Raw genomic sequence first — 72,089 nt, 5'->3', positions numbered from 1 at the left:
CTAGGATAAATGGAAGATAGCCTTAGGTTGATAAAGTCATATCGGTTCTGACTCTCTCCCTGTGGAACACCCTTGCACTTGTAAATAGCAATAGATACCAATACAGTGAACAAGTGATTGCTATGTCTAGAGGGCAAACATCTTCTAAATCACTTTGTCCCTAAAATAGCTTGGTTAAAAGCTAGTTGAGGTAAATATTCAGTGTCATATTTCATTGCTTTATCTCTTATAGAATAAATTCTGTTCATTACCTTTGGTTTTTATAGAACCCTTTAAAATTATTGATATAATTCATAAGCAACTACTAAAATGTTAGCTTTGAGGAAGGAGCTGGTGGTTGAAAAACTATGACTGATTTTGTCTATTGATCAAAATATAGATACATTCCCCAATACTTCTACCCCACACTCAGAATTTGAATTCAAAATGTATGTTTCATGTAAATGGTTTATATACATGTATATGCTGCTGTCTTTATTAATATTAATGCATTATTTATTTGAAATTCTGAATGTTTAGTAGTGCAGGAAACTGTTATTGAAAATTTCAGTCATATATTGATCTTATGGGAATAATTCATCAGTTAGAGTTTCTTTAGGAGCAAGTAAACTGGTTAGAAGAACATGTAGCATATCCATGGGCTAATATCATAGAACTTATATTTAATTGGTTTTATAGAAGTTTGATAATTGTAACCTTTCTCTATAGGTAGCAGTTTTCATTAGGTGCTAAATTTAAAAACATATAGGCTATAAATCAACTTTATCATCAATTAGCTATTTGCAGATCTGACTACAATATCAAATTGAATACATAAGCAGAAATTTTCAAGTCTCCTTCAGTAAACAGTGAGATTTCTCACAGCTGTGGTTTTGTGAGGAGGATAAAACATACACATAAATTATTTCAAGCTGTAAAACACCAATTGATAAGTGGCTAAGATTGTGAATAAATTATTTAAGTAAAATAATACATTGGAAGTTTGGGTGGTCATTATTTCTATTAGATGGTTATTTTATTGGCTAAGATACTTTGATTTTCATTCTAAATCTTAAAATTGCAGGTAACATTTTCCTCTCATGGTGTTTTTTTTTTTCTATTCATTTAAAGATAATTGAGCATGGTGAGGTTATAATTTATTTACTGGCATACAGTTTTCGAATTTATTTATTACCCGAGATGTTCAGATGATCACTTGACTAATACGTCAAATAGGCACTCAGTTAACATTTGTTCTTTTACTTGTATCAGCAGAGACAGATTATATTAAGACAAATTAAAAGGGTTTTCTTTATGTTTCCATCACAAAACTATCACTTCAGGATAATTTGCATGAAACATATTCAAAGATTATACATTTTGTAGAAACTACTTAACACAATTACATTTAGTCCTTAGAATAATTTACTAAACTATTTCACAAGCTGATCTTTGTGTAGGTAGATCTTATCGATTGTTTATCCCCATTAACAATTTCCAAATACTTATGATTTTTAGGAGATAACATAAATATACAATGACTTTAGATATTACTAAATATCTGAAAATATAAAAAAGTGCATATTTATATAAAAATATATACCTTAAAAAGGTGTTTAAATTGATTTCAGAGTTTGTAGAGTTTATAATCCCTGAAAGGTCAAATATACCATTCGTCCCAGCCAAAGCTTCCCAGAAAATTGATGTAACTTATGGATTTTCTCACCTTTAGAAAATTGTTTCCTTCTTTTTATAACGATTGGTAGCTTTTAGAATTTGTAGAGTGGTCCTGGAACATTTCCAAAGTGACAAGTTTATCCTGACACCTTGGTTTGGTTCCTTGACACTAGGAATGTATTCCAAAGTGGTTTTCTCCCATATAATTTTTAGAAATTAGACATCAAAGATAAAATTTTTACAGACCACACTTTCTTAGGTATATCCAATCTGTTAGAGATTGATGTCTTGCTCATGTGATTATTTTATAATCCCGATAGTTACAAGGTACTTTGTGATGCCACCAGTAACAATCTCATAATCTAACTATGAATATACCTACCATGATGCAAAGATATCTGTTGATGAGAGAATCACAGCTTGTACCATCATTAGCATAAGGTTAAAAGGGTGAGTGTTAAAACCTCTTTAGGAAGTTCTGTGTAGTAGTCCTCAAAATATCAGATGATGAGTCACTGTCAATATCACTTAGATGAAATTATTTAGAACAAATAAATGGAGATTTATATTAAAATATAAATCTGCATTATGCCAAAATACTCCATATAGAAATCTACAAATAACCCCAAATAACGTATTTACTGATTATTTTTTGACCAGTAGATCAAGTGCATATAGACTGGCTTAAGGTATATTGAGTAGATACAGATTATCTTGAACATTTTTCTTGGAACTTTTGCTTTCAGGATGTTTCTGTGTGGTCATCCAGGTCATTTCTCTGAGATAAAGTGGGTCTTTTCCTTGTTACCAGAAGAAATTAATGAAAACATCACACAGATTTTTTTTTTTACTGTATATAACAAGCTTTTATTTATCTCCCTTCCACTTATTTATTAAAACTATTAAGTAAAGATATACTTGTTCTGGGTAAGAGGCAAAGATATGTAAGAACATAACTTATAAAATAGATAAAAGATTTAAAGACAGCTTATCTCAAACTTCCCTAAACTTTATTCCTGTTTAGATTAGATTCCGCTAGACTGAATAGACTGGGGCTCTAATAGTTCTTCCTGACACATAGCCATGCCCACATCTTAGTCCAATTTGTTGGAGCAAAATCAATTCTCTTCTCACCCATCTTACCTTGAAACTGCTAAACTCAGAGTATTTTATCACTGGATTGTTTTCTATTCAAGTGCTCTCATGGAGAGATATGCAAGGATACATGTGTTTTTCATTTGAGGCCCCTGGGGTCAGATTTCAATCATGATAGACTTAACTATTTAAACTTTCTGAGGATGAAAATATGTAGTTAAAAGTATGAACTAAAAATTATTTATAAATCTGGGCCTCACTGATGATCACAAAGTGATATTGATTCATTTCATAAGAATAATTCATTTTAAGCCAAAATATATTCAGTATCTAAATCTTAACATATGAAATATAACTTAAAAAATTTGATTTAAAGAAAATTTCCTTTTTTTTTTTCTATTAGAAGAGAGGTCTCAGACAGCCTAGAGTTCTGTCATAGTTTTTCTTTTTTTGACATCTCTCATTCTTCTTGTGATCCTAAACTATTATATGAGAATTATAGCATTTTTGTCCTTAGACTTCTGTAGGAATCCACTCTTTTCCTGAACCTTGTTTCTGAAATTTGGAATCTACCTACACTGTGAAGAATTCTGACATTACACAAATTCCAGAAAACCAGAGGGTTCAAAATCACAGGGATTTTCTTATTGTCAAGCAGAGATATCAGTCATATAGCCTCTGAAAAATCTTCAGTTCAAGCTGTGGTTCTCAACCCTGGCTACACACTGGAACTAATTTAGGACTCCCCATCCCCTGGGACTGAACCAGAAACTCCGATTTAATTGGTCTTGAGGTGGGGATATTTTAAAGCTGTACACATAATTCTAATGTGTAGCAATGGCTAAGAGCCACCCTTAAAATGGGGCTGCAGGAGCTAGAGTAGATTCTAAGACTGACATGAAGGTACCAGTGAAACTCTGATTTGAGAAGTTTATTTCCTATATTATACTTTTTGCAAAGTAACCATGTAGATAACAGTTTGAGGACATTTTGCAGGTGTATCTCATTTAATTGAATGGGGGATGGGAATATAAGAATGGTATGTAGGATATTTTGGTCTAAGAACTTAAAACTAAAATGGATGTTGTTAAATATTAATACCTTCATATATTTTTCAAAATTATCCCTAAAGCAGAACTGTAGATGACTATTTCATACAGAGCGATCTATCTCACGGAGAAGGCAATGGCAAGCCACTCCAGTACTCTTGCCTAGAAAATCCCATGGACGGAGGAGCCTGGTGGGCTGCAATCGATGGGGTCACTACGAGTCGGACGCGACTGAGCGACTTCACTTTCACTTTTCACTTTCACGCAATGGAGAAGGAAATGGCAACCCACGCCAGTGTTCTTGCCTGGAGAATCCCAGGGACAACAGAGCCTGGTGGGCTGCCGTCTATGGGGTCTCACAGAGCTGGACGCGACTGAAGCGACTTAGCAGCAGCAGCAGCAGCAGATCTATCTCAAAATGTGACTTTCAGACTACCTGCAACAGTATCACCTGAAAAACATTTTGAAATATCAGTTTTCTGGGCCCAGCTCTGACTTTATGAACTACAGTCCCTTGAGACCAAAACTGGGCTTCAGATGATTTTTTACACACACTGAGCCTAAGAAACATTAATAGAGCTCGAGTTCTGATGGATACTGGCGAACTCTTCCTGCTTCTGTAACATCTCTGAGTAATTGTAGCTTATAGATCCTAATTTTGTGTATATCTTTCCTGTTTGATAAATAATTGAGACTCAGTTGTGGGCAAGGCAGTGTGTTCACTGGGTACACATACCTTGAGATCATAAAAATATACAAATCTGAATTTAATGGTGGTAGTACTGCAAAGGGGAAAAGGGGAAAAAAGTTATTAACTTCCCTCCAATCGCATTCATATATTATGCATCATGTAACTCCCCATTTTCAAGAAGATTGAATGAAGATTCAAGAGTGCTGCTGGGAAGAATTATATGCATCTGGGAAGTGTCGCAGTGCTTGTTGCTGGGATGACTTGGTGTGAAAATGTGTCAGTGTGTAGAGCAGCATGCTCATATCAGAAGTGCCAGCTGTTCTGTGGGAGAAAACAAAGAAATTCATTGGTTTTGTTTTATTTCTTAAGTGTCATTTCACTGGGTGTGCCTCTGACCTTCAGGAGCACTCTGATGGGGTCATTGTATTTGAGTAAATCTATAGGTAAGAATTGCAGAACTTCTACAGTAGGGTAGACAGTGTGACATGTACTTTATCTGCATTATCCTTTCTTCATGCTACAAATGTAGATGTAATTTTTATTCCATTTCCACATGAGGAAATTAAGATTGATGAGGATTTATAACTTACCTAAAGCCTCAGTACTTAGTGGTATAGCTAAGACATGAGTACACCTTTTTGATTCAGAATACAGACCTGTGTCATTTTATATACTCTTCAGTATAGTATGTCTAGTGACACTTGCATTAGTTTCCTAGGGCTGCTAAAAGAAACTAGTGGCTTTAAACTACAGAAATTGATTCTTTCATGGTTCTGTGAGGCTGGAAGTTTGAAATCAAGGTATTGGCAAAGCTGTGTTCTCTCTGAAGCCTGTAGGAGAGGATCCTTCTTTGTTTCTTCAAGATTCTGGAAATTTGCTGAAAATTTCTGGCAGTCCCCTGTATGCTACTGTGTAATTTCAATATCTGCCTTCATCATCATATGGCCTTTTCCCTGTGTTTTTGTGTCCAATTTCCCCTTTTATGATTATAAGAAACTAACCAGTGGATTAGTGCCAGCTCTAGTATAGTATGACCATATCTTAACTTGGTCACATCTGCAAAGAACCTACTTCCATATAAGGTCACATTCATACTTTTTCTGGAAGGAGGAGAGGAGAAGGGTTACTGTTCAACTCAGTAGATCATTTTTCAATAACTTGTGGAAACGCAAGCCATCTGACAGCACATTTTGGAATTATCACAATGAGCGGACATATTTCTGCTACTCATCCTTAGCTCCAATTTCACATTTCCATTGAAATCTCGGTCTATTTTTCATGCCATGCCTCCCATGATTTCTGTCACATTTCTAAGGGGAAAGGAGTGAGGATCATTCACTATATATTAGAATATGTTTTTGTTCTTCTGTATCTTATAGATCTACCACTACCAAAAAGATTCTATATGGCAGAATTTCACTAACTATTCTGATTAAAAGTATAGACAATAACAATATAGATTGCTTCCTAGTTATTTCCTAAGTTCTTCGACTAAGCCATGCTGCCTCTGTGATGCACTGATGGTGACAAAAATATGGATAATGATTTTTCTAAGTAAGAGGCCGAGAGAAAAGGGTTGCCTGATTTACTTTATAAAGGAAGAGAAAACAGTCTGATTTATAATTTTGAGTGGAGAATAGAAAGATGGTGAACTGAAGTACAGAGGGAAAAAAGTCAAAATGGTTCAAAGTTGGTTTAGAACATGGAATGTGATCTGATGAGGAACCTGGAGGTTTAACACCCTGAGATGGAAAAAATGAGAAAGGTTGTAGTTCATCTACAGAAGCAAGGGACAGATGGAAGGGGAGAAAATTCAGGAAAGAAGGAATTAAATTATTTCTTCTAAGATATTACTTATCTAAAATAAAGTAATCTAGATGCTATAGAAGAAAAGGCGTCTGTGCATAGTCTTCAATACCAAAGACTGCAAGTGAACTGCAGGTGTTCAAAGACATTGAAAAATGTTCAAATAATGCACATTTAGAAGTTAGAAAGTATGAACTTTGAGAAATATACATGACGATGGCCATTTGCAGCGTACATTATATTCTTAAGGTAGAAGAAAAAATTCCATGGACAAAGGAGCCTGGTGGGTCACAGTCCATGGGATCACAAAGAGTTGGACATGATTAGCAACTAACTTTTTTTTGTTGTTGTTGTAGTAATACAGCTGTTAGTGAGCAAATTATAGAAAAATATCATATTACTTAGTTTTCTATTGTTGTTTGTTGCTTTGTTTTGTTTCTGTACTTTAACTGTTCCACAGTCTAGTATGTTAAGTCAGGAATGAGAAGTGAAATATAATTAATTGCAATGCATAAAATGTACAAAAATATCTGGTACAGTACAACCACTGTATTTATCCCTATTAATTAAAATTAATGTGCTACTTAAAGTCAATATATCCTTAGAAATAAAATATTTAACAGTAAATTCAGACTCCACTTGCCATACTCTTGGGCTTCCCTAGTGGCTCAACGGGGAAAGAATGTGCCTGCAATACAGGAGACCTGGGTTCAATCCCCGGGTCAGGAAGATCTCCTGGAGAAGGGAATGGCAACCCAACCCAGTATTCTTGCATAGACAATTCCATGGACAGAGGAGCCTGGTGGGTTACAATCCATGGGGTCGCAAAGAGTTGGACATGACTGAGTGACTAAATTTTTTTTTTTTTTTTGCTGTACTCTACTTAGATCATTGTTGAACATGAGTGTTTATTATATAGCATCAAATAAGATGAGGATTAAATACAGAACAGCAAAATGTGAGCTGCTGGAATTGAAATGCATCTATTATAATAATATGTGCATAGTAGTCCTCCAGTGACTATTGAGTGGTTGAAAGGACCATCATAACAGCAAACATAAGGGCTACTGTGATAGTGTTTGGAGAGATGACAGTTCATATTCTCCAGACACTGAATCCCAATGCCCAGCACTGTACCATGCAAGTCCAGAGGAATGCCTTGGAAAGCATACTGTCTATTTTCATTCCCACATTGCCATCATAATTGGGTCCCCACAATTTCTCCAGTTCAGTATTTTGCTCCATATATATTAATTTATTAATATTTATTATATATAATTAAGTAATATTAATATATTAATACCAAGGATTTAATAGTGGGTAGTTGCAGTTGTTGCTTGATGCTATATCACATTCCACAATTTATTTTTGATAGATAGAATGTCTGAACTCTGAATATAACACAATTACCGAAGCAAGTGTTGATTTTTGTCTTTCCACAAACAGAAAGTGAAATGACACTGTGTTCATTTCTTGTCAAGCAAGAAATATTCCTAGGAGACCTTTTCCTAGTTCAGTGCAATCTCTAATAAAATTTGACAGCAAAGAATGTTTTTCTTTCGGTAAATGTCTGGCAGTAAGTAGATATCTGCTACAGATGCCAAGTTGTTAATTTTATACCACCAACCTACTGCCTTTACACTTTTGCACTTCTTTCTCAATTTAGAGGTTAAAGCGATATAACATATTTTTTCCATCTTGCAGGAAAAGAGAAAATTTAATACAGCTTTGATTTTAATCAATATTTTTCTTCTAGAATTAGTGATAAAGAGGAGAGAAAAATAACTTTTCAGTAAAAACTCTTGTTTTTGGCAAAATTGAGAATTCATAAAGTATTTTCATCTTAGGCTGAAATTATTTTGAAAGTATTGCAATAACATAAATAAATAGAAAATAATTATCTATCTTTGATGTTGAGCTCATCCTTTCGCTAATATAATGCAGTAATTTCTAGCTTTTCTAAAGCATTATATGCAAATGTGACAAAGTCTAGGGGGAGAAGAGACATCTTGTTTTTCCCCTCTCTCTCATGAAAGAAAAAGTCTGTTCCAGATGACTGCAGTAGACTTTCCACAAATCATTCTCCAAAAATGGATCATAACCCAGTCCCGAACTGATTGTCAGCAAAGGAATTGGAGTTATGATAATTGGCTTAAATTAATCCACTGTGATAATAATGGATGTTAGAAAGTTGAATACAATATACTCCATAATAACACTCCTCTGAATTAATGTTCTAATTAAATGAGAGAATAAAATGTTCAAGCTTATGCCTGGAACATCATGTCTCATGCATCAGGACTCAATGCATGGCTTGTATTTTTTTAGAATGCTGCTGCTGGTGCTGCTAAGTTGCTTCAGTCGTGTCCGATTCTGTGTGACCCCATAGATGGCAGCCCCCTAGGGTTACCCCCATCCCTGGGATTCTCCAGGCAAGAACACTGGAGTGGGTTGCCATTTCCTTCTCCAATGCATGAAAGTGAAAAGTGAAAGTGAAGTCATTCAGTCATGTCCAACTCTTCAGGACCCCATGGACTGCAGCCTACCAGGCTCCTCTGTCCATGGGATTTTCCAGCAAGAGTACTGCAGTGGGTTGCCATTGTCTTCTCCGTCTTATGTGCTGCTCACATTAAATGTTGATTTCCTTCCTCTGTCTTTGGTTTTCCTCTTAGTCTTAGTGATCAGATTGCCCATAGTACAATTTAGAGATTATTACCAATGTCTATCATGAAAGGAAGCTCTGTGATCCCAGCCTCGTGGTATTCACACCGTGTTTAATTCCCTCCTCATGGATGTATGCTGGGCAGTTGTATTCTGTTCATTAGAATTGATGGGATGGAATGTCCTTTTTAAGATTAGTTTATTAAAGGACCATGGGATCCTTCTTAGGCTCTCTGGCTCCTTCTCAAATTGCTTACTCTGGGAGAAGTTAGCTGACATGTTGTGAAGCAGCATGTTAGAGAAGCACAGATGGTAACAGAACAAGATGAATAATGTGAGTTTAGAATCATCCCCTCCAGCACCACCACCATGAGACTGTACCTATACAGTCAACAGCTAGCCTGCAAGTTCCTGAGAAACCTTGATGCAGATCTACCCAACAAAGGATTCCTGAGTAGAAGAATCTGTAAGACAACAAAAATTTGTCATTGTTAAAGTCACTAAAGTTGTGGGGTGATGTGTTGCATAGCAATAGACAATTAATACAACTACCTTTGACATAGAGATTCCATGTATTTTTTCTGTGGCATCTCCATATTTAAATCCATTTTTCATGTCTCTTTGTTAGTCTAGAATTGAAAATCACTTCAGTTTCCTTCAGGAATTTTATATGTGACATTTCATATGAAATCTGTCTATTAGGAAAAAATGATTTAGGCTTTCTCTCTTTATTGTCCTTGGTCTGCTGCTGCTGCTGCTAAGTCACTTCAGTCGTGTCCGACTCTGTGCGACCCCATAGACGGCAGCCCCGTAGGGTTACCCCCGTCCCTGGGATTCTCCAGGCAAGAACACTGGAGTGGGTTGCCATTTCCTTCTCCAATGCATGAAAGAGAAAAGTGAAAGTGAAGTCACTCAGTCGTGTCCGACTCATAGCAATCCCATGGACTGCAGCCTACCAGGCTCCTCCGTCCATGGGATTTTCCAGGCAGGAGTACTGGAGTGGGTGCCAGTGCCTTCTCCGTCCTTGGTCCACTTTCTCCTAATTTCTATTTTATCTGTGCTATCACCTGTATATTCTCCTATTTGCAAGGCCACTGATTTTATGGGCTATCAGGTTTCTTTCTGATAGGTTTACACCTTATGTACAAAGAACTCCTGTGTGTGAAAGTACCATGGACAAGCCATTTCTTTTTATTTCAGATAGTCTCATATATATTACTGAATTCTAAAACTTTCATTTGTTAGACTTTATAGAAGCTGCCAGCTCTTGAAAATCTATTCTGCAGATTTGTTCTAATCTGTAGGGCATGATGGATTTTTAAAGACTTCATTAAGGAGAGTTTTAAATATAATAGTTTCTATAACTGATTAAGTCCAGTTAGGCAAGTATTCAAACATAACTGTTGCATATTTGAATCATTAACAATTATTATAGTTGAGGAACTATCACTCAAAACTTAGCTACATCCTACATACAGTCTCCCTGAGCAACTTCCTGGCTTTCCTTTTGGCTGGAGTTTTGATTGCAGATTCCATACCAATTCTAACCCTGACTCTGACATAGCCCATCAAAAATAATGAAGTTTGACAAATACAGCTTGAAATCTCCCTCTTGTCCTCCTATAGTATTTGCAGCCTCAGTGCTTCAGTCTCTACTAGACAAAAACAGCAGCTATTTCTTTACTCTGGCTCTTACTTTCTGATTAAGAAAAATGGATCATTCACTTGTATATCTTATATAACAATATTCAATGAAATATTATATTTTTATAAACATAGCTTTTAAAAAAGGAGTATTTTTCAGTGCCAGCTAATGATAACTTATAGGAAAACAATATTACTGTAAAATTAGTGACAGAAATATTATTATAACTTTGATCATCTATAAAAAATTAAAGCAGGATGAAAATTTTATGAAATATGTAGCCTAAAGCATATCTTTAGGGACATTTATATAAGAATATATATAAGAAATTACAATGTTTTTAAAATAAGTGAAATAATTTAGATATTCCTATTATGTTTATACATTTACTATAATTGATAAAAGCTTATTTATTCTTTCTTCAAAAATGGCTGAGGAACACATGTATACCTGTGGTGGATTCATTTTGATATTTGGAAAAACTAATACAATTATGTAAAGTTTAAAAATAAAATAAAATTTAAAAAAATGGCTGAACATAATTAAAATGAGCATAAAAATTATTCTCATCTTCTCATCTAAAACAAAAGTTTCTCCTAAAAAATTTCACTGCATTTCTATTGACAAGTAACTTGAGCATGACATTTCTATTTTTGTCCTTTACTTGCTATTTTTAATCTTTTAACAACATATGCCATACACTTGCAAATCATTTTAAATCAGGCAATTCCATCTACTCATGACAAAAAATGAAGAAAATCAATCAAATATTTTCTAGAAACAGCCATGGATGCTGATTCTAATACTTGCATTTTCACTGTATTTTTTTTAATAATTATCTATACTAAAGTATTAGTCATTCCATCCTGTCCAATTCTTTGTGACCCCATAGACTGTACCTCGCCATTCTCTGTGACCCCTGGACCATAGCCCACTAGGCTCCTCTGTCCATGGAATTCTCCAGACAAGAATACTGTATTGGGTTTCCATTTCCTTCTCCAGGGGATAAAACTGACTCATGAATCGATCCCAAGTCTCTTGAATTGCAGGCAGATTCTTTACTGTCTGATCCACCAGGGATGCCCTACTCATTATTTAAATCTTTATTTATCACAAACGGAAATGAATTATGTAAAAACATATTACTGGTACAGAATTTTTTGCACGTTCTATCTCTGAAGTTTCCTTCAGTTCAGTTCAGTCGCCCAGTCACGTCCGACTCTTTGACACCCCATGGACTGCAACAAGCAGGCCTCCCTGTCCATCACCAACTCCTGGAGTTTACTCAAACTTATGTCCATTGAGTCAGTGACGCCATTCAACCATCTCATCCTCTGTCGTCCCCTTCTCCTTCTGCCTTCAATCTTTCCCAGTATCAGGGTCTTTTCAGGTGAGTCAGCTCTTCGCATCAGGTGGCTAAAGGATTGGAGTTTCAGTTTCAACATCAGTCCCGATGAATATTCAGGACTGATTCCCTTTAGGATTGACTAGTTGGATCTCCTTGCAGTCCAAGGGACTCACAAGAGTCTTCTCCAACACTATAGTTCAAAATCAATTCTCCAACACCATAGTTCAAAACCAATTCTTCGGTGCTCAGCTTTCTTTGCAGTCCAACTCTAACATCCATATATGACTACTGGAAAAACCATAGCCTTTTCCCTTAGTTTCCTTAGTAGTTTTTATATATTTAGTTCTTGGGCAAACTGACTCCTTAAGCTATTTGACATTTGTAGAAGTTACTGTTGTTATAGCCTATCAGGATTATTTCTAAAGTTAACTAAGAGCTTTGCAGCTCCATGTGATATCCTAAAGATCCACACTAAAATCTCATTTTCTGAGAGAAAAAAGCACAGACAATGTTTAAATATACCTTTGCTTCAGTTCCATACATCCATTGCCCCAGAAGACCTAGAATTGAAAATTATATGGAAGGATTAATTTCAAATAGTCTAAGGAAAAATATTAAAATTATAGTTATTTCAGTTACTTTTTTCTATATTAAGGAGAGGAATGCATAAAATTTTAAATATTATAAAATAAATGAATCAAGCAGATTGACCAAATTTGATTATAATGTTAGAATATAACACTTAAATGAAAAAAAATTCATTAGAAGATTCTCTATTTGTTCGTATCATTTTTTATGGAAAAGACTACAGTCAACTATTGTAATAATCACTTATGTGAAAAAAATATCTAGAAAATTCAAATACCTATGAGGCTAATGTAAAGAAATACTATTATTAGTCAGCAAATGATCACTATATTATTCAAAATTTAAATATTTTGGCAAAATAATGCATTAGAAAAAATTGATAAAAATCTGTTTCAAATCTTCAGTGGAGCAAGGTGAGAAAAATATGGCAAATATGTAAGTAAATGTATATTGTCCAAAACTAGTGAGGAAACATATGTTATTTGTGCCCTACCCTGATCAGATCACAGAGTCATGCAATCTGAGGTGTCAGTTTATAAAATTTGCTGGAGAATATGACCAGTTTAGAAAAAAATCAGGCAATCACATTAGTTGAAACTTAAAAAACTGAGACTTTTAAATAAAGTGAGAGATAAGTATGAATAACATTACAGCTCTATGTTATGGTGTTCAGCATTTAGACATTTGCTGGTCATGAGAAATTGAACAAAGTACTTAACCTTTCTGAAATTTTAAATGACTTAACCTCTTTCTTTGTAAAATGAATGTGTCTGCCTCACAAATACACAAGAGACAAAATTGTAGCTCAATAAATGTTATGTCCTCTATATTAGAATGAAATGTGAAACTATTTGACTGAGAACTAGATATGATAGAGGAGGGAGATGGGCTGCAAGGGAATACTGTGGAACTCAGCAAATCATTTTTCAGTTACCTACAAAATGAGATGAATTTTAACTAAAAGTGTTTTAGAGAAAAAGACAAATGGCACAGGTGTTGAAAAGAGTTTTCAGAAGGAAAATGAAAGTCTTACAAGAAGGAATTTAAACTCTGTATCTAGGGACAAGTATACAGAGGGAGTAGAAAGGAGAAGATATAAAAAGTGTGGTTGAGAAGGACAAATATGAAAGGATTATGCTTAATGTAATGGAAATGAACTATTACTAGTTAGATTTGGGATTTATGAATATTAATGTGGAGGAAGGAAGATATATAAATGAGAATTATTAAGGTGTCTTTATAAACAGAAGCAGCTTCATTTTTCTTGCCTTGTAAGAAAAATGAGAAGGCGAGGGAGAGCCATAAAGAGAAAATGTGGTGATATGAATTCAGTTGACACATAGCTAGAAGAAGATAATAAAAAGAGGGCTTTACCCTTAGGAATAATGATATGCTCCTAACCTGTGGCCGTGCTGATTTTACTACCATATTAATATCACATAATACATAAAGCTACATGTATATATCTTTTTTAAGACTAAGGGGAAAATCCTAAAGGAGGAATTATCCCATTATGGGCTTTTCATTTTCTTTTCTTATTCAGTATATGTGAAGTTCTCCTGTAATTATTGTTTTCAGGTAAACTATTCCATTCTGAAATTAAAGTCCATGGAGTAATATCATATTGCTCAACCACAAAAGATGTTTTCATCCATTGCAAATTATATATTTAAACAGACATTTATATACATATATATAATTATTTTATCAAAAAGGATTAAAGAGCTGAGCTAAGTATAATAAAATTGTTTTTACTTAAAAGTGAAAGTGTTAATCACTCAGTCATGTCCGACTCTTTGTGATCCCATGGACTATAGCCCATCAGGCTTCTCTGTCCATGGAATTCTCCAGGCAAGAATACTAGAGTGGGTTGTCATTCCCTTCTCCAGGGGATCTTCCCGACCCATGGACTGAACCCAGGTCTCATGCACTGTAGGCAGATTCTTTACTGCCTGAGCCACCAGGGAAGATTTATATATATATATAAAATATATGTATATTTATATACATTATATATATATATATGTATATACATGTAAATAATAATTTATAATTATAGATATAATATATATAGTTTATAAAAGAATAGCAATGTGAAGATAATATATACACTTGTTAGTTCGACTATGTGTTGCCATCACATGCCATGCTGATACTCTGAGGTCTTTTATTCAATCAAGGGAACTATAATCTTATATAACATCAAGAAGTAGGCCCTAAAAATACTCTGGAGCTTAGAAAAAATATTGAAATTTGTTGGGCACCCCCATTACCAGAGCTCAAACTCAGATATGAAAACTAGGGCACTAAAGGAAGGAAGAGAAAATGGATTTTAAATGGTTTCATGATAGCAGTATGAATAAAGAAAAGCAAGTATACTCTCAAAGTGTGAAACAATTGTTTATAAACTAAAACTTGAAAATATATTTATATCAAATAATCAACATATTATGAGGAAACACTAGATTTACAAATTAGAGATTTTTAAATGATAACCCTGATCAACTGAATTATTTACAGAAGGCTCCTTCTGCAAATCTAGTAAGATGTCATAATTTTTTATTTTCTGTGAAATTCAGAGGTTGGATTAGCTTATATTTATGATTTCATTTGGCTATAATAGTATATAATTCTAAAATGTTTTCATGACTTAAAAATTTTATATATTTACGTATTTATTTCTGGTTGTGCTGGATTTTGGTTGTTGTACACTAACTTTCTCTAGGTGTGGCACATGGGTTTCTCATTGTTGCTGAGCACAGGCTCTAGGGTATGCAAGCTTAGCTGCTTTTTGGCATGTAGGATCTTCCCAGACCAGGGATCAAACCTGTGTCCTGTGCATTGGCAGGCAGATTCTTAATCACTGGACTGCCAGGGAAGTTCAATACATTTTTTATCTAACAAGTTTCTAGTGTTTATTTGGTAGATGCTGATGAAAGTGATAGGGATGCAGAGGTGAAATCACTGTCCAGTAAACTCACAATGTAATGGCAATGAGTGGGTGACAGTGTTGTATAGAAAATACACATTTCATGTCTTCAGTTAGACCTGACATCCCTCAGTTGGTAAAGTCTCTGAGGGTTCTGTGTGCATCTTTCTTCAGATTCAAAGATGAGGAGAGAACATTTAGAATTAGGAAAAACACTTTAAAAGAAGATGTTGTTCAAACCCATTAGGATGAAGTCCAGATTCTGCCACAATTGTTCTTACCATTGGATTTCTTGTGATGTTGATCATTCTTATGATAGAGATACTTAGGGATTGTACATCCCAAAGTTCCAAAAACACCACTTTCAGACATTTGATATCTGAAAATATGCTCAGGATCAACAGACAGACATTTGATAGGGCAGCTATTAGTCCTAGAACTAGGAATCCAAATTCTACAGTCAAAATCATATACATTTGTTAGGGATGAAAGAGAACAACCTGGGGTGGGAGGGTCAAGTGTCAATGCAAAGAGATCAGTAAGGACACTGGCATAAACTGTGAGGCAATTATGCTGTCAGGTCTCAACCACTCAGTTCACTTAGTTATCTTTTGTGCTTCCAGGAAAAACAAGATGTGCTGTGAATAAAGACTTTGATTTCTATAAGGTTAAAGAATAGGAAGCTAGGAACTAAGGGCAAAATCTATAATTGCCACTTATGACCATGTTATTTTTGAGATATATTTTGAAGCTTTTTAAAGCATGTGGAGGTTTGTGTCTTTGTGATATTTTCTATCAATTTTACAGGAATGAAGTCTTAGTTTAGGTTTTAAGCAAATGATCTTATTCGCTATTTTATATGCACTGCTTTCTAAGTTAGACTTAGGAGGATGTGCATTTTCCACTGAAAAGTGTTGTCAAAAGACCTCTCTGCTCCCAATCCTCATTAACAATGTCCCAAATCATTGCATATGAATATCAGTTTTTCATTCTGAAAAAAAAAAGTGATATAAAGATGTCTAAGTGATAATGTTTCAATTCATGAAGCAGTTTATTTGCCTAGAAAAAATACTACTCTGACAAGAGAGCAATATTTTTTCCTAGAAAAGGCATTACTTAATATTGACAGGTCTACACTCAGTATACCAAAGGATCATTTCTTCTACTTTTCAGATCAGATCAGATCAGATCAGTCGCTCAGTCGTGTCCGACTCTTTGCGACCCCATGAATCACAGCACGCCAGGCCTCCCTGTCCATCACCAACTCCTGGAGTTCACTCAGACTCACATCCATAGAGTCAGTGATGCCATCCAGCCATCTCATCCTCTGTCGTCCCCTTCTCCTCTTGCCCCCAATCCCTCCCAGCATCATAGTCTTTTCCAATGAGTCAACTCTTCACATGAGGTGGCCAAAGTACTGGAGTTTCAGCTTTAGCATCATTCCTTCCAAAGAAATCCCAGGGCTGATCTCCTTCAGAATGGACTGGTTGGATCTCCTTGCAGTCCAAGGGACTCTCAAGAGTCTTCTCCAACACCACAGTTCAAAAGCATCAATTCTTTGGCGCTCAGCCTTCTTCACAGTCCAACTCTCACATCCATACATGACCACAGGAAAAACCATAGCCTTGACTAGACGAACCTTTGTTGGCAAAGTAATGTCTCTGCTTTTGAATATGCTATCTAGGTTGGTCATAACTTTCCTTCCAAGGAGTAAGCGTCTTTTAATTTCAGAGCCACATACTAATTCAGATATTGAGAAGTAGGTATAAGAATATATCCTATGCCAGGCTATGCAGTAAACGAAGGGCAAAAGACCAAGAAGCCTTGGTTAAATTTTCATATTAATGTCCTGGGCCTGTCTCAGTGGAACATATTTCTTGAAGTGGAAAATTTATTCCTAGAATGAAGTTTTAAATTCTTTTTTATGCCTCTTACTGCAACAGTCACAACTCAGGGCTAATGATTTGCAATAAAAAGATCCTCAGATAGTAATATTTGTGATATTTCATTTGAATTAGCCTCAGAGTAATTTAAGAATTCTGTGGGCTGGTAACTCAGTTAAGTCCACCAAGCTTACTTGAGAAAATATTTTGGTAGAAGATAAGGATGACAAAGGGTGTTTTGAAGCAGGATGCTGTGTTATTATACCATAAGTCTATAATCTCCTACCCTAAATATTTGCTGACAAAACTCAGACTTAAATAATATATATAAAGGAAACATGATAAATATCCGATTAATTATATATTTCCCTTGGTAGGTTCTAGGCATATATTCCATCAAATAATCCATAAAACAAATTAATATTATCCAACAAACATATCTATTTAGTTCAGGTTTTGCTGCTAAATGCATTTAAACTAATCTTAGTGAAAAATAAAAGCTGGATTTTTCAGAGACCTTTAGATTTGAAGAACAGAAATAAGGTATTTTTATAGTGGCATGTTATAATTTTTATTTATCTATCTCTATACTAAGTTATCTAAACTCATAAAACTAAAAAAAAAACTTACTTTGATCACTATATCACAATACTTTTTAATTTTTTCATAGGAATTATAATTGAAAGCTCAGATGTCATTTTCTCTATGAAAAGTGAAAAAAGTGAAAAAAATGTTAGTCACTCAATCATATCTGACTCTTAGTGACCCCATGGACTGTAGCCTGCCAAGGCTCCTCTGTCCATGTAATTCTCCAGGCAAGAATACTAGGGTGGGTAGCCATTCTTCTTTCTCCAAGGGATCTTTCCAACCCAGAGATTGAACCTGAGTTTCCTGCTTTGCAAGTGGATTCTTTACCATCTGAGCCACCAGGGAAGCCTTCCCTTTAACATCAGGGTATATAGCCTGGACTACATTCACCTCTTCTGTGTTCTCATATCCTCATTCTGAGGCACTTTTCACCTTCTGCCATAGAAGTCTCTTTATGTTTGTGTCCCTCCAGACTGTTCTTAAAGGGTCACAGTCTAGGAAGAGGATGAGCCACGTTCATGTCAATCAGTTGAAAGAAGTTTCCTTGAGAACTGTTCAGCAAGGGCAGAACCATTAGAAACAATTTACTTAATACAATTGTTATGATTTTTCATTCATAATTTGTAATCTCACTAGAAACCAAACAAATCTAGTGATCATTTATTTTTGTCTTTTTTGACTGTTAGCTGATGGTGCTTATTTTTCTAAGTCTGTTAATATAATAGAGCTATGGAAAAGAGTGAAATAAATGACTACTGGATTAACAGAAATCCACAGATTCCATTTAAGCTCTTGTTACATGCTGCATTATAAAAGGGAATTAATATGAGAGCAGACCAATTCATAAAATGACCAATTTACCAGTTTTCAAAAGAAACCCCCAAAAAAACCACGTTGCTTTAAAATACTTATTTGGTTGCCACAATTTGTGTTAAATGTGTATAATACTCAGAAAAAATAGAGTTTAAATCATTAAGAAGATAAATTCAGAATATCATAAGGGTATATTTTAGTTTACATTGATTATTGTTAAATAATCACTGAAGAAAGTTTCTATAATCCCATTTTTATGTTTTTTATATTATACCAAGGAATTTTTTGCCAATTTCTCAAAAAGCACGTCACTTTTAATTTGGCATTTATAATAACTAGTAGTCAAAATTTACTAGGAGATTCCAGTTGTCATTTTCTAATTTATTTAACTTGTCTTTTTTGTTGTTTTTTTCAAAATTTTTTTCCTTAATTTTTGATTAATTTATCAAAGGAGGGCTTCTTTAGTGGCTCAGATGGTAAAGAATGTGGGGAACCTGAGTTTGACCCTGGGTTGGGAAGATCCCCTTAAATAATCTTTAAACATAGTTTCTATAATCCCATTTTTATATGTTTTACTTAATTTTTGATTATTTTATCAAGAGATCATATTTATACATGACACCTAAGTTAATGAGCTAATTACAATTGGAATATAATACTTTCCAGATTTTCTCACTTCCTTTTTCTCTTCTTTGATCTTCTCACTCTTTCATACTAAAGCTACTACAGTCAGCTACCAGGCAATATATTCAATTGCTCCTTGTTAAAAATCAACATTTTAGTACTTCATCTGACATACGGTTGTTTCAGCCATTTTTGCTTTTTTCAGATGCTTTTAAATGTCATTTTTTTGGAATGTAACCAGTTATATTGTAATTTGCCAAATCCTCATGTAGCATACACTTCTAGGGATGAGTAACCAAAACATGGCATTTCAATTTGATATGATAGTGATGGAGATTTTCTTTTTGGTTTTATGTTTATATTTTCTCTCTGTCCATGCATTGTTCTGATTTTGGCGAACATCCTATGACCTGCCTCTTGAGAAACCTATATGCAGGTCAGGATGCAACAGTTAGAACTGGACATGGAACAACAGACTGGTTCCAAATAGGAAAAGGAGTATGTCAAGGCTGCATATTGTCACCCTGCTTATTTAACTTATATGCAGAGTACATCATGAGAAATGCTGGGCTGGAAGAAGCACAAGCTGGAATCAAGATTGCCAGGAGAAATATCAATAACCTCAGATATGCAGATGACACCACCTTTATGGCAGAAAGTGAAGAGGAACTAAAAGGCCTCTTGATGAAAGTGAAAGAGGAGAGTGAAAAAGTTGGCTTAAAGCTCAACATTCAGAAAACTAAGATCATGGCATCTGGTCCCATCACTTACTTCATGGGAAATAGATAAGGAAACAGTGGAAACAATGTCAGACTTTATTTTTTGGGCTCCAAAATCACTGCAGATGGTGATTGTAGCCATGAAAATAAAAGACACTTACTCCTTGGAAGGAAAGCTATGACCAACATAGATAGCATATTCAAAAGCAGAGACATTAGTTTGCCAACAAAAGTTCATCTAGTCAAGGCTATGATTTTTCCGGTGGTCATGTATGGATGTGAAAGTTGGACTGTGAAGAAAGCTGAGCACAAAGAGTTGATGCTTTTGAGCTGTGGTGTTGAAGAAGACTCTTGAGAGTCCCTTGGACTCCCTTCAAGGAGATCCAATCAGTCCATTCTAAAGGAGATCAGTCCTGGATGTTCTTTGGAAGGAATGATGCTAAAGCTGAAACTCCAATACTTCGGCCACCTCATGAGAAGAGTTGACTCATTGGAAAAGACTCTGATGCTGGGAGGGATTTGGGGCAGGAGGAGAAGGGGACGACAGAGGATAAGATGGCTGGATAGCATCACAGACTCGATGGACATGAGTTTGGGTAAACTCTGGGAGCTGGTGATAGACAGGGAGGCCTGGCGTGCTGCAATTCATGAGGTCGTAAAGAGTCGGGCACTACTGAGCAACTGAACTGAACTAAACTTATGTACATTACTTTGAACTCTGTATCCCGTAAATCACTTATCTTCATTTACTTAAGGTCTTTTCTGGTCTTTAGTTTTGTTCTTTTGTTTGGAAACTATTTCTCTGTTTCTTAATTTTCCTTGACTTGCTCTGTCCGTTTCTGTTCATTACTCTACCAGTTCTCACAGAGTGGTCTCATGTAAGAGATGAACCTAATCATTCAATCAGACCCTAGTTCTTGTTGTGATTCTCCAAGATGACTTCTATGTTCTTAGTTTCTTCCAGTGGTTGAGGGTGAGTTAGGGCCTGTTAGAATCCCACGGGGGAGGGTCTTAGTCAGCACAGAGCTGCAGGCTGATTGGAAGCCAGATCCTCAGGCAGCAGCTTTTAAAGTATGCATGTAGACCTCTTTCAGGGAAAAACTGAGAGCTGGATGTTTCTGTGGCTCTTTTTATACTGACTCCTAGGGAGACTGCTGGTCAAGAACTGTTTCTTTGTTTGCTTCACACCTGTGAGACCCAGAAGCTCAAGTCCCTCTGGCCTGCAGAGCCAGGAAATTAGAGTTTGTTCTCTCGGTGGCAGCCTCAAAAATCTGAATTGCCAGATGCTCCTGCCCAGGAGATATTAGTGATTTGGATGGGCTACAAGGAAAGTACAGGGATGTTTGTGCTGGCTTCCAGGTCCTGAGGAGGATCAGGAGGTTCACAGTTTATCCCTGGATACATCACTTGTAGCTTTCAAGATACACAAATAAGCTTCTTTCAAGAAAAGGCTGGAGGACAGGTGTCTGTCTACTCCCTGTGCTGAGCCCTGGGGCGCTAGACATAGTGAGTCCTTAGAAGAGAGCCAAAAGCTGTTTTTCTTATGGCTGTCATAGAAACAAGCCCTGTTGAGTTTCAGAGCTAGGTGTTTTAATTTCAGAAATCTTAAGTGTTGGGGTGCTAGATGTTGGGGCTAAATTCTTCTCTCCTTAGGGAGAGTCTAGGAGTTGTGAGTTCCTTCACAATTGTATAATGCTGTGCGAGGGATGAGTTTATGGTGAGAATGTGTCTCAGCTCTTCCTACTTGTTTTAGTGTGAATATTTTCTTATTCACTGATGCATAAGAGCCTTTTGGAGGGAACTACCTCTGTGTGTAGTTGTAGATTTAGCAACCCCATGGACGGAAGAGAATTCAGGAACCTCTATACTGCAATCTCAACCAGTCTCTTCAACTTTATAACACAAATATCCAATAAGGCAATGGCACCCCACTCCAGTACTCTTGCCTGGAAAATTCATGGACAGAGGAGCCTGGTAGGCTGCAGTCCATGGGGTCGCTAAGAGTCAGGAATGACTGAGCAACTTCACTTTCACTTTTCACTTTCATGCATTGGAGAAGGAAATGGCAACCCACTCCAGTGTTCTTGCCTGGAGAATCCCAGGGACGGGGAAGCCTGGTGGGCTGCTGTCTCTGGGGTCGCACAGAGTCGGACACGACTGAAGCGATTTAGCAGCAGCAGCAGCAGCAGTCTTATTAGAGGCTCCCTTATGGCTCAGCTGTAAAGAATCTGCCTGCAATGTAAGAGGCACAGGTTTGATCCCTGGGTAGGAAAGATCCCCTGGAGAAGGGATTTACAACTCACTCCAGTATTCTTGCCTGTGAAATCCCATGGACAGTGGAGCCTGGCAGGCTGCAGTCCATGGGGTCTCAAAAAAGTAGGACATGACTTAGTGGCTAAACAACCACCATCCTGCAGAGAAACTTTGGTTATACATACCTTATGAAATATAAATTCTCAAATATTAAATATGTTTATAAGAAGACTAACGCACCTCAGGATTTTATGTTCACAAATGGAATATTCATAGAGTACAGCTAAGAAAACCAAGTAAAATCTTGTCAAGAGTAAATTGATGATACTATTAAAAAAGTAAAACCATTGTATGATACGTGAATTAGTTTCCATTTTTAAGCACTTAAAGTATAGTTTTGGAAAAATGATAAATTTTGTACACTTAGAGAATTTATGATCTATAAATTTTAGCTAATTAGCCTAGTATCCCTATGAGCATCTTAATATTTGATGTTTTCCAATTCTACACATGTATATAAATATTTACCCTAACACAGACCACATCGAGATGTTTCCTATAAAGTGGTCATACAATAATTTCTTATTTAAAGATATCAAATGATATTAATTGAAATAAAAATTCACTTCAACTCAGTTCACTTCAGTCACTCAGTCATGTCCAACTCTGCAACACCATGGACTGTAGCACGTCAGGCTTCCCTGTCCATTACCAACTCCTGGAGATTGCTCACTCTTGTCCATCAAGTCAGTGATGCCATCCAATCATCTCATCCTCTGTTATCCCCTTCTCCTCCTGCCTTCATCTTTCCCAGCATCAGGGTCTTTTCCAATGAGTCAGTTCTTCCCATCAGGTGGCCAAAGTACTGGAGCTTCAGCTGTAACATCAGTCCTTCCAAAGAACACCCAGGACTGATCTCCTTTAGAATGAACTGGTTGGATCTCCTTGCAGTCCAAGGGACTCTCAAGATTCTTCTCCAACACCACAGTTCAAAAGCATCAGTTCTTCAGTGCTCAGCACTCTTTATGGTCCAGCTCTCACATCCAACATGACCACTGGAAAAACCATGGCTTTGACTAGATAGACCTTTGTTGGCAAAGCAACGTCTCTGCTTTTTAATATGTTGTCTAGGTTGTTCATAGCTTTTCTCCCAAGGAGCAAGGTACTTTTAATTTCATGGCTGCAGTCACCATCTGCAGTGATTTTGGAGCTCAAGAAAATAAAGTCTGTCACTGTTTCCATTATTTCCCCATCTATTTGCCATGAAGTGATGGGACCCGATGCCATGATTTAGTATTTTGAATGTTGCTTTCAATTCAGCTTTTTCACTCTCCTCTTTCAACTTCATCAAGAGGCTGCTTAGTTCCTCATTGCTTCCTGCCATAAGGGTGGTATCATCTGCATATCTGATGTTACTGATATTTCTCCCAGCAATCTTGATTCACCTTGTGCTTCATCCAGCCCAGCATTTCTCATGAGGTCCTCTGCATATAAGGTAAATAAACAGGGTGACAATATGTAACCTTGACATATTCCTTTCCCAATTTGGAACCACCCTGCTATACTATGTCTAATTCTAACTGCTGCTTCTTGGCCTGCATACAGGTTTCTCAGGATGCAGGTAAGGTGGTCTGATATTTCCATCTCTTTAAGAATTTTCCAGAGTTTCTTGTGATCCACACAGTGAAAGCCTTTTTATTATAGTCAATAAAACAAAAGTAGATGTACTTCTGGAATTCTTTTGCTTTCTCTGTGATCCAGTAGATGTTGGCAATTTGATCTCTGGTTCCTCTGCCCTTTCTAAATCCGGTTTTAACAACTGGAAGTTCTCGGTTCATGTACTATTGAAGCTTTCTTGGAGAATTTTGAGTATTAGTTTGCTAGCATGTTAGATAAAAGCAGTTGTGCATTAGATTGAACATTCTTTGGCATTGGAATGAAAATTGACCTTTTGCAATCTTGTGGCCTTGCTGAGTAGTCCAAATTTGTGGGCATATTGAGTGCAGCACTTTCACAGCATCATCTTTTAGGATTTGAAATAGCTCAACCGGATTCCATCACTTTCACCAGCTTTGCTGGTAGTGATGCTTCCTAAGGCCCACTTGACTTTGCATTCTGGGATGTCTGGCTATAGGTGAGTGATCACATGATCATAATTATCTCAGTCATTAAGATCTTTTTTTGTATATCTCTTCTGTATATTCTTGCCTCCTGTTCTTAATATCTTCTGCTTCTGTTAGACTCATACCATTTCTGTCCTTTATTGTGCCCATCTTTTCATGAAATATTCCCTTGGTATTTCTAATTTTCTTGAAGAGATCTCTAGTTTTTCCCATTCTATTGTTTTCCTCTATTTCTTTGCCCTGATCACTTAGGAAGGCTTTCCTATCTCTCCTTGCTCTTCTTTGGAGCTCTGAATTCAGATGAGTACACCTTTCCTTTTCTCCTTTGCTTTTAGCTTCTCTTTTCTCAGCTATTTGCAAGGCCTCCTCAAACAACCATTTTGCCTTTTTTTTTGGGGGGGGCGGGGCACATCATCTCAATCACATTTTAAATATTTGATAAATATTAGAGCTACAAATCAGAGAAGGATATGGCAACCAACTCCAGATTCGTGCCTGGAGAATCCCAGGGGTAGAGGAGCTTAGTGGGCTGCCATCTATGGGGTCACACAGAGTTGGACATGACTGAAGCGACTGAGCAGCAGCAGCAGCAGAGCTACAAATGTACATGAGTTAAGGTTCCTACTTTGAGGAACTTATAATCAGCTTCATTTTGACCATTCAACTGATACGATTTGAAAGGTGTTTGACTTGAAATAAAAATGTACAAGATACACACATGATCAAAGTAATCAATAATGAGAAAGTGATTTTTATTTTTGGTGTATGGATGGCTCGTGAATCAAAAGCTCCTGCTGATCCAGTACAGATTTTTTTGGAAAATGGCCATTTGGAGAAAGTGCAGAATAAACTGGAGATAGAAGTGCCCACTTAGAGGTGGGTACATTGACGGTTACTAATGGCCTAAAATTCTAGCTTCACATTTAGTCACAGAAGGAACAGAGTGTAACAGCCAAGAGACTTGGAGAGAGGTTGAGGAAGATAAAAAGGAAGCAGAGAAGATAATTAAGACACCCTTTCTTGCAAAGACTTAACAGTTCAGATCCCAGGGCTCAAATATAAGCAGAAGACATAGAAAAATCTTTGTGATGATTTAAGTGCTTGCTAAAGACCAAGATTTTCCATAGTGGAAATTCAACAAGTACAGTTTTCTTATTAAAAATAGAAGGTAAAATTTACTAAGCTTTACTATATATTTCACTAAACATTGTATCAGAAAAAACAATAAAAGTACTCACTATACATATTAATATGCAAAGGAGAAATATGTAATTTTGCAAAAATAAATTGCCCAACATAATTTGGATTTAAAAATTGCAGATAACAGCAAATTAGGATATGTAGGCAGTAAAAAAAGTTTGTAATCTGGTGGTATCAATGTCATATGGCTCATTAAATAGTTTTACATAGTATTTTCTCATATAAGTATATTTCTTTCAGTTTTAGTATTCCCTTGGCTAAATCCTAACAACGCTTTGGAACTCAGCTTAAATTTTACCTTTTTCAGCAAAATCTCCTCTAACCTCCCTGTCTAAATTAGTCCTGATGTCTCAGTTTTATAACAGATTTCTGAAGCCTAAATGAGATAAATGTACTTGAGGTCTGTAGGTAATTTGAAGATTGCTGCAGTCCACGGGGTCACAAAGAGTCAGACACCACTGAGTAACTGAACTGAAGTGAGGTTTGTAGGATCATACAAGCACAGAGTAGGTGCTAAAAGCATTTCGTTTGTTGTAATAGTTTTGTTATCAGGATTGGTATTGTATCATATAAAGTACATGGGTTTGATATCAGATATTAGTGTATTCAAATTTTTATTGCCATGGGTTAGCAATCTGCCACTTGAGCAATTTTCTTAAAATTTCTGAACATCAGTTTTTGCATCTGTAAAGGAGTCAGGGGAATTAAACCTAATTCTACAAGGCATATATTAAGGTGAAAGAAATAAATGTAGGTGCTCAGTAAGTATTTTATTCACACACATACACACACACACACACACACACCTACCCACCCACCCATCCTTCTGCTAGCCCTATGATTTGCTTAAATGGTCTAATTTGGTATGTAACTTACTAAGAAGTGGGAATAAGAGTATAGTCGAACATGTTTTATGGTGCTCAATGGTTATAACACCTTAAATATTCAATTTAATTCCAGGTAAATAACCATCTGTTTCTCTGATTTCAGGTAGATGGTATAAACATGTAGAATAGTGTAACTCTGAGTTTAGTTTTCACTCTTTAGAGTGAAACTAAACTATAAAGACAAGACTGATCTTAACGGGAAAGAGAAGATAAAATGTTAGTAAAATAACACAATATAATTCTAGAAAATAAATTCAAATATAAGGGATTTAAAATTAATGCTATAGTGTATATGTGAAATAATACATCAAAATAATGCACTACTTCAAACTCTTTTTAATACTACATTTAGATATTGTAAAGTTTTGATGACAGGCATTAAAGTTATAGCAGAAGGCAAACAAATTGATTTAGTTTTCATGATTATGAATCATGAAGGTCAAATAAAGTCTGAATTTTTAAGAGATTCAAAAAGAATCACACAGAGATAGGGAGCAGTTAATAAAATCCTGAAAGGGTAGCTCAATGGCAGAACTATTTAGGGATGTTCAATAATTTGAAGCTGAGACCTAAATGCTATATAATAAACTTCACACAAATTGTCTTTCAAACAGTTAGCTTTGATGTGAAGTAGGATAAATGGTAAGGGTAATAATCAGAGTGAAATATTACATAATATATAAGTGGTATGTACCTTGAGTATTATATCACATCTGAATGTTCTGTAACATCTACGTCTGTTCTGGTAGCTTTTAACTAAATTTTATATCTTTTTTTTTTTTTTTAATCCCTGAAGAGGTAGTCATTTTGGGCAGGGATCATTTAACAGACCTGTCACCTAAAGCAATTAGTGTATTGGCAGGAAAGGGGCTTTGGCTTGATAATTGGATACAGGTAGAAGAGAAGTAATGCCAAGGTCAATTCATTAGCAGTAACAATCCATCCTTGAAAGGCTCTTCTTTCCTTGCAACCCCTATTTTTTAAAAAAGCTACACTGTTAGATCAAATTATAAGCAAAAACATATTTTTCATATTTTTAAGAGAAACTTAAGTTTAGTTTGATGACCTGGTGACAGATTGCTGGAAATTACTTTGTCGATAATCTTTTTTTCCCTTCCTGCCTCAATGACCCTCCTCCTAAAAATATATGAAAGAATTAGATCCTCCTCAAGTTGATACAGAAAGGTGCTTTCACTTGTTCTACATTATTCATTATGGATTTAGCCGATCTTAAAGAACTTGTAATTGTACAGGCCACCAACATATACAAACACACATTTACATATTTTAAATAGTTGACCTTGCAAACTTTTTCTATTTGATTGTCACCCATTTCTTTCAACATCAGAGTAATGAAAGAGAAAATGTTAATGATACCATTACCGGGATTTAAGTAAATTGAAGCTTTATCTTATAGTGTGTCAGCTTGAGATAGTGGTTGTATTAGAGACACAGTTAATCACATCAACAATCAAGTTGCAACACTTTCAGCCATAGCTAGATTTTCTCTGGTACTGACATTTAGTGTGCAGTAGATTACTATAATATTCTATAATATACAAAATTGTATAGAATATTTCTTAGAAAATATATTATGTGCTTGATTGTTTATGTAAATGTTATATGATCATCAGCTTCCAAATATATTTCAGGTAAGATTTCTGCAGTTTGGAAAAATTCCTATTTCAAGTTGCTTACCTACTCCTTGGGCGTTAGAAGTAGTTAAAATATAATATTGAGGAAGTTAATTATTTCGGGTCAACTTCCAGCCATTTTGAACTTTCCAAAAAATAGTGTGTTAAAGACAGTATCGTGTATCTTTATTCTTATACTCAGTGTTGTTTGTCTCATTTTCCTTATGGTTTACATTCTACCCCTTTGTGTGTTAAATACTGCTCTATCCACTTGAATATGAACTCCAACAGAGTGAGAGTCCTTCTTTCTATTCAACATGGCATTCTGGACAGCTACATAGAATTCTTTTGAGATTTCATAAAGAATATAAACACAATAGATAATAAATCCTCTCATAAGGCCCTAGCTATTCACTAAATGCTCATATGCAGAATTTCGACTGCTTTATTCAATAAAGTATTTAGCCTCAATAGCATCTTTGGTTAAGTTTCAGAAAAGCAACCTTTTGGTGAGACCATAATACAATAAGTACACCATTCTCTAACTTGACTCATCCTCGATTCAGGGTGCAAACACTGGGGAGTGGATTCCAGTCATTTCAGTATCTGCTTGCCCTCTCAGCTGGTCTTTGTGGGGTGCAAACACGGCTGCACATACACCAGATAATCCTTTTCCTCACAGATATGTTATGGCAATTTAGAAATAGTTAATCCATTTTGCAACTATGATTTTTTTTTAACCACAAATCAAACATCATTTAAAATTATAAAATTGACAAAGTACACAATTGGAGGTAAATAGGCACCCTAGGGGAAAATAAAAAGATTTTCCCTTTTCTAAAAAATCTTATTCAAATAACCCCTTATAAAATCCATTCAGTTTGCTTTTACAGTAAATATATAAATCTCTTCAAAATATGTTAATTAAAAGTAATACATCTATTTCTGCTTCAATGGCTATGCTAAAGCCTTTGGCTGTGGATCACAAACAACAGTGGAAAAGTCTTAAAGGGATGGGAATACCAAACCACAATAATGGACAGAAAAGGTATGGACCTAACAAAAGGATAAGATATTAAGAAGAGGTGGCAAGATACACAGAAGAACTATACAAAGAAGATCTTCATGACCCAGATAACCATGATGGTGTGATCACTTACCTAGAGCCAGACATCCTGGAATGTAAAGTCAAGTGGGCCTTAGGAAGCATCACTACAAACAAAGCTAGTAGAGGTGATGGAATTCCAGTAGAGCTATTTCAAATCCTAAAAGATGATGCTGTGAAAGTGCTACACTCGATATGCCAGCAAGTTTGGAAAACTCAGCAGTGGCTGCAGGACTAGAAAAGGTTTGTCTACGTTCGAATTCCAAAAAAAGGCAGTGCCAAAGAATGCTCAAAGTACCACACAACTGCACTCATCTCACATGCTAGCAAAGTAATGGTCAAAATTTTCTAAGCCAGGCTTCAACATTATGTGAACCATGAATTTCCAGATATTCAAGCTGGATTTAGAAAAGGCAGAGGAACCAGAGGTCAAATTGCCAACATTCACTGGATCACCAAAAAAGTAAGGGAATTCCAGAAAAATATCTGCTGCTGCTGCTGCTAAGTCACTTCAGTCGTGTCCGACTCTGTGTGACCCCATAGACAGCAGCCCACTAGGCTCCCCCGTCCCTGGGATTCTCCAGGAAAGAACACTGGAGTGGGTTGCCATTTCCTTCTCCAATGCATGAAAGTGAAAAGTGAAAGTGAAGTCGCTCAGTCGTGTCTGACTCTTAGCGACCTGATGGACTGCAGCTCACCAGGCTCCTCTGTCCATGGGATTTTTCAGGCAAGAGTACTGGAGTGGGGTGCCATTGCCTTCTCTGATATTCATTGATTAGCTCTACTCCTGCTTTATTGACTACACCAAAGCCTTTGATTGTGTGGATCACAACAAACTGTGGAAATGCCTTCTAGAGATGGGAATACCAGACCGCCTACCTGCCTCCTGAGAAATCTGTATATTGGTCAGGAAGCAACAGTTAGAATGGGACATGAAACAGCAAACTGGTTCCAAATCAGGAAATGAGTACGTCAAGGCTGCATATTATCACCCTGCTTATTTAATTTATATGCAGAGGACATCATGAGAAATGCTTGGCTGGATGAAGCACAAGTTGGTATCAAGATTGGTGGTTGAAATATCAATAACCTCAGATATGCAGATAACACAACTCTTATGGCAGAAAGCAAAGAAGAACTAAAGAGCCTCTTGATGAAATTGAAAGAGGAGAGTGATAAAGTTGGCTTAAAACTCAACATTCAAAAAAACTAAGATCATGGTATCCAGTCCCATCATTTCATGGCAAATAGATTAGGAAAAAATGGAAACAATGACAGACTTTATTTTGGGGGGCTCCAAAATCACTGCAGATGGTGACTGCAGTCATGAAATTAACAGATGCTTGCTCCTTGAAAGAAAAGCTATGACCAACCTAGACAGCATATTAAAAAACAGAGTCATTACTTTGCCAACAAAGGTCTATCTAGTCAAAGTTATGGTTTTTCCAGTAGTCATGTATGGATGTGAGAGTTGGACTATAAAGAAAGTTGAGTGCTGAAGAATTGATGCTTTTGAACTGTGGTGGTCAAGACAACTCTTGAGAGTCCCTTGGACTACAAAGAGATCCAACCAGTCCATCCTAAAGAAAATCAACCCTGAATATTTATTTGAAGGACTGATGCTGAAGCTGAAGCTCCAATACTTTGGCCACCTGATGGGAAGAACTGACTAATTGGAAAAGACCCTGATGCTGGGAAAGATTGAAGGCAGGAGAAGAAGGGGAGAACAGAAGATGTGATGGTTTTATGGCATCGCCAACTCTATGGACATCATTTTGGTTCAGCTCCAGGAGTTGGTCATGGACAGGGAGGCCTGGCGTGCTGCTGACCACGGGGTCTCAAAGGGTGGGATCCGACTGAGTAACTGAACTGAACTGAGTGTTTTAATAATTAACTCTGATGGAATAAGACTGAAATTTTTTTCTCAACTTCCTACTGTTAATAGTGTTACCACTATTGCTGGAGGTGTGCAGAAGTTGCACATTTCCTCAAAATAAATCATAGAGAAGTCTTTGTCTAACTACTGATGCTTCCACCAGAGGACGAGTCCGTGAAAGCAAAGGTATGTAGGCATTATGGAGACATGTATCTGAATTTCTCATTTTAAGAATGAGAGTATATAAGTGGCCTGGCTCCAGTTCACCAGAGATGTTGTTTCCTGAGTTCCATTATCCCCTCAAATTATATTTTAACATCTTTACTTCAACAAAAGCAATTTGTGTTCTCTGTCTACCACATTGTCTCCCCCCATCATACACACACTTCATAAAATTCAGATTTCTGATAATATTATTGTAGCATTCTAAGTCATCTAAATAATATAACACCTCTTCTAATTTGTTATATATGGATGCCAGATGGAATTGTCCTTTAGATAACATCATGCTTCATCTTGCATCAGCTCTTCTTAGTGACAAATGGTAGAATAAATAGACTTACTTCTTTTAAATTGTACTTTTCTTATCTTGGTAATATAACATTGAAATATATATGAATGGTGACCCCAGACATGCTTTGTATAATATTATGAAACAAGTATATTATATTCTGTACTAAAACTATTTTCTTGTTTTCATACTCACAAGACATAAAAATGCTTTTTTTTTTGGCTTATCCTCACTTTATGTGTATTTTCAAACTGGGGACTCATAACTGTGATCCTCTTGTGTTAATTCTTATGATGCATCAGGGAATATTTCTGAAACTTCAATTGTTTATGTGTTTACCTGACACAAAATTGTCAGGTAATTTTGTGGCATTTATTAAAGCAAATTTGTTTAACAAGTTTTGTTCTTTCAACAATCCTCACAACAGTTTAATGAAATTCAGTCTATTACAGAAGTTCTAAAATATAGGGGTTAAGTTAGTAAGTGTATAGATACAGAAAAGCCTAGTAACCCTTAGAATAGTGTAAAGTCGATAAGCAAAAACCTTCCATCTGAGTTATATTTCTCAGGACATAAAAATAATGTTAAGCCAGTGAAAGAGTAAGGAGAGATCAGATGTCAACCTGTCAGACAACTACAAATCATAATTAAGTTGTTTTCTAATTATAAATTCATTCATTCGCATTCAACTCCAGCTGTACCACACCAGAAAGAAATGTTTATATTCTGACCAAGAGGTCTGGTAGTGTTAGGCTTGCCTGCTTCCTAAGCTCACATATTAATATAGGATATACCTTTGTTTGGCTCACATCTGTCTCCCTTGAAGCACGATGCCAATTATTTTCCTTGCTACTTTTTCAACTGGCAGAGCACATCTCTACTTGCTCAGTTCTCCCTGAAGTTCATGAAACCAAATGATGCAAAAACAATGAAAGGAAAGCTTTACTTATATTACTTTTAAGGGTTTTCTGGATATTGCTGAGGAGATAGGCTCCAGTATTACATTTCAAAAACTATTTGAAATGCATGTTAGATTTCCCTCAGTAAGGATTATAAAAACTGGTAATGAACTGCCTTTCAGCTATTGTATCTGTGTTCCTCTTTCCAATCGTCAACTTTCATTAAATTTATATGTCAAGTCATTGTACTTGTTTTTTGTTTCTTTGTTTTCTCAATAGTGTCTGCCTTCCTACTTCTTTAGCAATATCAAACCTAATTTACTCTGAAGTTTCTGGATGACAACTACTGGCTATAAAAATAGTTAAAATACTCTGCATCTTCTGGTCAAACTCTATGCTATGAAAAATAAAATAGTTGATTTTATCCAAATGATGTTTTAGTCTACTTTAAATGTATTTGTTTATGTGTAGTCTACTTTAAATATATTTGTTTATGTGAGATAACATCATATAAAGTTTAATTTCGCTGATTATATGCAGAAATAAACAAGAAATTCTTTTGATGAAATTATAGAAATTGGGTTAGGAATTATAAACAGGCTCACAACTGTAAAGTCCACATACATATTACCAGTTTGGTTTTGTATATAGTTAGAATATTTCACATTATTCCTAATCTTTGCTGACATCAAAAATCTAAAAAGAGATATCTTAGTTGAATTTCATAACATATATTTTCAAAACAGAACCTTGGATGAGTCCTTATAGGATTTAATAACTAAATTTTCTCCTGGGGTTTGAACTGCAATGCATTAGCAAAACTTCATTGCTCTGAAAAGTGAAAATAAAGGGCAAATTACTAAACATGAGTTACTAGAACCAAAGACAATGATGTTCAGAAAAGTACCTGAATAAAAGATCTTAGAGAAGGAGAGGATGCTAAGAACAGTCCTGGATGGGGGGAAGCTGTAACATTAAATAATTCGCATTTGTTCATTCTCACTCTTTCTGCCTCCATTTGTGTCTCTTTCTTTCTGTCTTTCCTCACTTGCCTCACTTGCCCGTCTTTCTCCCATACATAAACCACACAGAATTCTCTGTTCCCTTTTCAGCTGCCTTACAAATTTTAAATAACAAAGAAAGTTCATGAATTTTGTATTAACATAAAGAGACTAAGTCCAAGTTCCTAGGTATATATAAAGCTCTTCACCTGTGACGTGATTTATTCTCTTAATTCTCACCTACTCCTGTGGTAAAAATTATATATGCTCATTAAAATGAGGTTAAGCAGTGGAGAACCAAGGTACTGTGTCATATCAAAATAAACATGGTTTGCATCAGATAATTTTGAGTCTAGACATCTCTATAGGTACATACGCAGGTAGAAAAAGAGATGACTAAAAGATTAGCTGGATACTTGAAGAAAGTGGATATTCAGGTGAGGGGATGTATGAAAGTTCTTTAAACTATTCTTAACCTTTTATTTGGCCACCATGCACAGCATGAGGAATCTTAGTTCCCTGACCAGGAATCGGATTCTTAATACATATGTTTAATTTTCAAACAATATTTTATCATATGAGAGAGAAAATTGGGGGTTGTTAATAAATAAATGTTAGAGAAAATAAAAGATTAGCTGTCTAATTAGAGTGACAAATATGAAAATGGATTATAATATACATGCTATATTTCATTAAAATATTAAATTCTGTTGTGTTTAAGAAAAGAAAATTCAAGCAGTGAGAAACTTGCAATAATAGTTAAGATGAATTTAATATTGATAAAAAATTGCAAAACTATCATTAAGTTAAAGCCATTGTGTTTAGAACTACATTTTCATATTACATAGTATAGATTGACTACTTGATATGAAAATCTGAGGATAGTCAATTATTGTTTTTCCTAATTTTGTGAGTCACATTATATTTTTTTAAGCCTTGTAATAGTTTGCTGTAATTACATTCATTTTTTTCAATCATATTCCCACAGTTTTCATTCTTGTTTAATTTCATACAATTTTCACTTTTCATTCTTTAAACACAGTTCTTCCAATACATCCTGAGTTCCTTGTTTCTCTTAATTGCTAATTGATTTAGTGTGTATTTGCGTGTGTGTGTGTCTGTGTGTGTGTGTATTTATGTGCGAAAGACTTATGGTAGTTGTATTATCCAATTTGTTGTATTTGTTTTTTTACTTTTAAAAATGTTTTCATTGTTTTTGTTTTGCTTATACATAAGTAGTACCTTGACTGAGTATATCTTTAGGGCATATTTTCTTTCCTTTATACATTTATGGACATTTTCTCCTAACATCTAGTCTTGATTGTCACATTGGAAAATTTTAAATCTGATTAAATTTCCTTTTTTAGGGAATTTGATTTTTCAGCCTAGATAACTGATGAAAAATATTTTATCCTTGATATTTAATAACTTAATGTGGATATATTATTTTACTTATCATTTATATCTACTTTGTCCAGAATATGATTTGTCTTTTCAAACCGTATATTCATTCTTTTCAGAAAAATTTCCCTAAACTATTTGGATTATCTTTTGGATCCATTTTTTAAAAAAATTTAACCTAAGTGATAGCAATTATTCTTATACTGGAATATCACTGTCCTATATCTATTATTCCCTCTGTTTGACATTCTATTTTACATTTAATTTAATTATCTCAAATATTTTCTCTATCAGTAATTTAATTTTCAGTTTGCCATACTGTTAATTACTAGCTCTGCATCAGTATCATTTTAAACAACTCATTAGCTCTTAAATTCCCTGTATTCAATCTATTTTTATTATTTCCAGTTGATTTATTTAATTAATAAATTGATTTATATTATCATTTAGTAAAATAAGTGATAATATCATTTATTAATGATATTACTAACTTGGGCAGTATGAAAAATACTGGTGAGATAATTTCTTTTGTCCCCAGGATAATGTTTTATTCTGTCCTGGATTGCTCACCTCTCTCTTGAGATGTATTATTTTGAAGGTTTTTATTTTATTTCATTGCTTATTTATGACCAGTGTCTAACTCCTTTGATATAGGGTGAATTATTTTTCCTGTTCAACAAATATGAATTAGGCTTTTTGTGTTTTGGAGATAAAGTTCACCTGAAACTGTATAGTTTTGGGTGGGGATTCAAAAGAGAGAAGGATCATGTTTCTGTTGTTTCTTTGAAGATTTTATTGTATATACTATCAAGCTTTGACATTTATTCTACCCAGGTTGGAAACACCCTCCATTTCTGACCATTTGGTCAGCTGAGTTTGAGGCCTTGGAATTTTTTAATGTGCCAGATAGAGTCAAATACTCAAAGTGAAAGTGAAAGTTCAGTCGCTCAGTCATGTCCGACTCTTTGCGACCCCATGGACTATAGCCTACTGGGTTGTCATTTCCTTCTCCAGAGGATCTTCCTGACCGAGGGATTGAACCCAGGTCTCCCACATTGTAGGCAGACACTTTACCATCTGAGCCAAACTGTTCTTAAATTTTTACTTTAATTATTCCTCTCTATGAACTCCAATTTCTATCCCTCAAGATCTGAGGACATGGGTAATGAATGTCAGAAATTACTTGAATTTCTCAGAATTATTTCTGAGTAGTATGAATGGAATTTGGAACTTCTTGTGCTACCCCAAAATCATTAATTTCTTGTACCAATTGATTCCTCTGTTTTTTGAATAGTATCACATTAGTTTATAATCTTGCCTTCATAGGCTATTCCTAATGGATCTTAAAGAGGTTTATATTTGTATTGATTCTTTTTTTCTTTATTCTTTTTTTCTTTTCTAATTTTCTTCTCTTTAAAGTGACAATTATGTCATTGTATATACAGGAATAAGAGTCTGTGACCTATCTACATTCAAATATCTTTACTCAAAATTTTCATCTATGTGATTAAAAAATATACATGTGCTTTTTATATAGAATTCTGTGATAATGTCTTAATGAGCTTTTTGTGAATACTGAAATGTTGTATTTCTTTATGATTGCTTCTTTTTGTAGTAAGTTGGGTCTGTGTAAGCATGGGAGTATGTGTGCATATGTGCATGATGGGTGTTCATGTTGGTAAAGATATGTGTGTTGTCAGTGTTACATGTATTTTGGGAATATGTCCGGGGATAATATCTATGTGTGTGGGAGGATATGTATGGAAATTATGCATGCATCTGCATACACAGATATGTGTGTGCGGAAGACTGTATGTGTGTGTGTGTGCCTGTGTACATGAGAGAGAGAATTTCTGTGTGAATGGAAGCTTCTAATATGGGTAAAACCATTAGAAAATTGAGAGGTAAATTTTATGGCATATGTGTTGAATTTACAGGTTTAGAGACAAGTGTTGACACTTTTAGCAATGCTAGTATTAGCTGTAGAGATAATTAATTTTGACCACAAAGATATCTTCACTTCCCTTTTGCAGTGTGGGTCTACTACAGTGACCTTTGAAATTCTTATTGTCCCTGTTCAACATTATATTATAGCTTAGTAACTGATTAAGATATCATTCTTTTTGCTCTTTAGCCTGTAATAGTACTGAGTGTCACCAAGATAGTTATTCTCTCCCAGTTGTATCTTAGCGTTCTTCAGTAAGAAGCCACCGGCCATGAACAATGCAGTTAATTGACCTTCGAGTCTCACTTCATGGGCTACATGAAATAAAGTTCCTCAGCCAAATTTTTAAAAGTTGAAAATACAATGAGAGCTGTATCACTGTGAACCTAAAATGGCCAGAGGTTAACATAATACACGCCGCTGCTGCTGCTAAGTCGCTTCAGTCGTGTCCAACTCTGTGCGACCCCATAGACGTCAGCCAACGAGGCTCCCGTCCCTGGGATTCTCCAGGCAAGAATACTGGAGTGGGCTGCCATCTCCTTCTCCAATGCATGAAAGTGAAAAGTGAAAGTGAAGTCGCTCAGTCGTGCCCAACTCTTAGCGACCCCGTGGACTGCAGCCCACCAGGCTCCTCTGCCCATGGGATTTTCCAGGCAAGAGTACTGGAGTGGGTCACCAGTGCCTTCTCCGATAATACATGCTAGCATAGAAAACACACACACACACACACACACACACACACACACACACACACACACACACACTTGTCGAACTAATATTACAGCTTTTGAAGAGTTCATTTTCACAAATAGGACAAATGCTGTATTATATTTTCAATGTTTAAATTATTATTTAATCACTAAATACTGTCTAAACAAAGTATATAGGCTAAGCCATTTTACAGACTCATACTACTTATTGTATGTAGCCATTGATTCAATATAATACCTTAAAAATAACAAATATCCTCAAAGAACATATAAGGACAGAAAATCCAGTTTAGTGTTCAGATTTTTCCTAAATTGACTTCCTTCCTTTCTTTTTTTCCTTCCTTCCTTCCTTGTTTTTCCTTTCTTTTCTTTCAAGAGCTACCTTGCATATTATAAAGGATATGAGTTTGGGACATTATTAATAATCTGAGTTCTTAAGTTTTAGACAGATAGTAGGTAGTGTGTTAAGCACTGGATATCCATTACTGTACTTAATACATGAGTCTTATTAACATCTCCTCCTTGGAGGGAGGAAGAGGGAGGGAGAGAGATGGATGCACTGAGTTGCAGGAATTGACTTGAGTGATTGTGGGGGCTGGCAAATCCAAAAATAAAGGGCAGGTCTGTAGGTTGGAAATTCAGATAAGAGTTGATGTTCCAGCCTTGAAACCTGAGGAAGGTTTTCTCTGTTGTAGTCTTGAGGCAGAATTGTTTCTCCTTTGGGAAACCTTAGTCGGTGTCCTTAAGGCTTTCAACTGCTTGGATAAAGCCACTCACATTGTGAATGGTAATCTGCTTTACTCAAAGTCTACTGATTATAGATGTTTGGCTTCCCTAATATGTCAGTTGGTAAAGAATTCACCTGCAATGCAGGAAAGCCCAGTTTGATTCCTGGGTCAGAAAGATCTGCTAGAGAAGGAATAGGCTACTCTCTTTCATATTCTTCAGTTCAGTTCAGTAGCTCAGTCATGTCCAACTCTTGGTGACTCCATGGACTGCAGCATGCCAGGCCTCCCTAATTATTGTCAACTCCCGGAGTTTACTCAAACTCATGTCCATTGAGTCGGTGATGCCACCGAGCCATCTCATCCTCTGGTGTCCCTTTCTCCTTCTGCCTTCAATCTTTCCAGTATTCCAATCAGTCCAGTATTCTTGGGCTTCCCTTGTAGCTCAGCTGGTAAAGAATCCTCCTGAAATGCGGGAGACCTGGGTTCAATCCGTGGGTTGGGAAGATGCCCTGGAGAAGGGAAAGGCTACTCACTCCAGTATTCTGGCCTAGAGAATTCCATGAACTATACAGTCCAGGGGGTGCAAAGGGTCGGACATGACTGAGTGACTTTCTCTTTCCGGCATCTAAAAACATACATTCACAGCAACATCCAGAGTAGAAACTGGGCAGGATAGCCAAGCCAAATTGACACATGAACAGTAATACTTTGCAATATCTGCAATTTATTAATGATGTGATCTTGAATCTTGACATAGTTCTTTATCATTTCATTTTATTTTGCAGTTCTTTATCACTTTCTGAGACTCTGATTCCTATCAGTGACGCATGGCTAATGACACATATAGCATATATACTTATGTGTGTGTGTGTGTGTGTGTGTGTATGCAGTTTGCTTCTTATTCCATTTTTCTTGAACATATATAGAGCTTCCACTCATTAGCTGGGCAATCCTAGTAATTTTCCTTTATTAATCTTCAGTTTCCTCACCTCTAAAATTTAGCACATTGGGGTAGAAGTTCTTAAGTTCTCGGCAGCTGTAATGTTTAATCAGCCTATGATGTCACCACTTCAGTGACATTTGCTTATCTCATCATTCATAAAATTCCTAACTGATCTCTGAATCCACTGACAGAAGGAATAATGCCATCATATGACACTAAGGATCAAACAAAAGAAGGCCCTTGTTTTTCTATGCGTGAGAATAGTCTTGAGCTAGACCACTGACATTTTCTTGTCTGGTTGCCCTGGTGACCAATGTCATACATTTGTAGCAAATGTGGTCAGACCCAGAGAACACACTTTTTTTTTTTTTATTTCAGTGCAAATGTACTGTCCAGAATTGGGACTGAATGGTATATTAATCCTTGGACCTGGTCATGGGAATATATACATAACAGGAAAATAAGCTAAATCTTTCCTAACAGACTTCTACTGCAAATGCCGTTGCTTACCACACCTAGTGTTTTTGTTTTGCTGATTGAAAACATATCCACACAATTCCTCCCAATTTAGATATCTAAATAAAATCGGCATTGAAAATAAATGTTACCAAAAAATGTCAACTGATGTCTAATTTGCATATTCCATTGATTATTTGTGCTCAGAGTTAATTCAGGCTTGACTAGTGTAGTGTGACCGATTCAGATGGGCGGTAATGGAATATCATTGCCAAAGCTTCTCCTGGGGCTACTCAGTCTGTTCCAAATCAGTCTCTTTATGTTCACAGCCAAAAGGGACATCAGCTGTGCAAATAGGTTTTTGTGAGCCCACTTTGGCATCAAGTTAGAGAATGGAAACATAAAGGAAACTATAGAAATATAGATACTTCAGTAGCAATAAAATCTGTAAACAAGTTCAAATTTCCTGAATTATGAGTATTTGCATCCTGAGGAAAATACACCTAAATTGAGCATACAAATATTTATGCTTCAGTCAGTGCATTATTTAGCTGTTTTGGAGTTTTCCCCTAAAACCAATCTAAGTCAGTGTATCTGTCTTAGCTTTGAAGCTCTCTGGGAGAATCTTTATACTTGGTCTTTTCTCTGCTAATGGGATGTAGTGAAGTACTATGCCTGGTTGATCACTTAATAAAATAATTGTTTTATGGTGATAGAACACCCAAGCCCTTCAAACTAAATAGCATTTAATTACACTAGTCTTTCAAATGCATTATGTCCCAGAATATCCATTGACACATGGAGTTCAAGATCATCTCCCTCTTGTGTTCTTTAGCTTTTGATTATATACTGTGTTCACAGAATGCCAGTTTATTTCTTAACCAGCAATTATCTTCCTAAAGCTCTAGTACATGGTTCACACAAACAATGACAATTTTGGTTGTGAACATGCCAAATCTTCACTCAGACCAAGTTGTAAAAGCACTCTCACAAGTTAACAGATATCACACTGTAAAAAAAGATGACAAATAAAAAAGACTGTTTAAAAATCATCAGAAGCTATACCTTATTGAAATTATCACAATGTTGGTATTTCTATGAAATGTATTTGCTATTTGAACTGCATGAATTATTCCAATGTTGAAAATATCTTTGCTATCATTTTGTTACCTTGCTATTTTATTTTATGTTGCCATAAATCTCACAAACAGTAAAATTTTAAGGGCATGAAAAAAGTAAACACAAATAATTTACATTAGATCAGGAATTAAAAAAAAAATCTTTGTAGTTATCTTTACCCCAAATCTCTATTTTCAGGAATTCAAATAAAAGTGCTTATGTGAAGGATTATATTTATTAGGATTTATTAAATTAAGCAATGGGTACATATGCATAGTGATAACCTACTTCTTCCAAGAATAAATTAACTTTCCATAAGGACAGTCACCCTCTGGAAATGTGCATAGATTTTTTCATATTTGTGCATAATTGTATTGATTTTGTGGGTAGCTGCTCCATTACTTGGCCCTTGCCTATTCATTTTGTGAGGCATTAGAAATTGAGAAAAAGCAGGCCGTCTATTTGCTGGATTTATTCCCATTATTAGAGAGTACTTTTAGGTGTGTGCTGATATGTACAACAGAGCTCGCTGTTTCCTTTGAACAAATTTTTTTCTGAGGTAATAAGCATTATTATAATTTACAAGCAAAACAGATTTCAGTGTTTCAATGTGGAGATTACAGAATTGGATGACCTGAATGAAACTGATAAAAGTGTATTGCTGAGAGCCTCTATCTATGAGGCACTGCAGATGCTGGAGCAAAGTAACAAAGAAATGTAAATGTTTGCAGATAAATGGAGAGATTTCTCCACTTATTGAAGGCACACTGATAGGTGTACTTCATTTTTGATGGAACAATGTGCAGCTGAAAAAAAAAAAAAGCATCTGGCAGCTTTGGCTATGGTGCCTATATAATTTAGAATCAAGCTGGACATTTCTGAGAAGGGGATCTTTGTTAATAAATAGAAATAAATCAGGAATGCTCAACTTGTCAATATTACCTTCTTGCTTTAGACAATTAGGAAGCATGGGCATTTGGAAGCTTGGTGATGTGACGCTCAGGAACCATTTTGTATCAGAGACTAATACTCAATTTTGAGTTGATCACAGAAATTTAACTTGGATTGACTAAGTTAAATTCCTGGCTCCACCATTTATTAGATGTTCATCTCTGGACAAGTTATTAATGTCTTTGTATATCAAACTTCTCATTGAATCTTAGGGATAAGAATAGTACCCATGTCTCAGTGTTATGAGGTAATTTCATTGAGATTTAACACATAAAGCACTTGGTGCAAAGCATCAGTTATTTGAGCAACTATATTTCCTTTTCCTAGAGCAGTGTTTTGGTGATTTATTATTACTGGTTGCAGTTGTGTAATTAGAGCTTTAGAATGAGGATCTTGGTTCGAAACTGACCTAAGTCTCTCCACTTGTACTTTTACCACAATCACTGTCCCACCATTATTCACTAGGACTTTCTCTTCACTATAAAACAGCCAAAATAATTTTCTTAAAACCTTTCAATGCCTGTCCCTCATATTTGAAGTTGAACCTATTTTTACCTACAAGGCCAGTGTACAAAAGTTATCCTTGGAAATCTAATTACCTTTCCCTCTTTCTGTTGCTCATCTCTGCACATAAAACCTGTCTTCTTGCTTTTTTAAAAAAAAGCATGATATATTCAGAGACCTTCAGAGCCATTGCATTTGAAGTTTTCTCAGACCAGGATTGTCTTCATCAAATCTCCAAACTGGTCACTACATTCAGGTCTCTATTTAAATCCCCATCTGAGAAAGGGCTTCCCTGACTCCCTTCTAATCACCCTCTGTTTCTTTATCTTTATTTTTCTTTGTAGCACATAACACTATCCAATGTTATGTCTGTCTATTTTATGTTTCTACCATGAGAATATAAGTTTCAATATGTCACATATGTTATAATTCTGTATCCCAATACATAGAACTGTGTCTGGTACCTAGGAGTTACTAAAAGGAATTGCTTAATGAGTGTAAGGAAAAATAATGAATTAAAGACTTGAATGAATGAATGCATTCATAGAACTCATGTTTAAAGTTGGATAAACAGATGAAAAGGACAGAAAATACATTATCACCAGCAGATCCATTAATGAGTAGATGCTTTTCAGGAAGTAATATAAAATTATATTTATTTATATAAATGCACATTTTGTGCAACATCAGTAGGAATATTTGATGGCATAGATTCTTACTTTAAAATGTTTTCAACTGAAATCTATGAGTAAATAGAACTATATGCTAAAAGTCAGAAAGTAGGTCAAATGCAATAAATCTATAGAACACATAAACTGAATTATAATGGTTTTATAAGCTTGGCAGCTCAGATCATTGGGATCCTAAACTCTAGTCCTAGTTCTGACTTTACTGGTTTTGTTGCCCCAGGGAAGGCTATCTCCACTTACTCCAGGTCTTTTCAGTAGAATATTATTTTTGAACTTTCTGCTCTCCCTCACAATGCCTATAGATAGATAATATTGGTCCAAGCCAAGGTATGTTAATGCTTCTAATAGACTAAATATTTTACTGAGAACTATATCTATCTAAAACCTGCATTTTTCTGAAAACTTATTGATATTTAATCCAAGGCATCATTACCAAAGTTAGTTGATCACATAAGCCATAGGATTTATAAAATATCCAGAATACAATAAGGTTAGTTCAGTTTTCTGAATACATATATATATATATATTCTTTAAAAAGTAGCTTATTGGGGGACATACATTAATAATTCATAAGTTTCTTTCATCACATGCAGCAGAGTTGTGTGAATCCGCATCCCAAATAACCTATAATGAAATCTGCTTTCTTTCGTATTATTGAGCATTAATGTTCAGAGAACTTGGAACGTGGTAGATACTAACTACAAATATCAGTTGTCTTTGCCAACTAAATGAAAATTGTGATTAGTTCTATATAATTTTAAAGGTTTCAATAAGCCCAGCAGGCAATTTAATAAGAGGCAGTTGTTTTTTGCCAGGTCTTTCAGGTTAAAAATCATTACTCTGATCCCAGTGGAGAGAAAAGGATTGAAATGCAATAGATTTAAATGTCTATGCACTGAAAACTGGTTTTCTTCTCACTACCTTGCAGACTTAAGGAAAAAATAATTAAAACTAAAAAGTATATTTGAACATTCTTTGGCATTGTCTTTCTTTGGGATTGAAATGAAAACTGACCTTTTCCAGCCCTGTGGCCACTGCTGAGTTTTCCAAATTTGCTGGCACGTTGAGTGCAGCACTTTCACAGCATCATCTTTCAGGATTTGGAATAGCTCAACTGAAATGCCATCACATCCATTAGCTTTGTTCGTAATGATACTTCCAAAGGCCCACTTGACTTCACAATCCAGGATGTCTGGCTTTAGGTGAGTGATCACACCGTTGTGATTATCTGGGTCATGAAGATGTTTTTTGTACAATTCTTCTGTGTATTCTTGCCACCTCTTCTTAATATCTTCTGCTTCTGGTAGGTCCATACCATTTCTGTCCTTTATCGAGCCCATCTTTGCATGAAATGTTCCCATGGTATCTCTAATTTTCTTGAAGAGATCTCTAGTCTTTCCTATTCTATTGTTTTCCTCTATTTCTTTGCATTGATTGCTGAGGAAGGCTTTCTTATCTCTCCTTGCTATTCTTTGGAACTCTGTATTCAAATGGGTATATCTTTCCTTTTCTCCTTTGCTTTTTGCTTCTCTTCTTTTCACAGCTATTTGTAAGGCCTCCCCAGACAGCCATTTTGCTTTTTTGCATTTCTTTTTCTTGGGGATGGTTTTGATGCCTGTCTCCTGTACAGTGTCACAAACCTCCATCCATAGTTCTTCAGGCACTCTGTCTATCAGATCTAGTCCCTTAAATCTATTTCTCACTTCCACTGTATAATCGTAAGGGATTTGATTTAGGTCATACCTGAATGGTCTAGTGGTTTTCGCCACTTTCTTCAATTTAAGTCTGAATTTGGCAATAAGGAGTTCATGACCTGAGCCACAGTCAGCTCCCAGTCTTGTTTATGCTGACTGTATAGAGCTTCTCCATCTTTGGCTGCAAAGAATATAATCAATCTGATTTCGGTGTTGACCATCTGGTGATGTCCACATGTAGAGTCTCTTGTGTTTTTGGAAGAGGGTGTTTGCTATGACCAGTGCATTCTCTTGGAAAAACTCTATTAGCCTTCACCCTGCTTCATTCTGTATTCCAAGGCCAAATTTGCCTGTTACTCCAGGTGTTTCTTGACTTCCTACTTTTGCATTCCAGTCCCCTATAATGAAAAGGACATCTTTTTTGGGTGCTAGGTTCTGAAGGTCTTGTGGAGAAGGCAATGGCACCCCACTCCAGTACTCTTGCCTGGAAAATCCATGGACGGAGGAGCCTGGTAGGCTGCAGTCCATGGGGTCGCTAAGAGCTGGATAAGATGGAGTGACTTCACTTTCACTTTTTACTTTCATGCATTGGAGAAGGAAATGGCAACCCACTCCAGTATTCTTGCCTGGAGAATCCCAGGTACAGAGAAGCCTAATGGGCTGCCGTCTGTGGGGTCACACAGAGTCGGACACGACTGAAGCAACTTAGCAATAGCAGCAGGTTCTGAAGGTCTTGTAGGTCTTCATAGAACCATTCAACTTCAGCTTCTTCAGCATTACTGGTTGGGGCATAGACTTGAATTACCGTGATGTTGAATGGTATGCCTTGGAAATGAACAGAGATCATTCTGTCATTTTTGAGATTGCATCTAAGTAATGCGTTTTGGACTCTTTTGTTGAGTATGATGGCCACTCCATTTCTCCTAAGGGATTCCTGCCCACAGTAGTAATAAAATCGTCATCTGAGTTAAATTTACCCATTCCAGTCCATCTTAGTTCGCTGATTTCCTAGAACATCAACGTTCACTCTTGCCATCTCTTGTTTGACCACTTCCAATTTGCCTTGATTCATGGACCTGACATTCCAGATTCCTATGCAATATTGCTCTTTACAGCATTGGACCTTGCTTCTATCACCAGTCACATCCACAACTCGGTGTTGTTTTGCTTTGGCTCCATCCCTTCATTCTTTCTGAAGTTATTTCTCCATTGATCTCCAGTAGCATATCGGGCACCTACCAACCCGGGGAGTTCATCTTTAATTGTCCTATGAAAATTCTCTAAGCCAGGCTTCAGCAATACATGAACTGTGAACTTCCAGAGGTTAAAGCTGGTTTAAAAAAAGGCAGAGGAACCAGAGATCAAATTGCCAACATTCGCTGAATCATGAAAAAAGCAAGAGAATTCCAGGAAAACATCTATTTTTGCTTTATTGACTATGCCAAAGCCTTTGACTGTGTGGATCACAATAAACTGTGGAAAATTCTGAAAGACATGGGAATACCAGACCACCTGATCTGCCTCTTGAGAAATCTGTATGCAAGTCAGGAAGCAACAGTTAGTACTGGACATGGAACAACAGACTGGTTCCAAATAGGAAAAGGAGTACATCAAGGCTGTATATTGTCACCCTGCTTATTTAACTTATATGCAGAGTACATTATGAGAAACGCTGGGCTGGATAAAGCACAAGCTGGAATCAAGATTGCCGGGAGAAATATCGATAACCTCAGATATGCAGATGACACCACCCTTATGGCAGAAAATGAAGATGAATTAAAAAGCCTCTTGATGAAAGTGAAAGTGGAGAGTGAAAAAGTTGGCTGAAAGCTCAACATTCAGAAAATGAAGATCATGGCATCCGGTCCCATCACTTCATGGCAAATAGATGGGGAAACAATGACTGACTTTATTATTTTGGGTTCCAAAATCACTGCAGATGGTGACTGCAGCCATGAAATTAAAAGATGCTTACTCCTTGGAAGGAAAATTATGACCAACCCAGACAGCATATTAAAAAGCAGAGACATTATTTTGCCAACAGAGTTCTGTCTAGTCAAGGCTATGGTTTTTCCAGTGGTCATGTATGGATGGGAGAGTTGGATTATACAGAAAGCTGAGCACTGAAGAATTGATACTTTTGAACTGTGGTGTTGGAGAAGACTCATGAGAGTCCCCGGGACTGAAAGTAGATCCAACCAGTCCATCCTAAAGGAGATCAGTCCTGGATGTTCTTTGGAGGGACTGATGTTGAATCTGCAACTCCAAATCTTTGGCCACTTGATGCGAAGAGCTGACTCATTGGAAAAGACCCTGATGTTGGGAAAAATTGAAGGTGGGAGGAGAAAGGGACGACAGAGGATGAGATGTTTAGATGGAATCACCGATTCAAAGGACATGAGTTTGGGTAAATTCTGGGATTTGGTGATGGACAGGGAGGCCGGGTGTGCTGCAGTTCATGGGGTCACAAAGATTCAGACATGACTGAGTGACTGAACCAAACTGAACTGAACTGAAAAAGTTCGTTTTTGCATATATAGCAAAATGAAGACATTTTTAATACAACTTAGGAAATTAATAAGATTTTTCACTGGGTCATCTTCCAGTCACTGGTTCATTGGATGTTACCATCTGTTGTTTGACAGTTTATGAAAAAAAGAAATGTTTGCTTTACTGTTTCTTGAGTAAACATTTGAAACCATTATAAATATTGTATTCTGGCTAGTGGACCTCAAGAGAAAGTGTCACACAGAGTTGCTGTTTTTTCAGAGAGCATTTGCACTCTTTCAATGACATTGCTAGTTATAGAAATCACTGCCCTACTAGAGAAACCACTGTCATTCAGAGGTGAACTGGCTATCTGGCCATCTGGTTCCTAAGACATTTTCTGGCTTTCATCCTTACAACACATAAATTCCCATATGTGTGCTTGGAACCCAGCTCCTAGTGTGCCCAGAAGTCCAACCAGTGTCTTCTTCATTTGTTTTCAGTAGGAAAAGCAAATAGCTTTCATCTCAGGAGATGAGTTCTATTGATTGTTTGTGTCTGTATAGAATGTTGTCTCCAAAATCCTGAGTATGCTGCTAAACTCAGTAGAAAAGAATGCTTGTAATTAGTTACATCTTCCAGGGAGAGAAGAGTGGTTGTTTACCTGCTTTATATCTACCTTCTCTGGTATAGGTTGTCCTATCTTTTAGGATTTAGCAAATGGGGGAAACATGGACATTTTAACATCTCCTTTTTTTTTTTTAACTGAATTTGCTTTTATTCAGTAGTCAAATTTTCCCTCTTTGCCATTGTTTGTCATTTTTCCACTCTTATTGGGAAATGGTTGCCATACGTCATTTATAAGTTTGAGATATACAGCATGATGGATTGATTTACATATGTTGTGACATGATTACCACAATAGGTTTAGCTAGCATTCATCTTTTCATATAGCTAGAATACAAGGTAAAGAAAGAAAAAAGGAGAAAAGAGAAACATAATTCTCCTTGTGATGAGAACGTTTAGGGTTTTATTCTCTTAACTTTCCCATATATCATAAAGTGATGTTACTGTCGTCATTGTGCTGTCCATTACATCCCTAGTACTTATTCACCTTCCTCGTGGAATTCTGTACCTTTTGACCACCTTCCTCCAATTCTCCCTCCTCCAACCCTCTGTCTTTGGTAACCACAAGTCTGATTTTTTTTTTTTTCTATGAATTTTTTAAAAATAGATTTTACATATATCTGAGATCTTCCAGTATTCATCTTTCTCTGTAGGACTGATTTCACTTAGCCCAATACGTTCAAAGTCCATCTATGTGGTAGCAAACGGTAGGGCTTTTTTCATTGTTTATGGCTGAACATATATGTATATATATGGTTTCTTTATCCATTAATAGACACTTATGTTGTTTCCATGTCTTGACTATTATAAATAATGCTGCTCTACACATAAGGGTGAAAATGTCTTTTTGAGTTAGTATTTTTTTTGGGGGGGGATGGTAGGAAAATATCTGGGGTAAGTGAAATTACTGGAGCAAATTAAAACCATGGTGATGTATCACTTGATGCTTATGAGAAGGCCCATCAACAGAAAACAAGAAATAGATACTGGAAAGGATGTGGAAATCCTTGTGCGTTGTCAGTAGGATTGTAAACTGATGCAAAGGCTATGGAGAACAACACAAAGGATAAAACTTATCGCCTAGTAATGACTCACTTTTACGATTTTAGTGTGGATTTTTTTAATGTGTCTTCGTGTGCTTAAAATCTTGGAGGGTATTTGTGTAATACAATTGAAAATCATAACATATTGTTTACCAGTCTGTACTCCAACATAGCAATTTTGTTTTTAAGTGTAAATGAAATTTAATTTTACAACTCTCTTTTTTCCATTTTCCTTGTACATGCTTCATAATTTGACATACTTCTTTAACAGGTATACAGATTATTTTGGAGGTGTGGACTAATCTCAGATTTTGTTTCAGCTGCCTTCCCATTTCATATTCTCCTCAGATATCTATATAGGGGTAGCTCAGATGATAAAGAATCTGCCTGCAATGCAGGAGACCCCGGTTTGATCCCTGGGTTGGGAAGATGCCCTAGAGAAGTGCATGGTGACCCATTCCAGCATTCTTGCCTGGAGAATTCCTGGAGAGGTACCTGCCAGGCTACAGTCTGTGGGGTCACAGTCAGACACAACTGAGTGACTTTTACTCTGCAAATCTACCATTTTAAATCTATATCTATGCTGAACTTAATTAACTTTTATGTGATAAACCATACTTTTATTAAACTATCTGAATGTCAGGAAGAATTCCACAAAGCAATCTAGGTTGAGTAAAAGTTACTAAATACCAGATTTACCAATTGATTGATTACCTTATTCAGTTAAAAAACATTAATAGTGTCCCAATTAATGAAATTAGGCCTTTTGCTATGTTCCTGTGATATCAATAAAAAGGTAAGATCTCTACCATGTGAGGGTAAAGATTTCATACAGTAACACAGATTATCATAATAGAAAGAATCATTCCAACTAAAGGCATTAAATAGTGTTTGACTGGAGAGGGCTGCTCTGCCATGGAGGGAGTTTTTATTTAAGAGCTGTGAGTACTCACTGAAACATTTTAAAATGATGCGATGATGGACTTAACATGTGGAAAGCATTCAAGATTAGAGGTTATAAGAACAAGCTCTGTGCTTAGTGAATATACTAAGATAATATGATGTTTCCTGATGTTTGGTAAGTTCAGTGCCCTGTGTATCATGTCTACAATAACATTTGTTTATTCTATGTTTGAGTACAAAAAGAACATATAAAGTGATAGTTGCTTATTAGTCAAGTAAATGGGACTAGAATATCACAAGACAGGAAGAACATTTAATTATATAAATAGTGCATATAAAATATAAATAGTGCATATAAAAATATAAATATTTTTTAAAAATTAAAAAATAACATTTTTGAAGCTTTGAGGGGAAAATATTTCTACCCACACTATGGATTTTCTTGAGATTCTATTTATTGGGATTTGTAGTTAAGTGATGATCTATGTTTGTCTCTGATGGAAAGAAATAAGAACACATCCAAGCTGCTAGAACATGTTCAGTTATGTCTATAACATCAAGTAAAAAAGGGAGAACCACATTTGCTATCTTCTTGCCTTCCACACCTTTTCTTTCCCATTTCTTTCTGTCCTGAGAAGTATCAATTGGCCCATGTGATAGGAAATAATGGAGGCCTTTGGGGCCTGTTTAGATCTGAGATCACAGTACTGAGGGGAGAGTGCCTCCTGATGTACATGTGAGGCCACGTTGTTCTAGTTTTTTCTTCAAGGTAGAGGTGGGGAAAAGCCCAGTTACCCATGCTAGGCACTCAGCTGCCTGCCCTCTTTGCCACAGTTATTGCCTCTTGATGAAAGTGAAAAAGGAGAGTGACTCTTCATGGCAAATAGATGGGGAAACAGTGTCAGACTTTGTACTTCTGGGCTTCAAAATAACTGCAGATGGTGATTGCAGCCATGAAATTAAAAGATGCTTGCTCCTAGGAAGGAAAGTTATCAAATCAGATCAGATCAGTCTCTCAGTCGTGTTCGACTCTTTGCGACCCCATGAATCGCAGCACGCCAGGCCTCCCTGTCCATCACCAATTCCCGGAGTTCACTCAGACTCATGTCCATCGAGTCAGTGATGCCATCCAGCCATCTCATCCTCTGTCGTCCCCTTCTCCTTCTGCCCCCAATCCCTCCCAGCATCAGAGTCTTTTCCAATGAGTCAACTCTTCGCATGAGGTGGCCAAAGTACTGGAGTTTCCGCTTTAGCATCATTCCTTCCAAAGAAATCCCAGGGCTGATCTCCTTTAGAATGGACTGGTTGGATCTCCTTGCAGTCCAAGGGACTCTCAAGCAATGCCACAATTCAAAAGCATCAATTCTTCCGCGCTCAGCCTTCTTCACAGTCCAACTATCACATCCATGCATAACCACAGGAAAAACGGTAGCCTTGACTAGATGAACCTTTGTTGGCAAAGTAATGTCTCTGCTTTTGAATATGCTATCTAGGTTGGTCATAACTTTCCTTCTAAGGAGTAAGCGTCTTTTAATTTCATGGCTACAGTCACCATCTGTAGTGATTTTGGAGCCCAGAAAAATAAAGTCTGACACTGTTTCCACTATTTCCCCATCTATTTCCCATGAAGTGATGGGACCAGATACCATGATCTTTGTTTTCTGAATGTTGAGCTTTAAGCCAACTTTTTCACTCTTCACTTTCACCTTCATCAAGAGGCCTTAGAGTTCCTCTTCACTTTCTGCCATAAGAGTGGTGTCATCTGCATATCTGAGGTTATTGTTACTTCTCCCAGCAATCTTGATTCCAGTTTGTGCTTCTTCCAGCCCAGCGTTTCTCATGATGTACTCTGCATAGAAGTTAAATAAGCAGGGTGACAATATACAGCGTTGACGTACTCCTTTTCCTATTTGGAACCAGTCTGTTGTTCCATGTCCAGTTCTAACTGCTGCTTCCTGACCTGCATACAAATTTCTCAAGAGGCAGGTCAGGTGGTCTGGTATTCCCATCTCTTTCAGAATTTTGCACAGTTTATTGTGATCCACACAGTCAAAGGCTTTGGCATAGTCAATAAAGCAGAAACAGATGTTTTTCTGGAACTCTCTTGCTTTTTCCATGATCCAGCAGATTTTGGCAATTTGAGCTCTGGTTCCTCTGCCTTTTCTAAAACCAGCTTGAACATCAGGAAGTTCACGGTTCATGTATTGCTGAAGCCTGGCTTGGAGAATTTTAAGCATTATTTTACTAGCATGTGAGATGAGTGCAATTGTGCATTAGTTTGAGCATTCTTTGGCATTGCCTTTCTTTGGGATTGGAATGAAAACTGACCTTCTCCAGTCGTGTGGCCACTGCTGAGTTTCCCAAATTTGCTGGCATATTGAGTGCAGCACTTTCACAGCATCATCTTTCAGGATTTGGAATAGTTCAACTGGAATTCTATCATCTCCACTAGCTTTGTTTGTAGTGATGCTTTCTAAGGCCCACTTGACTTCACATTCCAGGATGTCTGGCTCTAGGTCAGTGATCACACCATCGTGATTATCTGGGTCGTGAAGATCTCTTTTGTACAGTTCTTCTGTGTATTCTTGCCACCTCTACTTTATATCTTCTGCTTCTGTTAGGTCCATACCATTTCTGTCCTTTATCGAGCCCATCTTTGCATGAAATGTTCCTTTAGTATCTCTGATTTTCTTGAAGAGATCTCTAGTCTTTCCCATTCTGTTGTTTTCTTCTATTTCTTTGCATTGATCGCTGAAGAAGGCTTTCTTATCTCTTCTTGCCATTCTTTGGAACTCTGCATTTGATGTTTATATCTTTCCTTTTTTCCTTTGCTTTTTGCTTCTCTTCTTTTCACAGCTATTTGTAAAGCCTCCCCAGACAGCCATTTTGCCTTTTTGCATTTCTTTTCCATGGGGATGGTCTTGATCCCTGTCTCCTGTACAATGTCACGAGCCTCATTCCATAGCTCATCAGGCACTCTATCTATCAGATCTAGGCCCTTACATCTATTTCTCACTTCTACTGTACAATCATAAGGGATTTGATTTAGGTCATACCTGAATGGTCTAGTGGTTTTCCCTACTTTCTTCAATTTAAGTCTGAATTTGGCAATAAGGAGTTCATGGTCTGAGCCACAGTCAGCTCCTGGTCTTGTTTTTGCTGACTGTAGAGAGCTTCTCCATCTTTGGCTGCAAAGAATATAATCAATCTGATTTTGGTGTGGACCATCTGGTGATGTCCATGTATAGAGTCTTCTCTTGTGTTTTTGGAAGAGGGTGTTTGCTATTACCAGTGCATTTTCTTGGCAAAACTCTATTAGTCTTTGCCCTGCTTCATTCTGTATTCCAAGGCCAAATTTGCCTGTTACTCCAGGTGTTTCTTGACTTCCTACTTTTGCATTCCAGTCCCCTATAATGAAAAGGACATCTTTTTTGGGTGTTAGTTGTAAAAGATCTTGTAGGTCTTCATAGAACCGTTCAACTTCAGCTTCTTCAGCGTTACTGGTTGGGGCATAGACTTGGATTACTGTGGTATTCAATGGTTTGCCTTGGAAACGAACAGAGATCATTCTGTTGTTTTTGAGATTGCATCCAAGTACTGCATTTTGGACTCTTTTGTTGACCATGATGGCCACTCCATTTCTTCTGAGGGATTCCTGCCTGCAGTGGTAGATATAATGGTCATCTGAGTTAAATTCATCCATTCCAGTCCATTCAGTTCGCTGATTCCTAGAATGTCGACATTCACTCTTGCCATCTCTTGTTTGAACACTTCCAATTTGCCTTGATTCATGGACCTGATATTCCAGGTTCCTATGCAATATTTCTCTTTACAGCATTGGACCTTACTTCTATCGCCAGTCACATCCACAGCTGGGTATTGTTTTTGCTTTGGCTCCATCCCTTCATTCTTTCTGGAGTTATTTGTCCACTGATCTCTAGTAGCATATTGGGCACCTCCTGACCTGGGGAGTTTCTCTTTCAGTATCCTATCATTTTGCCTTTTCATACTGTTCATGGGGTTCTGAAGGCAAGAATACTGAAGTGGTTTGCCATTCCCTTCTCCAGTGGACCACATTCTGTCAGATCTCTCCACCATGACCCTCCCATCTTGGGTTGCCCCCCCGTGCATGGCTTAGTTTCATTGAGTTAGACAAGGCTGTGGCCCTAGTGTGATTAGATCAACTAGTTTTCTGTGAGTATGGTTTAGTGTGTCTGCCCTCTGATGCCTTCTTGCAACACCTACCATCTTACTTGGGTTTCTCTTACCTTGGACATGGGTATCTCTTCACAGGTGCTCCAGCAAAGTGCAGCCAATGCTCCTTTATGACCAACCTAAATAGCATATTAAAAAGCAGAGACATTACTTTGCCAACAAAGGTCCACCTAGTCAAGGCTATGGTTTTTCCAGAGGTCATGTATGGATTTGAGAGTTGGACTGTGAAGAAAGCTGAGTGCTGAAAAATTGATGTTTTTGTACTTTGGTGTTGGAGAAGACTCTTGAGAGCCCCTTGGACTGCAAAGAAATCTAACTAGTCCATTCTAAAGGAGATCAGTCCTGGGTTTTTATTGGAAAGACTGATGCTCAAGCTGAAACTCCAGTACTTTGGCCACCTCATGCGAAGAGTTGACTCATTGGATAAGACTCTGATGCTGGGAGGGATTGGGGGCAGGAGGAGAAGGGGACAACAGAGGATGAGATGGCTGGATGGCATCCCGGACTCTATGGACATGAGTTTGAGTAAACTCCGGGAGTTGTTTATGGACAGGAAGGCCTGGTGTGCTGCGATTCATCGGGTGGCAAAGAGTCGGACACGACTGAGCGACTGAACTGAACTGAACTGAACTGATGAACTGAACTGATGGGACCAGATGCCATGATCTTAGTTTTCTGAATGTTGAGCTTTAAGCCAACTTTTTCACTCTCCTCTTTCACTTTCATCAATAGGCTCTTTAGTTCTTCTTCACTTTCTGCCGTAAGGGTGGTGTCATCTGCACAACTGAGATTATCGATATTTCTCCCGGCAATCTTGATTCCAGCTGTGCTTCTTCCAGCCCCGCATTTCTCATGATGTACTCTGCATATAAGTTAAATAAGCAGGGTGACAATATACAGCCTTGACGTACTCCTTTTCCACTTTGGAACCAGTCTTTTTTTCCATGTCCAGTTCTAAATGTTGCTTCCTGACCTGCATACAGGTGTCTCAAGAGGCAGGTCAGGTGGTCTGGTGTTCCCATCTCCTTCAGAATTTTCCACAGTTTATTGTGATCCACACAGTCAAAGCTTTGGCATAGTCAATGAAGCAGAAATAGATGTTTTTTTGGAAGTCTCTTGCTTTTTCAATGATCCAGCAAATGTTGGCAATTTGATATCTGGTTCCTCTGCCTTTTCTAAAACTTTTCTAAAGTGTCTCATGGTAGAAGGTACATATCTGTCAGATATATTTTATGCTCCATTGTTGTATTTTCCATGTAAGTATTCAGCTGCTATTTCTTTTTTCTTTTTCTTTTTTTTTTTAATAGCCAAATGTGTTTAAAGCCCTTTTGGGGCCATGAATTACTCACGTTTTATTTTTGATTTTTGAGCAAACATAAAATTACTTAACATTATTACTTGGAAAGGGTAACTGAATTGATCATAAGGGCTTTAAGTATAAACCTATCTATTTGAATACTGTAGTACAATGATCCTCTGTAAACTTCAGATTCAACTAATTTTAGTCACTTACACTATATAAAGTCTCATGGTACTTACTAATAGAGTAGCAAAATACTTAAGTAACATTAGAAAGAAAATATATGGTTTATTTTACCATCTATGTAATAAAAAGTTAGTTTATAAGGTCAATAAGGGAAATATTAAAATCTAATTGTTCTTTCAAGCACTTTAAAAATGTTTCAACTTGGCAGGTCCAATTTTAAGCAACATGATTTCTTTCAGCTTTCAGAACAATTTCTAAAACCAAAAAGATTCAAAGAAAAGAATGAAAACTTGTCATGTTCTTGCATTTAAAAAGAATGAGTGAGAACATGCATGTGGAGTACAGATGGTTGCAAAGAGAATGTCAATATGCTCTAAGAAACAAAACTTTTCTTCAGGCCTATGAGTGAATCATTTCATGAACATGGTGATTGGAAAAAGTAGCTTTGGAAAAGCCAAAATGAGTTTCAGAATGTGAATGCATATTTAGGAACGTTTTTACTTTGGAACCGTCATACCTCTCATTGCGTCAGATGGATCCACTGAGTAAATTCCACTCGCCCTGATAAGGTCATTTTCCCTCTCCCTGTTGGAATAATTTCTGTGGAGAAGTTTGCAAAACTTTTCACAAATTTAACACAATCATAGGCCTTGGTGAGGATTTCTTTGCCATCACTGAAAAATTTTTAGGAAAACTTATGCTTTCTCACAAGTTTGTGAAAGAAAGTGAAAGTTGCTCAGTCCTGTCGGACTCTTTGCAACGCCATGGACTATATAGTTCATGGGATTCTCAGGCCAGAATACTGGAGTGGGTAACCTTTCCCTTCTCCAGGGGATCTTCCCAACCCAGGGATCAAACCCAGGTCTCCCACATTGCAGGTGTATTCTTTACCATCTGAGCCACCAGGGCATTCATTTGCATTACAAAGGCATAGATAAGTACAATAATATAAGCATTCTAGAAAAACATGTAGTATTTCCTTCTCTGTGAAGAAAAAGAAAAAGTGATCTTAGTCACACAGTATGTGCTGTACTGAACTTACAATTCACATAAGTAAAGGGAGGTGATTCCTCTGTCGTGCAGGAGGGAATGTCTTAGGATATTTATCTTATGGTATATAGTCTTCTTAATATCAATGACTTTTATTCCATATTATTGTATGCTGTACTAAGGGTAAAAAATTCAGGAAAACAATAGTGAAACTAAGAAATATAAAAAAAGACTTTTTATAAAACCTTTACTTTATGAATTATGTATTATTATTGAACATTAATAAGGAAACATGTTCTAAAATCATAGACATTATGATATCTAGAAGTCTTATAAACCAAGAGAATAGATAAGGTTTGATTGTTTTCAATAAATTATTTTAAATGAAATTTGGCTATCACTTGTAAGAATAAAAAATGTTTAAATTTTAAACATTTATTATTATTATTCTTAAACATTTAGTTAAAAAATAAAAAAAGTTTTTAATTTAAACTAATAAAACATGATTGAACATTAATAACAGATCAAGGGAGATACATTACACTAGTTGAATAATTGATTTTTTTTTAATATGCAATTTTGAGAGTTGCTATTTCTTAGTGTGTTTCTTATTGTGAATTTTTGAAATGTAATATCAAAGGTACTGCATATCCTAAATGAAATGGATATGGTCAAACCATCAAGCAAGTTTTTGTTTTTTTTTAGTACATGCAGGTACTTAATTGTGTCCCTATATACTGTTCTGAAAGAATTTATAGATTAAAATGCAGAGCTCTAGTCATTCTAGTGTAACAAATCACCTGAAAACCTATGGGCTTAAAGCAACAATAAAGCAAATAGTTCTCTCTCATGGTTTCTGTGAATAAAGGAATTTGGGAAGTTCTCAGCTGGAAGTTTTGGCTCATGGTCTCCCAGCAATTGTAGTCAGATGGTAGATGTAGATAAAATACTGGAAGAATGCAGCAAGTGAGATTTCCACCTGTATATTTATCTTCAACTAATTTCACAGACTCTTCATATAGCCTGTTTTCCTGGCCTAATTTGGGCTTCCTCACAGATAGACAGTAGCAGGCTGCTTACAGAGCTGTTCAGAATTCTGAGTGTCTCAAGTGAATTTGTATAGCCTTTTATCACCTAGTTTTTTTGTAGGAAGGGGGAGGGGGGCCCTCCAGGGCCCCAAGAGTGGGCTCTTGTATAACACTCGGAAAAGAATTGCCCAAGGATACATGTGCTGACAAAGCAAGAAACTTTATTGGGAGAGGGCACCCGGGTGGAGAGCAGCAGGGTAAGGGAATCCAGGAGAACTGCTCTGCCACGTGGCTCACAGTCTTGGGTTTTACATTGATGGATTAGTTTCCAGGTTGACTTTGGCCAATCATTCTGACTCAGAGTCCTTCCTGGTGGCGCACGCATTGCTCAGCCAAGATGGATGCTAGCGAGAGGGATTCTGGGAGGTGGATGGACACGTAGTGTCTCCTTTTGACCTTTCCTGAACTCTTCTGGTTGGTGGTGGCCAATTAGTTCCGTGTTCCTTACCAGGACCTCCTGTTGTAAAACAACTCATGCAGATGGTTACTAGAGAGCCTGGCCAGGGTGGGCGGTTTCAGTCAGTGTGCTTCTCCTAACAGTTTCAGAACTCACAGAGTATCCCTTCCACTGGACTCAGAGTAACAAACCAACATAGATTCAAGGGGAGAGATCATTCTTTCTATCACTTAGTAGAAAGAGCTCCGGAGATGCATTGTAAGAGAAACGTATGTGGTGAGAGATACTGATGCGGATATTACTGGTTTGCCATAGTTAGTAATCATTAATCATTTTACTGAGAATATCCTAATAATCAGTTGTATTCTTTTTCTAATCAAATAAAAACCATTCCTTTAAAAGTGTTTCATTCTAAATGAAGACTGTGACATATTAACTTTTAAGCTAGATATTGATCAATTAATTATGATAGATATGTAGATTAAACAGAAATCATATAGACTACATGGATAGATGGCTGGATGAAAAAATGAAGAGGAAGAGGACAAAGAACTATGGGATGTGAATTAAAGATTTTGATAAGCCATACTTGGAGCAGCAACTATATACAAAGTTGTATGCTAGGAAATATGATACAAATAAGAAGGAAGCATGATTCTTTTCTTAATATAGTTTATCATCCTCTGAGGCCCATATATCATTATAATTCAAGAGAGGATGAACTGTATACTTTTGATGCATACATGTATATATATGAATACACTCTAATATTAGTCATAGATATAAATAAGGCTGGTAAAATGAAAAGACCTTTCAGTTGTTAGTGTCACTGTATTGATGTTTTAACACTTGGGAACTTTAGTATTTCATATATGAAAATTGGATGATAAACATATTTATTAAAATACATTGTGATAGTAATATATATGTGCCTCATAGTAATCTCAAATGCATACTGTGTAATTCATTCTAAGATGGACTGAATGCAAATGCAAAAGTCTCTCGTGTTAGCATTATTTCATTTATAATTTTACTGACAGAATTCCCCTGGTAAAGATACAAGACAGCAGTGTTGAAGTTGATGTGGTAAACCACAGGATTTATCTTTCCCTTTTTGACAAATGGATGCTCACTTTGGATTTCTTTAACATTGAGGCAGTTGACAGAGATGCTTAAGAATGTGGGTTAGGGAGACAGGCAAGAGTTATTATCTTATGCTGCCTTTTAGTGGCCATCTGATCCCAGGAAGTTTCCTTAGCATCATTAAATCTCAGTTTCTTCATTCTTAGAATGGTGATGATAATTTACTTAAAAGGATTCGTGGTAATTGTTCTGTGCATGGCAACTCTGTCCTTATCATTATAGCTCTAAGACTACTCTTCAAATGTAATATACTATGAGTATTTCCACATAACAAAGTTGTGTTACATCTTATTCTGAGATCACTTCTTTCTGGAAATTCCTTTTCATATATTCCAAATATTAACAAGACGTTAATATAATTTCATAGTATATTAAATAGTATTTTAATGAGGTAGATCACAACAAAGGCTGGTTGAAAGGTAACATTGAATGATAGTCAAGGGTTAGGTTGCTTTCCCTTAAGTTAAGTATAGAGGAAGTAACAAGTTAATTGGAAGAATACACAGAAGGGTTGACTTATTTATATTAAGGTTAAAGTAAATGTATGATCTTTCTTTGAGAAACACTGAATCTCAGGAAGTAGGAGGAAGGACCCATAAGGTCAAGGTAGCTCAGAACTGTCAAATTGCTACATTTTCTATCCTTTGATTATAGTAAAGCCATGTAGAGGCAAGGACATCATTACTTAAGAGTCCCTTCTATAAAAACATAATGAATATCTCCAGATATTTGCTGTGTATTTCTGATTGTATTTTTCATTCCAGCATTGGCCCTAAAGCAGATCTGTTTAAGTCTACCCTGTGGGAAGGTGTTCACATTTATTTATATTATTTTCATATTTTATTTTTATTTTTCATTTCGTTAAAATTCAACTAATAAAAGTTATTTACTTTGGCTTTTTAAAGTTTCTTATGGGTGACTAAATAGGTTGTTGAGTTAAAGACATTTTTTTTCTGCTCACATAAAGAGCAGAAAAATACCAGAATTTCTCATTTCTCTTCAAAAAAACATTATGTCCATAAACATGGCTGTTGTTTTGACACAAAGCTTCTATAAGCCTTCTGATGCTGTAACTAGCGGCTTCCTAAACAAGTAATAACATGCCTTGAAATGCCTCTGCTTGAAATGCTTCTCTGAAATGCTTCTTCTAGTAATTGTATCTTTCTTCCTTATGCAGTATTGTGTAGAACCTCAAATGAGCTACTTGATTTTTGTTATAGCCATTACCAATTGTTCTGCATTTAGCAGGTATGAGCTGTGAAAGAGACTGATCTAAATTTAAATACTAGCTCCTATATCCATTTATTTAAGTTATATATATATATCTTCTATTTATTAGGCATTTCCTTAGGACCAGGAACATAATGCTAAGAAACATATAGTCTCTGGCCTCTAGGAGCTTGCAGTTCATGGAAGAGACAAGTAAGCATTTACTATGCAGAGCTATGGATTAGGATAAAACTGAGCATCGATTTGCAAAGATCCACAGGAGGAACATGAAATTGTCGCAGTATATATCATAGCATAGAAGGAGAATAAAAGATACAAATAGCTGAGAAAAGAAGAGAAGTAAAGGAAAAGAGGAAAAAGAAATGTATACCCATTTGAAGGCAGAGTTCCAAAGAATAGCGATGAGAGATAAAAAGCCTTCCTCAGTGATCAATGCAAAGAAATAGAGGGAAAAAATAGAATGGGAAAGACGAGAGATCTCTTCAAGAAACTTAGAGATACTGAGGGACATTTCATGCAAAGATGGGCACAATAAAGGACAGAAATGGTATGGACCTAACAGAAGCAGAAGATATTAAGAAGAGGTGGCAAAAAATACACAGAAGAACTGTACAAAAAGATCTTCATGACCAGATAGCCACAGTGGTGTGATCACTCACCTGAAGCTGGACATCCTGAAATGCAAAGTCAAGTGGGCTTTAGGAAGCATCATTATGAACTAAGCTAGTGGAGGTGATGGAATTACAACTGAGCTATTTCAAATCCTAAAAGGTGATGCTGTGAAAGCATTGCACTCAATATGCCAGGAAATTTGGAAAACTCAGCAGTGGCCACAGGACTGGAAAAGGTCAGTTTTCATTCCAATCCCAAAGAAAGACAATGCCTAAGAATGTTCAAACTACCACACAATTGTACTCATTGCACACGCCAGCAAGGTAATGCTCAAAATTATCCAAGCCAGGCTTCAACAATATGTGAACTGTGAACTTCCAGATGTTCAAGCTGGTTTTAGAAAAGGCAGAAGAATCAGAGATCAAATTGCCAACATTTTCTGGATCATCAAAAAAACAAAAGAGTTCCAGAAAAATATCTACTTCTGCTTTATTAAGTAAGATAAAGCCTTTGACTGTGTGGATCACAACAAAAGTGGAAAACTCTTAAAGAGATGAAAATACCAGAGCACCTGACCTATATCCTGAGAAATCTATATGCAAGTCAAGAAGCAACAGTTAGAACTGGACATGGAAGAGCAGACTGTTTGCAAACCGGGAAAGGAGTACTATCAAGGCTGCATACTGTCAGCATGCTTATTTAACTTATATGCAGAAATCATCATGAGAAATGCTGGGCTGGATGAAGCACAAGCTGGAGTCAAGATGGCCAGGAGAAATATCAATAATCTCAGATATGCAGATGACACCACCCTTATGGCAGAAAGCAAAGAATTAAAGAGCCTCTTGATGAAGATGAAAGAGGAGAGTTGAAAATATTTGCTTAAAACTCAACATTCAGAATACTACAATCATGGCATCCTGTCCCATCACTTCATGTCAAATAGATGGGAAAGCAACAAAAACAGTGACAGGCTTTATTTTCTTGGGCTCCAAAATCACTGCAGGTGGTGGCTGCAGCCATGAAATTGAAAACATTTTCTCCTTGGAAGAAAAGCTATGAAAAATCTAGACAGCATATTAAAGAGCAGAGACATTACTTTGCCAACAGAGGTCCATCTAATCAAAGCTAGGGTTTTTCCAGTAGTCGTGTATGGATGTGAAAGTTGGACTATAAAGAAAGCTCAGTGCTGAAGAATTGATGCTTTTGAACTGTGGTGTTGGAGAAGACTCTTGAGAGTCCCTTGGACTGCAAGGAGACGAAATCAGTCAATCCTAAGGAAAATCAGTCCTGAATATTCATTGGAAGGACTGATACTGAAGCTGAAGCCACCTGATGAGAAGAATCGACTCATTGGAAAAGACCCTGATGCTGGGAAAGATTGAGGGCGGGAAGAGAAGGGGAAAACAGAGGATGAGATGGTTGGATGGCATTACTGACTTTAGTCGAACAAACTCCAGGAGTTGGTTTGGACAGGGAAGCCTGGCATACTACAGTCCATGGGCTCACATAGAGTCGGACATGACTGAGCGACTGAACTGAAGTGAGCTAGCAGTCACAATTGACAATTCCTGTGTTTTTGATCTGAAGTGAGGTGAGAGAGTATTAAGAATCAAGAGTGACTCTCAGATTTTCAGCACAATTAATGTGTAAATAGAATTATTCTCTGTAGAAAGGAAGAACAGTGAACCACAAGGAAAATTGTAAGGTATAATGGAAGAGAAATTTCACATTTCTTTTGAGTTTTTGGCAAATCCAAACCAATGTGCCATCTGAGAACCCTGATATATAACAAGCAGATGACATGTGGGAATGGTCTTCTGCTCTAGAGATGAAAACTTGGGGCTCATTTGCTTCCCTGGTAAATGTATTTACTGAAATGGAACAGAAGCCTGTGTGAAGAGGTGAGCTTTAATATATTGACAGGAGGGCCTAGGATAGAATCAAAATGTTTTCAAAATTTAAAGAAACTAGAGAAAGAAGAGTCACTAGAAACAAAAAAGTAACAGTCACAGGTAGAGGAGAAAAGCAAGAGAGTGTTTTTTTTTCTAGCAAATCAAGGGAATACATTCTAGTAAGAAAGATTTTGAAAGTTTCTAAAAAGTATTGAAAGGCAAGGGAAGGGGAGATTGAAGACTATGGCCCCTCTGAGAGACAGTGAGATGTCTGATTGGTTATAGAATCCACATTCAAGTATTTGAGCTGTAAGTGGGAAGTAAGGATAACCTTCTTGAAAGATTTTAAGGAGGGGAAGGAGAGTGATAGCTGAAAAAATCAGTAATTTTAAGTTTTGATCATATATTTGTGTTTGTTTTGCATATTTTGGTATTGGGAGAGAATACATAGATCTGAAACAGAAAACATATTCTTGACTGAATGCAATTATTGGTATTTGGGATTGTGTTATGAAAACATTTTATAACTGATAATCTCAAAACATTTTCCTCATTTCCATTAGTTACCTACCTGACAGCCTTAATGAATTAAGAGTCGTGGAGATGTACTTAATCTTGGAAAAGGATTTATAGTTAAGCTTCCTTAGCAATTTGGAGTCTGCTAAAGTATGCTTATAAATGCCAGATAGCATTGAAGATGAAGTTTTTTAAAACTGAAAAAACATCCTGTTCTGAAGAGATCATGGTTTCTGAAACTACCATTTTGAAAATAACTTGTGTTCATCATTTTAACTCATAGGACTATCAAGATTAGTTATTTTTTACTGAGAAAACTCTAAGCATACAAATAAATTTTTGAAATTCAATAATGTGGCTATCACTGAATTCTTACTGAATGCACAGTTTCAAAGAAAAAAAAAAATGACGGACATCTAGGTTGCTTCCATGTCCTGGCTATTATAAACAGTGCTGCGATGAACATTGGGGTACACGTGTCTCTTTCCCTTCTGGTTTCCTCAGAGTGTATGCCCAGCAGTGGGATTGCTGGGTCATAAGGCAGTTCTATTTCCAGTTTTTTAAGGAATCTCCACACTGTTCTCCATAGTGGCTGTACTAGTTTGCATTCCCACCAACAGTGTAAGAGGGTTCCCTTTTCTCCACACCCTCTCCAATATACCCGTGGCAGATTCATGTTGATGTATGGCAAAACCAATACAATATTGTAAAGTAATTAGCCTCCAATTAAAATAAATAAATTTATATTAAAAAATTTTAAAAAATTGACAAGCTAGCAAATGTTAGAGTAGAACTGCACATTTAAAGAATCTCAGAATTGGAATATTCCATGAAATCAATTAAATCAAACACTCCATCAATGTTTGGATTCTTGGACAATCTATGTATGTTTTTTCTCCCCATAAGTATTTCTTAGGGAAAAAAAAAACACTAATAATTTCATTTAATTAAGTTAAATGTTATGAGAGTAAATCACAACAAGACAAATACTGTGTATTAATGCATATATATGGAATCGAGAAAGATGGTACTGATGATCCTATTTGCAGGGCAGCAAAGGAGATGCAGACATAAAAAACAAACTTAGGGTCACAGTATGGGAAGGAGAGGGTGGGATGACTTGAGAGAATAGCATTGAAAAATATGTATTTTCATATGTAAAATAGATAGCCAGTGGGAATTTGCTGTTTGACATAGGGAACCCAAAGCAGGTGCTCTATGATGACCTAGAGGTGTGGGATGAGGAGAGAGGTGGGGGGGGAGGTTTAAGAAGGAGGGTACATATCTATTCCTATGGGTGCTTCATGTTAATGTATGGCAGAAACCATTAAAATATTGTAAAGTAATTAGCCTCAAATTAAAAATAAAATTAAATTAAGAAAATATTATTAGAAACAAATCCCTGTAGAAATGTTCATATTTATGTTGCCAAGATTATGTTGCATTATTCTGTATATATTTTCATGTTTGACAGTTCCAGTGTATTTCCGAAATTCCACTTATAAAAAAGATAAGAAGCAACTATGAGGAAAATTATAGGAAAAAAGTAGCTTTCAAACTGACAATTATAGATGCATAGAAGAGTGGCCCTGCTTATTATTACAGATACTTTTTGATACTTGCCTTACACTACAAAGTTATAATCTTATTAAGAACGGTCAGACTACTTTCATATTGTCCTTAGGATTAAAAAATGATTATTAAGGTAGAAAATCAACTACAATTTACATTAATCATATCTATTTTCTCAAACAGTGACTTGTATTTTGAAAAAATAAAATATTTGATTCAGGACTTAATTAGGTTGAAATTTCAAATTCTACTTACATTATTACAAATATCAGTTCAGTTCAGTTCAGTTCAGTCACTCAGACGTGTCCGACTCTTTGCGACCCCATGAATTGCAGCACACCAGACCTCCCTGTTCATCACCAACTCCCAGAGTTCACCCAGACTCACGTCCATCGAGTCAGTGATGCCATCCAGCCATCTCATCCTCCGTTGCCCCCTTCTCCTCCTGCCCCCAATCCCTCCCAGCATCAGTCTTTTCCAATGAGTCAACTCTTCCAATGAGGTGGCCAAAGTACTGGAGTTTCAGCTTTAGCATCATTCCTTCCAAAGAAATCCCAGGGCTGATCTCCTTCAGAATGGACTGGTTGGATCTCCTTGCAGTCCAAGGGACTCTCAAGAGTCTTCTCCAACACCACAGTTCAAAAGCATCAGTTCTTTGGCACTCAGCTTTCGTCACAGTCCGACTCTCACATCCATACATGATCACAGGAAAAACCATAGCCTTGACTAGAAGGACCTTTGTTGGCAAAGTAATGTCTCTGCTTTTCAACATGCTATCTTGGTTGGTCATAACTTTTCTTCCAAGGAGTAAGCGTCTCTTAATTTCATGGCTGCAGTCACCATCTGCAGTGATTTTGGAGCCCAGAAAAATAAAGTCTGACACTGTTTCACTGTTTCCCCATCTATCTCCCATGAAGTGATGGGACCAGATGCTATGATCTTCGTTTTCTGAACGTTGAGTTTTAAGCCAACTTTTTCACTCTCCTCTTTCACCTTCATCAAGAGGCTTTTGGGTTCCTCTTCACTTTCTGCCGTAAGGGTGGTGTCATCTGCATATCTGAGGTATTGATATTTCTCCCGGCAATCTTGATTCCAGCTTGTGCTTCTTCTAGCCCAGCGTTTCTCATGATGTACTCCGCATGTAAGTTAAATAAGCAGGGTGACAATATACAGCCTTGACGTACTCCTTTTCCTGTTTGGAACCAGTCTGTTGTTCCATGTCAAGTTCTAACTGTTGCTTCCTGACCTGCATACAAATTTCTTAAGAGGCAGATCAGGTGGTCTGGTATTCCCATCTCTTTCAGAATTTTCCACAGTTTATTGTGATCCACACAGTCAAAGGCTTTGTCATAGTCAATAAAGCAGAAATATATGTTTTTCTGGAACTTTCTTGCTTTTTTGATGATCCAGCGGATGTTGGCAATTTGGTTTCTGATTTCTCTGCCTTTTCTAAAACCAGCTTGAAATCTGAAAATTCACAGTTCACATATTGCTGAAGCCTGGCTTGGAGAGATTTAAGCATTACTTTACTAGCGTGTGAGATGAGTGCAATTGTGTGCACTCTTTGAACATTCTTTGGCATTGCCTTTCTTTGGGATTGGAATGAAAACTGACCTTTTCCAGTCCTGTGTCCACTGCTGAGTTTTCCAAATTTGCTTGCATATTGAGTGCAGCACTTTCATAGCATCATCTTTCAGGATTTGGAATAGCTCAACTGGAATTCCATCCCCTCCACTAGCTTTGTTTGTAGTGATGCTTTCTAAGGCCCACTTGACTTCACATTCCAGGATATCTGGCTCTAGGTGAATGATCACACCATCATGATTATCTGGGTCATGAAGATCTCTTTTGTACAGTTCTTCTGTGTATTCCTGCCACCTCTTCTTAATATCTTCTGCTTCTGTTAGGTCCATACCATTTCTGTCCTTTATTGAGCCCATCTACAGCATATTAAAAAGTAGAAACATTACTTTGTCAACAAAGGTCCATCTAGTCAAGGCTATGGTTTGTCCAGTGGTCATGTATGGATGTGATAATTGGACTTAAAGAAAGCTGAGGGCAGAAGAATTGATGCTTTTGAACTATGTCTTGGAGAAGACTCTTGAGAGTCCCCTGGACTGCAAGGAGATCCAACCAGTCCATCCTAAAGAAATCAGTCCTGGGTGTTTATTGGAAGGACTGATGTTGAAGCTGAAACTCCAATACTTTGGCCACCTGATGTGAAGAACTGACTCATTTGAAAAGACCCTGATGCTGGGAAAGATTGAGGGCAGGAGAAGAAGGGGACAGCAGAGGATGAGATGGTTGGATGGCATCACTGACTCAATGGACATGGGTTTGGGTGGACCCCAGGAGTTGGTGGTGGACAGGGAGGCCTGGCGTGCTACAGTTCAAGAGGTCACAAAGAGTCGGACATGACTGAGAGACTGAACTGAACTGAACTGAATTGAATTTCTGTTAACACTGTAAAAAGAAAACCACCTCTCATATATATGCTTATATTAGGGTCCCTTATTAATACAGGTTCCCAAAATATATTCACTATCTTTCTGGGGCTGACACTTATTATCTGTCTTTAGGTTGTTTGACTTGGTTGGGTGTAAAATTTAGAGTAGGAAATGTTAGGCTCAATTCAAGAAATTTGGGTAACAACAAAGTTAATAAAATTGTGTGATTTTTATGACATATTTTAACATATAAATCATGTGGTATATTACATATTTGATCCTTCATGTCCAATTATTTGCTACCCCATGAACTATAGCCTGTCAGGCTCCTCTGCCCACGGAATTCTCCAGGCAAGAATACTGGAGTGAGTTGCCATTTCTGCAATTCCATATTAATAAGCCTCTTCTAATAATGAACAAATGCTGATCGAATATATATTTTAATTCATGCAAGAATTGGATTCCGTATCATGCACCTAAGTTGTGATAATAGATTAAATTTTTCTCAGGTATGTGAAGTGAGGAAAAATAATACCAATAATGCTTCTGAGATGAAGAATGATGATCTGAGGCTTATTATGCCTCAGGAGTGTGCACAGATCTTCTTGTCACAGGAGGTCCCCAAAGTAACAGTGAAGAGAATTCAGATCTGTTCAGTTCAGTTCAGTTGCTCAGTTATGTCTGACTCTTTGTGACCCCATGGACTGCAGCACACCAGGCTTCCCTATCACCAACTCCCAGAACTTGTCCAAACTTATGTCCATCAAGGAGGTGATGCCATCCAACCATCTCATCCCCTGTCTTCCCCTTCTCCTCCTGCCTTCAATCTTTCCAAGCATCAGGGTCTTTTCCAATGAGTCATTTCTTCGCATCAGGTGGCCAAAGTATTGGAGCTTCAGCATCAGTCCTTCCAATAAATAGTCAGGACTGGTTTTCTTTAGGATTGACAGATTTGGTCTCCTTGCAGTCCAAGGGACTCTCAAGAGTCTTCAACAACACAGTTCAAAAACATCAGTTCTGCAGTGCTCAGCCTTTTTATGGTCCAACTCTCACAACCAAACATGACTGCTGGAAAAACCATAGCTTTAACTAGATAAACCTTTGTCGGCAAGGTAATGTCTCTGCTTTTTAATTTGCCGTCTAGGTTGATCATTGCTTTTCTTCCAAGGAGCAAGCATCTTTTAATTTTGTAGCTTCCATCACCATTGCAGTGATTTTGGAGCCTAAGAAAATAAAGTCTGTCACTGTTTCTATTGTTTCCCCATCTATTTGACATGAAGTGATGGGACTGGATGCCATTATCTTGGTTTCTTGAATGTTGACTTTTAAGCCAGATTTTTCACTCTCTTCTTTCACTTTCTTTAAGAGGCTCTTTAGTTCTTCTTTGCTTTCTGCCATAAGGGTGGTATCTGCATATCTGACTTTTTTGATATTTCTCCTGGCCGTCTTGATTCCAGCTTGTGCTTCATCAAGCCTGGCATGTTAATCACTAATTTTTGAAAATTGATGAGAGGTTACTAAGTGCCCATTTTGTGCCGAGGGTCATTTATAGGTTATTTAAAAGTATACAGACTGAGGAAAAATATTCAACAAATTATTACTTCTCAGTAGAAAAAAGTTTATATTAAGTATTTGATCAGATTGAAACTAAGAGATCTGCTCTGAATGTAAGAGTTGTTTTCCTTTATCTGTGTTTTCAAGTTACAGCTACTAATGACTGGAGCTAACATTTCTCTCTAACAGCAGAAGTGACTGACTGAAAAATTGTCCAAGTTGTTCTAGCTATTCACATGAAGATTTCTGGCTTAAGCAAACTAACGATATCATCAATGACTAACGATATCATCAATGTCTTTGTCTACCATCTTCCTTTCCTTCCTTCTCCTCTCCCTGTGACTCAGACACATCTTAGGACTCTCTGCTCATTTATATGTTTTTTGTATGCTGGGCTTAGTTACTACCGTGTTGCCAGTAGCTTTGCCTGACACATTGTTGGCATTCAATACTGAGCGAATAATGTGCAGCACTTCTTCTTCAGATAAAGTATCTGGATTAAGAGATGAGAGTTTTGAAAATGAAATAATATGTAAATATAGTGTTTAATAAACATACCTCTATACAGAAGACTGGATTCTCACTAGGATTTCATCAAAGTGTATCTGCTGAGCTTAAAATTTCTTATTGACTACACTGGCATTTATCATAGCACAAAATGGAAGAATCATTTGTTCTCTAGGATTATGGGAGAGAAGAGGGGACAGTGCAGACCTGAAATAAACAGGAGTGTTGGGTAATTGAAGATGAGTTGAGTTGCAGTTTAGATATTGGAGGGGGCCGTGAGCAGGATCTAGCAATGTGGTTATTAGTGAGCAATGATTAATTCATTTACTTTGCATATGAATTCAACATTAAGTATTGCAGAATTTACATATTTTCATTGCTTGAAAGTCCCATAGAAACTTCCTCAGAACTATCTTTCATTAATTCATTCAGAATTGTATGAGAATTACAGAGGGAACCGATGATGTTAGTAGATTAGATTTTGTATTTCTTTTATTTCCCCCTATCAGTATACATAGAGAGAAATCTAGGAAGATGTTACTAACAGAGAATGTTGATAAAAACTCAATTAAGATTGCAGCAATCTCTGACTGTTCTAAAATCTAATAGCTTGCCGAAAATGCTAGAGCAAGAGACGTTGTGGGCAAATAACTTACAAATAATATTCACACCTTAACACTTAAGGTGCAGAGTTGTTCTCAGGGTAATTTATGCTCTCTTACTATAGCCATACTTGTATCAGTTTTTATCATCTAGATCAGGAAGAAAAATGTTTCCTAGGCTGTCAGTGTTAATATTTTTTTAAAACAATTTGTTTGTTTTCCAGTTCTTTAAATTATCTTAAAGGATGAATCAATATAAAAATGGACATGAGCATGTCAAAGGCATATATATCTTGGAAAATACCCCTGCTTCCATATTTCTACCTGTTTCCATTACCTGCAGAATTATCCTGTCATATCATTTTTGTCTGGAGTGGGACTTGGCCTTGTTCCAAAATATGTGACATGATAATCTCTTGCTATGGAAATTAGGGAAGCTCTTCTACATGAAGGTATTAAGCAGGTGTAAAATCCTTCAGTCCTGCAGGATATGGATTTGAAGGAAAACCATACATTTTGGAAAGATCTGAATAATTGCAAAGGAATATATCAACCTCTCGTCATCCTTTAAGACCCAGGAGTTGGTGGTGGCTCCAAGAGGAGGCAGTTGGAGCTACAAGACGAGACTGCCTGGGTTGGGGAACTGCTTAATGAGGTGCAAGTGAACAAAGGGCCTGCCTCCCTTCCACACCTTTAACTCATTTCAGTCTGTTCTGCCACGGGAAGAAGAAACCTGCTCAGCTGCGAAATAACTCAGGCTCCATGTTCTCTCTGTCTGTGGTGTTTTGTTTGGAAAAGCTTAGCAAATATACTTTATGCTTTGAATGAATGGCAGGTTTCCTTCAACACTCTTGTCCATGACTACTTTTGGAGGTGAATGGAAGAGGCAGAAAAGGACAGAATGAATTTATTTACAGAATAAATTTATTTACAAATTTGGGGGACAAGATTTTCTCCCCACATTCTGCTCTTTGGAATGAGCTATACTAGTGATTATTGAGTCAAGAAAAAACAGTATACATAAAAATTTCCAGAAATATAAGTCATTTACAGTAGACATTGGCGCTTTGTCTTATTTCATCTGAAAATAAAATGTATATAAATGCATCTAGAGGGGTATACAAAGTGCCAACTAATATTTGCTGAAACTAGGACTATAGGAGGACTGTAAAATTTGTATAAAATTCAAAATGATGGTTTTAGAATTATAGATAACTGAGACCATTTTAAAGCCACCAAAATACTATGTTGAGTATTTCTTCATAAGTCCTCAGTGTAGCAGGGTGGTGAAGGTGATTCATAAAATTTTTTTTTCCCCCCATCACCTAAATTCTAATGATGAAAGCTTTAAATGACCAAAGTAATTCCAACATTTACCTATTAAGTATCTGTGATTGTTTATATGTGCATTTATATAAATAAATACTTTAAAAATATATTTAAATAAATAATATGTGTATATATTTTTATATCTATATAGATATACATATATGTATCCTTCTTTCTCTTTCTCTCTCTCTCTCTCTACACACACACACACATATGAAAGCTAGTCTCTCAGCTGTATCCAACTCTTTGTGACCCCATAGAATATAGACAACCAGGCTTCTCTGTCCATGAGGATTCTCCCGCCAAGAATACTGGAGTGGGTTGCCATTTCCTTCTCCAGGGGATCTTCCTGACCGAGGAATCGAACCTAGGTCTCCTGCATTGTAGGCTGATTCTTTACCAGCTGAGCTACCAGGGAAGCCTTGTATCTGAAACCTGTGTTTAGTAATAAGTCTTAGGCTCAAGAAATCTAATATATTATCTTAGTAATCTATCTTCAGATTTTTTATTAAAGTCAAAAGAAAAAACAAAGCTCAATCAAATTTTATTTTACACACTAATAATGTCCATGGTCTTTAGAAATTTATATAAAAGTATAGCTCATAGCAAACATTGTCCTACAACATGTGATCCCTAAGTACCTCTGGTGGATGTAGGTTAAAGTTATATTGAGATATATTTTTACTTTTTCTGGTATATTTTTGGAAACAGTTTCCTCAAC

Source organism: Bos indicus x Bos taurus, chromosome 26, assembly GCF_003369695.1.
Source record: "Bos indicus x Bos taurus breed Angus x Brahman F1 hybrid chromosome 26, Bos_hybrid_MaternalHap_v2.0, whole genome shotgun sequence".
Lineage (NCBI taxonomy): Eukaryota > Metazoa > Chordata > Mammalia > Artiodactyla > Bovidae > Bos > Bos indicus x Bos taurus.
The sequence above is the reverse complement of the archived record's forward strand: the minus strand, read 5'-3'. Positions refer to the sequence as shown.